Raw genomic sequence first — 70,891 nt, 5'->3', positions numbered from 1 at the left:
TACCCTATACCATTTGATCTGCCTCTTTTCAATAAGTGTTCTACAACAGATGTGAATAATAAAGGATCCTCACCAGTTCCTCAACAACATTCTGCATTTCTTGGACAGCAAGTGAAGCACAATCTTTGGCATCAGAGTCTTGGTCATCCTGCAAATGACATTGTCAAGCTCATGCTTCAAAAATGCAAGATAGAACAGCCTACAGATAGTTTGAATATGGTGTGTGAGCCATGTCTGTTAGGAAAGTTTCATAAGCTGCCTTTTCCTGTGTCTCAAACTAGGAGTTCAACACCTTTTGAACTTGTACACTCTGATGTTTGGGGTCCTTCTCCTCATCTTTCTATAGATGGTTATAGATACTTTGTTCTATTCATTGATGATTGTACAAGGTTCACTTGGTTGTTTCCAATGAAAAATAAAAATGAAGTTCTTGTTTACTTCAAATCAGTGTGTGCTATATATTGTCTCAACTCAGTTTTCATCTTCTGTAAAAGTTTTTAGAAGTGATGGAGGTGGTGACTGGTGAGTTCATTAACAACAAGTTTAGAGATTTTCTCAACTCAAAAGGCATTATTCACCAATGCTCATGTCCCTATACTCCTGAACAGAATGGTGTTTTAGAAAGGAAAAATAGACATATTAGAAAGATTGCTGTGACTTTATTGCAGAATGCATCACTTCCTAATCAATTCTGGTTTCATGCCTGTGCTACTGCCACTTATCTGATTAACAGGATGCCTACTGCTGTGTTGTCTATGAACTCACCTTTTGAAATGCTATATCATACTGTGCTGAAAGTTGACATGCTCAGAGTTTTTGGATGCACATGCTATCCACTCCTGTCTGCTCCACTCAGGTCAAACAAGCTGCAACCTAAAACTATTAGGTGTGTCTTTCTTGGATTTGCTGCAGGCTACAAAGGCTACATCTGCTACAGTCCATCCAACAAAAAGTATATCATATCCAGGCATGTATTCTTTGAGGAAACAACCTTCCCTTATGCTATATGTACTTTTAGGTCCTCTTCTGCTGCAGCTCCAACAAGTGTATCCAAGAAATGCTCTCCTATATCTGCTCAGGCTCAACATATTCCACCTTGCTTTACTCTTACTCAGTCCCACACTCAGACACCTTTGCCTGCACATGTCCAGCCCACTTCTATCTCATCACATACTTCATCAGGTCAGACCTCTCCTCATTCACTCCACAATGATATACCAGTTGAGAATACTGTTTCCCATATTGAAACTTCTGATCCTGCATCTGATTACTCAGAACCTTTAGCTGTGATAAATGAATGCAATTTTGTGGATAATGATCCACATATAGTTTTACATGTCTCTCCATCTAACACTTCCAACCATTTGTTTGATTCTCAAACTGACACAACTATCCAGTTTACTGAGAATGATGGTGTGCTATCCATTTCTGCTCAACCTGGGCGTGGTTCCATTTCCATTGTTCTTCAACATGATTCTAATCATCCTCCATCTAGTCAAATGTCAGAGGCTAATGTTCTTCATCCAGTTGAGGGTATTACTACTTCTCACCAGAACACTCATCCCATGCTAACTCGTGCAAAAAGAGGCATCCAGAAGAAGAAGTGTTTTGCTGCTTTACTATCACACCTCAGTCTTGATCCTAATGCTACTGAACCACCAAACTATAAGGCTGCCCTTAAAGTACCTGAGTGGAAGGCTGCAATGGATGAAGAGTACAATGCTTTAATGCAACAACACACTTGGACACTTGTGCCATTACCAGCTAATAAGAATCTTGTCTCTTGCAAATGGCTATTCAAGGTCAAGAGACATGCAGATGGCACCATTGCAAGACATAAAGCAAGATTAGTAGCTCGAGGCTTCAGTCAAGAATATGGGGTTGACTTTGATGAAACCTTCTTTCCTGTGGTAAGACACACTACTGTGAGATTAATTTTATGTCTTGCAGCTTATCACAATTGGACCCTCCATCAAATGGATGTCAAGAATGCATTCTTGCATGGTTTGTTAAATGAAGAAGTATATATGACACAGCCAGGTGGTTATGTTGATCCTGTCACACCTAACTTTGTCTGCAAACTTAACAAGTCTCTCTATGGACTAAAACAGGCTCCAAGGGCATGGAATGAAAGATTCACCAGCTTTCTACCCAAGATTGGCTTTGTCTCCTCTTATGCAGACCCAAGTCTATTCATTAAAAGGTGTCAGGACAAATTAGTTTTCTTACTACTGTATGTAGATGATATAATAATCACTGGATCATGTGCGTCTCTTATTGGTTCTGTCAAGGCTGCCCTTCAAGATGAATTTGACATGAAGGATTTAGGTAAGCTTCACTTCTTCTTGGGACTTGAGATTCAATACCTGCCAGATGGTTTTTTTGTTTCTCAGAAGAAATATGCCAAGGATCTTCTTCATAAATCTGGTTTGGATGAGTGTCACATTCATACTACTCCTTGTAAGTCTGGTCTCAAGCTTCTCAAGGACACTGGTGTTCCTTTACAGCCTCATGAGATCACTCAATTCAGAAGTATGGTTGGCTGCCTTCAATATCTTACCTTTACAAGGCCTGATATCACTTTTGCTGTAAACTCTGTGTGCCAATTCTTGCACAATCCTACAGATTTACATCTTTATGCAGCTCGAAGAATACTAAGATATGTCAAGGGTACACTGTGTCAAGGCATCTATTTCAGGAGGGGTGCTAATCCTCTTTCTGGTGATTCTGCCCTTCATCTTCAGGCCTACTGTGATGTAGATTGGGCAGGTGACCCTAATGATAGAAAATCTACTACTGGCTTTATTGTTTTGTTACATGGTTCTCCCATTTCTTGGTGTAGCAAGAAACAAATTGTTGTCTCTCGATCATCCACTGAGGCTGAGTATAGGAGCATGGCTGACACAACTTCTGAAATCATGTGGCTACTTCATTTACTTCGTGATCTGCATATCTCTGTTGCTGATGTTCCAATCTTACACTGTGACAATATTTCTGCTCTTGCCCTTGCCAAAAATCCAGTTTATCACTCCAAGCTGAAGCACATTGAAGTCGATGTGCACTTTACAAGAAATCAGGTCAAGGCTGGATCCCTCAAGCTCCAATTTGTCACATCCAAGGACCAACTTGCAGACCTGTTCACCAAGGGTCTTTGCTCACCTCAGCATACTTATCTCTGCAGCAGCTTGATGTTGCATACCTCCCATCAAGCTGAGGAGGGGTGTTAACCATATAGCTAGTTTGACAGCTTGACTAATTAGTTGTGTTTCAGCTAATTAGAGTTAATTGTCAGTTTTAGATAATTAAGCATTCTGTTAGTAATTAGCTCATGTTGTGTTGTGAGCTGACACATGTTGTTATCCCTTTCAGTATTGAGCTACTATATAAACCCTGTACTAAAGATTCTCGTTCATTATGTTCAATACAGTTAGAGAGCTTTCTTTCTTTTCTCTCTATTTGCTTCATCTTCAAGCTCAGGCTTGCTAGCTTTCAATTTTTACCTAAAAGCTTAAGTAATGAGAAGGAAATGAACGAACCATGTACCATGTGTTATTTCAAGCTAATTAAAAAACATCTTGGGGGACTTAGATGTATACAGATCAATATTTTCCTTAGTCCAAAGAGAAAGACAGAAGAGAGAGCTGGCTCAACAATTTGCTATATATTGTCCTTTTCAGGCCTCTGGCCTCTATTAAGCAATACTACAGATTAGGAAGGCTTGATGTGAATGTGACGCTTTCTTTGTTATTTAAATTATAAGCCGCCGGCCGGTGGTATTTAACATTATGATTTGCAGATTTTGGGACCAGGTTTGGCAGTTATGCTGGCTTTTCTTTTCCTGTATTGCAATTTTTCATTTTATTGAAAGTTTTACATTTGTTAGTTAATTTGTTTCGTGTTGTTTAGCGATTGTTGGGGTTATGCAATGGTATTAGTTTTTTGGTTTTATGTATTCTATCACGAACAATTCTTAGGTTCACTCCTAAGGTGAACAAACATATTCACCCCTATTGTCGATTAGGTTCACTCCTAAGGTGAACAAGCATATTCACCCCAATTGTCGATTAACTCACTTTTACTTAATAAATTTATAAATCCAACGGTTCATATCTTAAATTAGCCTTTAAAGATCATCTCTCTAAAAAATAAATCGAATCGAAAATAGTTTAATTATCTAATTGAATCAAATAAATGGACGGTTCTAACAATACTTACTGCTATTATGATGAACCGTCCATATATTTCATAGATTTTCCAAAGCTGGCGCCAGGCTTAGAGGGTTAAATTTGATCCAACTATGGCAATGAATAATGATATGCTTTTTCATGTTGGTTGACAGTTTTTTCCCCCCCCCCCCTTTTTTCCTTTATTAGTTCATCTGGTTCCTGCTATTTAGCCGTTGTGGTGATTTACGGTTTACTACCACCCAAAGTTGTCAAAATATAAGTAAACATTAATTGATTGTTGACCTAGAAGCTCTGCTAGGGTTTTTCGTCAAATGCTTGTTTTTAATAAAACTTTCCAAATTTCCTAAATTTCAATGGCGCTGTGTTTGCCTCAAAATCGTCTCGGCCGAAATGAGGGCCGAGGGACTTGTGGTTGAATCATCCTTCTGAAATTGCGCGGGTGTGCCAACTCGCTGCCGAATGGCTGAGCGAGGTTCCGATCTAACTTGCGCTTGTACCTGACTGCTTTCAAGTGATTGTCGGCCGAGGAAGGAAGCTTCTCGGCCGTTAGGTTCTAAAGCCTCTGTTGCAAGGACTTCGGTTAGGCGTCAATCCTGACCGGGATCTTCTATCACGTTCACTTCTTGAGTAAACTTAAAGGTTCAGGTGACAAGCGAGAGATCTATCGGGTGAAGGTACTCGTAAATCACGGTGAAGACGAAGGTGAAGTGGACTCGGTTGTCAAAGCGTTGTGAGATGATATGTGTGTGAACAGCGAATCGCATTGATCCAATCCGGACTTGCTGAAAGAGATCAATAGACGATAATTTTATGTTACAAACTACTCCTAAGTGCGAAAAATAAAGTACATATAAAGTAAATGAATAAGAAAGAAAAGTGCTTGAATGTAAAGTATTGAATTGAAACTAAGAAACTAGAAATGAAAACAAGTTGTAAAAGTTGAATCGAAGGCAAAGTACCTATGAGATAGCAAGAGAAAAGTTTGTGAGTAAAAGTTGTATATTGATTTGTTTGTGTGGTGCAGGACCTTTTACAATGAGTTACAAGGTGCTATATATACAAATCAAAACCCTAGCTATCTTGTCCTCCAAGCCGTGGAATTTAATAGGATTCTCCTTCCTTTTAAGATTGATTAGTCTATAAATGTACGTTATGATTCGGCTGATATCTAGAATCTTCACAATTGAAATCCTTGATTGATTTGAACTCTAATTCCTTGTGAGGATTCCTTCCTTGAACGGACTCGTCAGCCGATGTTTGTTAGTTGGGCTTGGCCGAGCATATCTAAACTCCTTCTCGGCCTATCTGTGTAGTCACTCATTTGAACTTGGATTTCCCAACCATGTAACCGTGTGATCCACTTTCATCATCTTTTGGGTTGTTTGACCCAAAATCTCAAACATTGGCCGAGTGATTGAACGATGTCTTTATCTCAAACTCAAAACTCTAATCTCGGTCAAGTGACCGAGAAACTCTAATTTCGGTCAACACCTTCATTTCGGCCGTATGACCTAAACTCTATATTCTCGGCCGACCTAATGCTTATTTGACTAATTTCCTCATCTCAGCTGAATGGCCAATTAATTTCATTCTCGGTCGAATGATCGAGTGACTTCATTCTTGGCCCTTACTTAATCTCAGCCAAAATTCTCTCTCATCCAACATCGAGAGCTTAGTAGGTCGACATGCAAAAAATAGGTGCAAACACGCCGCCATTGCTAGCCTTGTGGCTAGTTGTCTTTCTTCTTCAACACGATCCTTGGGTGCACACCTGGGCTGGTTGTGTTAAGAGTATGGAAGAGAGTCAAAGTCAAGAAAGTCAAGGTCAAAGGATGCATATATACATAAGCTAAGTAGTATAAATGAGATAATCTTCTTTCTTTAGTATATGCAATTGCAACAAACTGTACCATTACCAAAAAGATTAATACCAGTTGCTTCTCTATTTTCTCTCTCTCTGTTTTTCTTCGTCTTCTTCCTCTAGCTTAGGGTTTCGTTCACCATTGTTGTTTCAATTTCAAGCTTTTTTCACTATATATGACTGTGAGTTTTAGCATGTATCAGAGCTTATGGTGGCCTGACCATTGCTCTATCACTCTTCTTCCGCTGCAATTTTCTTTTGATATCCAAGAAAAATCTAAATTTCATTCTTCAAAAACCTAGATTGATTCAGATTTGTACAATTACCAAATCAAAACCCTAGAAAAACCAATTCATAATTACCAGACTAAAACCAAAAGATTTGTACAATTACCAAGTGAAATCCACAAGAAATCGAAGTCTGTACAATACTATCAAGAGGAAATTCAAGTTGTTTCTCTTCAATTTTGTGTTCGTGGCAAGCTTTTCTTCAAGTTTTGATCTGTGTTCGTAGCTGTTCTTCTTCAATTTTGAGTTTGTAGTAAGTTCATTCCAACATTTGATTCGGTTTATAGCAATTGCTCTTTAAGATTCAGTCTTTTTGGGTCCAGTTTTGAAGAAAAATGGCGTATTCTACTCAAACCTGCAACGCCATCTCAGTCAGATTGGACGAGACTAATTACCCTGCTTAGGTCTTTCAGATGCAGTGTCACCTCAGAGGTCATAGTCTCTTGAAGTTTATTGATGATTCACATCCCTACCCACCTCAATTTCTTATTAGCAATGATGGGTCTCTTACAACTGATAACACAAGAGCTTATGAAAGATGGCTGGAGTAGGATAGCTTTGTGATTTCTATGATCATAGCCACACTTTCTGTTGATGCAGTTACTCTGGTCATTGGATGTCAGACATAGATGGAGGTACGGCTCACCCTTAAACAGTGATATGCAATTGTTTCTGAGTTTCATATTATGAAGTTTGAATCTAATTCGTAAACAATTCGGAAAGGATCAGATTCTATAGACAAATATTTGTTGCGGTTTAAACATGTCATAAATCAATTTGCTGTTATTGGTGTTAGTATGTCAGATGAGGATATCAAAACATTGATTTTAGTTGGCCTTCCTAATGAATATGCTCATACAAGGCAGATTATCAGAAGCAAGAATTCTATGACTATGGAAGAAGTTAGATGTTTGTTGCTCTTTGCTGAGTTTGAGATTGAATTAGAACACAAAGTAATGCCTTTATCTCCTTTAACTACCATGATGGCTCAAAATGGCATTTCTAGTGGAAATTTATCTTTACCATGTGAACCTCAAGGGATGCAAAGTACACCATATAATTGTTCCATTGCTATTGGGTCATATCCAAGTGCATATATTTCCTCTCCTAGCAATGCAATATCTCAAATTAGGTACGTTTCATCACCTAGTACAATGACAACTCCTGGATTTATGAGTTCATCTACAAATGGTCATTAGCCTGCATTTAATGGCAATGCAATGATGCACAGTGGAAATTATTTTCCCAATTCTGGTTTGACTTTGAATAATGCCTCAGCTAGCAGTACATCTGGCTTCCTGTCATCTCAATTTGGTCAATGAAATAGTTGTTTTGCTAAACCTACTGGTTTTATTTCTCAACATGGTGGAAGTATGCAGCTGCCTGATGGTGGATATGGGAATGGTGAACTTCAACATAATGGAGCATTCAATCTTAGAGGATTTCAACAAGGTGCAAGTGTTCAGCAAACACACAATTTTCAACCTAATAATGTACTAATGCAGCAACATGACTTCTCACATCAAAACGGTAACTTCTCCCCACATGTGAGCTACACTAACAGTGAGAATTACTCCCAACAAAGTTATTTTGATAACAGTAGACCACACATCAGCAACAACAAATTAAAGTCACAACGACACTAATCAAAGTTACTCAGGCTCAGCTGTTTATCAGATTTGTGAAAAATCAGGTACTTTTATGCAACAAAATGTCAATTGTGTGGGAATGCAAGTACTATATGGTAGTTCTCAAGTGCGGGGCTACTCTCAGATTTTTGTAACAAGAAAGGATGACAATGGAAATTATTCACAAAGTGAAACCAATATTGAAAATATTCAATATGTTTCACAGGATCAGTCTGTGAGTACAAGTGAAGAAAAACAAGAAGAAGTGGTTGCAAAGGAGGTTTCTGAGGAGAAGGTTGAGTCTAAAAGTGAGAATTGTAATGAGGGAAATCAGCAAGAGAAGTTTGTGGAAGAGAGCTCTGATGAAAAAGACACTTTGCCCTTTGAACTTTGTTTGCCTGATAAGGACAACTTAATTACAGTGGTTGATTATAAGGATGTGGTTGAGCGAAATCGAGTCAAAGCTGATGGGGTAAGCCTAAGTGCACCAGTTGATGGTTCTAGTAAGCCAAACACAAAAAATGGAATCAAAGATGAAAACCCTTCTCAGGTCTACATAGGTGAAGCCATTAATGATGTTGGTGATGAGAATAGCTCCAGTATGAGAAATAACATGTACAAGCCCCACAAGGTGATGGTGTAAGATGGGAAGCTATCCAAGTTGTTCAAGATCATGATAGGATGCTGGGTTTGAATCTTTTCAAGTTGTTGAACAGACATATAATGAATTCTAGGCAAGCTTGTGAGTCTATGAATTTGTGGCAATCACTTCCTCTCATTCCTCCTGGCTGAAAACACATTCTCTGCTGCAACCTAGTGCTTGGGGATCCCAACACTAGTTTGAGGGGGGATGTTAAGAGTATGGAAGAGAGTCAAAGTCAAGAAAGTCAAGGTCAAAAGATGCATACATCAGCTAAGTAGTATAAATGAGATAATCTTCTTTCTTTAGTATATGCAATTGCAACAAACTGTACCATTACCAAAAAGATTAATACCAGTTGCTTCTCTGTTTTTCTTCGTCTTCTTCCTCTAGCTTAGGGTTTTGTTCACCATTGTTGTTTCAATTTCAAGCTTTTTTCACTATGACTATGACTTTTAGCAAGTTGGACGTTAGTATCTCTGATGAACCATTTAATTTATTTTGGATTACTAGGTTTTTTGTTAGAATAAATGTGCGTGGACTTTCAAAAAAGGTGGATCACTAGGGGTATGCTGGGTGCTTATTTTATTTTAGAATAGGTTTTTGGTTGTACTCTGAAAATCGGCTCTTTCTGATGATCCTTAAGGGTCGGTCGATTTTGTACTGCTTGCTCAAACTATTAATACAAATCGACCTTTTTCATTAAAAAAAGAAAAAGAAAAAAAAAAAGAGTTGTCATCATGTATATTGTTGTTTTAGATTTATCTAAAACATACAATGTACTCTGAAGTAGATGCTAAAAATATACATAGAATTTGTTAAACCCAACATTTTCTCCCAAAAAAATATGAACTAAGTAACAGACTAACAAACTTTAGGGGGGTGTATTCAATTAGGAGTCCATTGGATTGTTTTGGATTTTAAAAATCCATGGGTATTCAATTAAGATTTTAAAAAGTCCTTTAAAATCTTGTGGTATTCAACTAAGATTTTAAAAAATCTTTCTAAATCTTGTGGTATTCAAAAATCCAACGATTTTCAAGGATTTTATTAAATACTGGATTGTGAAGGATTCTAGAGTGCTTCGTATAAATACCAAACTCAATCAGAAATCCACTCTCAGGAGGTGAGATTTTGACGTCTTTTTTTCTCTCTCTCTCTTTCTGAAGATGAAAATATCTCAAACGATAGAAGATGAACTGACAACAAACTGCATCCACTTTGTTTATAGCGTCTTGATTATTTTTCATGTCTCCAATTGATTGACACTGGGATTTGGATCAAATTGACTATCATTAGTCAATTAGTTCCTGATTTGGTGAGCGCCTGAGCGGAGAAGGAAAACCCTAAAACCCCAAATTGAGGTAAATAACCAATTCGCGAATCTCAGCTTGAGTTTGTGTGGGTTCTTTTTTATTCTAGTTTGAAATGCTATTGAGAAATTTGGGTTTGGGTTTGCTACCATGATAATTGAAGTGCGTGCAAATTTTGGGTTTTTGTGTGATGAATTTTGAAAGTGGATATGCTTCTGAGAAATTTGGGTGTCGTTTGACTGCCAATGATGGATGTAATGAGAGTTTGTGATTCCTTGAAATACGTCAATGGCTATCTCTTGAGAAAGAGTATCTAAGAAATTTAATACTATGGTAGTGGTGAATGGTGATGTTTGTGTTTGGTTATCTAATTGTGCTGTTGAATAGGATACGTGTGGATCCACTTGATCAGGATAATAAAACTTGCTCAAATCATAACATATTTTGAACTTGAATTGCTTCTAATTTTTAGCTGTATTAGTATGTTGTTGTGGGAGCATAATTTTAACTATATTTAACTGCACTGTGTTTGTCCGGCATTTTTCCTGCTACTTCTCTTATATGGGAAAGCAATATATAATAGCATTTTCCAACCTCAATATTGGAAGAATCAGAAATTTAAAACCATTTTCTTTTCCTGTTTATGTCAGAAAGCTAATGCCAGGATCACTAAGGTGTGAGTTTATCATTGTAAATGTAGTTCTTACCGGCTGCTAACCACATAATTTACCATGCAAATCTTCTCCAGGTAGTGGTTTGTCAAAGCCAAGATGACAAGTGAAGTTCTCTTCTCAAATTCAATAGCATGTGTCCAGTTCTTCTCTTGTTTTTAAGTTTTTATTGTGTTTGAAAGTCTTGTACTCATTGAAGAGAGGCTTGTTACTTGCATCTTTCCTGAAGCTAAGCTTTTGTCTTAACCTGCTTTGTTTATCTTTGCTATAAACATCATATATATATATATATATATATATATCACTTAAATTTTTTTTCTCTCCTGGAACAGGATTATGCTTATTTTCTCTTTATCTGTTGCAGAGAGCAGTGAGTCAATCAGTTCATGTTTGTCTCGTTTTATGGGAAGAAACAATGACCTTACAGGCTTACAGCGGAAGATAGTGAAGAGCAGGAGGATACTATGTAGGCATTGTTTTCATAATCAGCATGTATATATTTTTGTGCGGCTATAATTCTAGCTACTCTAGTTACCTTTTGAAATATACATGACTTCATGCTTGACCCATCTTGGTATGGTCATAGATTATATTTTTATCAATGTTCATTATTAGTGAAATCTGGAAATCTGGAAGAAAGGGTTTTTTGGGCTCGAAAGCTCGAAATTTTTGAATACAATACAAATCTTGTTAAAATCCAAACAAATCTTTCTAGTATAATACATTAGAATCTGTTCAAATCCATATGGAATTAAAACAATCCGTGGATTCTGCAAAATACACAAGAATCCACGGATTATAAAAAGTCAGATAGAATCATTTAAAATCTAGATTGAATACACCCCCCTTAGATTGTTATAAAGTGGGGAGCATTCTCTCTACAAACTCACAAGCTTTCTAACTTCTTTTTTACCAACCTCTAAATAAACAATTTTAAGAGAAAGGAAAAAGAATCTCGGGCCAAAGAGATGAAAGGTTTTCTTATGCCTGCAGCGGTTGCTTTGGGCATTAATCTCCAGATATCTAGCCATATAAGCCCATGCACAGCAAAAGTTCCTAGTACAACAAACACCGAATGCTTACAAACTTCATGCGACATCACAAGATCTCCTAAACTATGCTACAACTCTCTCAAAACTTATGCAGGCCACATCCAGACGAATCCCAACGTACTAGCTGAAAGTCTGAAACAACTATAGATGTGACCCTTCAATCCACTAAACAAACTCAAGTTTTACTGAAAAGGTTTTCAACCATATCTCCGCAGTTTGGCTCCAATGGTTACTGCAGCAATGCTTGATTGCGTCAAGGAGCTTGGTGTCTCTGTGAGCGAACTCCAAAAATCCAAAGAGGAATTTGGTCGCCTAGTTCAAAGCTCCAATTCCGGCTTTCAACTAAATAATAATATTCAAACATGGGTTAGCGCTGCACTCATGAATAAAAACACCTGCATGGATGCCTCTCGCGAGTTTAATTAATGCACTTGGAAAAGTAGAGACTATTTCCCGTAGACACATAGTGAGAGTGACGCATTTGACAAGCAATGCCTTGACACTCATCAACAGCTATGCAGACATCAACTAAAGTTGCCCTAAACAAGATTTTACTTAATTATTGGGTATTTTGGAGTGAGTAGAAGTTTTTAATATATAGTTGTAATTCTTTTGTGTTCATCAACATAAATTGTACTCTATCATGTATAAATTGAAATAATTTTTTTCTCGAAGATGAAAATATGTATTTTGCATACAACTGCTTGGTAAGGAAAACGATAGTTCTTTGCATTACATTACTCTATGGACAATGCAAGTAAAAGTGCATAGCAGAACCTATTTTTTCACCTTGTTTAATAGAATAAACTGTTGGGTCTGAATGGATTTGAACAACAATAAACTGTTGGGTAAATTAATAGAATGGAAGTAACAACTCCAACCATAAAAGGATAAATATGCAAAGAAATAAAAGAGTAAGGGAAAGGGAACACCGGATGTAACGTGGTTCGGCAAGGTGCCTACGTCTACGGGGCAATAACAACAAGAACTTCCACTATGAAATAATAGGTGAGTACAAGAGATACACAACTTCAAGAACACTAATTGAATGAAACTCTCTCACACTTGTTTTGCTACCTAACCACTACTACACTATCAACTTGGATGAGATTAGATGAGATGATTAGAATGAGCAAATGACCTCTCCTTATATTGACCAAGGAGGAAACCTCTAGATGACTTCATTAATGCTCTATTCAACCACTTGAATAAATACTCCTTCATGAATCTTCCACATTCTTCTTGGTCCATGCACTTCAACATTATTCTAGAACCATGTATTCAACATTATTCTAGAACCATGAGATTTTCTAGAACTAAGAGAAACCCTCATAAATTCCTTGTCAGAAACTAGAATACATTATTCTAGAACCATTAACCATTCATGAACATACTTTGTATTTTGGTCTGGATATTTAACAATTTGCCCTTCCAGACCATCCGGGGCAATATGAAGTGAGACTTCTACTTGAAGTCCATCCCATCGGACTTGCTGCAATACTTCAATTTATGTTGTGGAACCACTTTAGTCAACATATCTAAAGTGTTCTGGTTGGTGTGAATTTTTCTCAACTGGAAAAACTTCTTTGACACTACATCTCGGAGATAGCGGAGATCAATGTGCTTAGTGCGAGGGTGAAACACTGAATTTTTGCTTAATTGAATAGCACTTTGACTATCACAATGCACCACATACCTTTCTTGCTTCACACCCAACTCTTGAACGAACCTTTGCAGCCGTATCATTTCCTTACCAGCTTTGTTTGCTGCTATGTACTCAGATTCTGTGGTGGATAACGCAACACACTTTTGTAACTTAGACTGCCATGACATAGCTCCCCCATAAAATGTAAATAAGTATCCAGAAATGGACTTTCTAGTAGAAAGGTTTCCTGCCTAATCTGCATATGTGAGGCCCTCCAAGACTAGTCCTTGATACGCTAAGAACAAGCGCACAATTTAACCCTACAAAATGTAGTCGTTAGCAATATAAAGTAAGCAAGGATCGTTTGATGCCAGAGATTGAGGGTAACTAATAATTCACACAAAATAAAACTAAGCTAATTAACACACAAAACAAATAACAAAATCTGAAACTACACTAGAAAAACGTCAAACACTAGAAAAGAAAGAAAAAGATGGCAGGAAACAGAAGGGGACAGAAGAGTGTGTTGCAATCCTAAGTTGAAACATATTTGGGGTTTTTGGTTTTTAACGAAAATAAAAGAAAAAACAAAAGGAAAACAATTTTGATTTTTGGTTTTGAGAAAATAAGATGGAGAACATGTTAGAGACTTGGAAATCCACCACCAATTACTTTCGAACAATATTAAGTTAACCTAGCTTCAATTACTAAGGTGGGAACAGAAACCAACCAAGAAACAAGTTGAAGCAGATCATGTCCCTCATTAATGTTTCCCTAATTACTTAGTCTATGTGAACGCACAATAGTTAAGCCTATCAAACATGCAATCAAGGTATAGAACGCTATCCTATCAACAACACATATAGTGTCAATATATTTAAAGCATTAAGATCTCATGGAAACGACTGGCTATAGAGTTGCAGTCTAGTGTGGAACGCCTACCTAGCATGCACTTCTAGTTGTTTAAAACATCAGTTTTTGTCCAAAGCCTTACATACTTGTGGATTAGAAAACAAGACGATTAGGTGAATTATTTTCTAAACCTAGCTCCAATTACATGCATAAATCCTATGCTTGCGACCATAAAACATACACATGCAAAAGTTTTTTGTTTTTAGCTGAATAGAGGGTTAAGAGAGGCAATGAACCTCCTTAATGCCTCAAAATTTATTTAAAGAAGTTAAAAGAGATACAAGGAGAAGGGGACTAAGCCAAAATCTCTCTAGTAAATATCAAACACACAAGAAACAAACTAGCGAATGCGATACTATGGAAGACCTAAACAGTCACTATTACATGATGATAGTATGAATGGAGGAGTCAAATCCCACCAAACCAAGGTTGTGGAAGTAGTACCATAGTTTGCCAACAAGTCTGCAACTTTATTACCTTCCCGAAAAATGTGAGACGAGCGAAAATACATCATCGAAATACGGTGCAAACAATTCTGCCACTGAACCCTTAATTGCCACGGAACCAAATGGGGAGAGCGTAGGAAATCAAGGACAAGAGAAGAATCTACCTCTAGCCATATATGCTTTCAAGATTTTGTGTACTAGGGTTTGGGGCAGAAGATGGCGTTGTAGGGTGGTTCTTTTTCATGTGTTCAGATGCTCTATATGTATGGAATACACAGCCCAAGTTTCCTTTTTCAATTATGCTTTGAAAGCCTCCCCTAGTTGCTTGAGGATTCCTTTAATTGGTGCACAATTTAATTGCCTTCAAGCCTTAGTAATCTTCCCAATATCTTGAGGAATCATTCTAGGACTCTCCTTGTAATTTGCAGCATCAACAACCTTCCAAAAACGCACCCAAAATCCGTCCATAGAAGATTTCTGCCAAACTGTCCTATTTTGACTGGGACTCAATCTCTGTCTCTGAAGCTTACTTCTTGGACAAGGAACGACTTCGTTTTGCCAAGTTTCTGGATGGTTCTTGACTCCTACATGTTCTATGACATCATATCTTCTAGAATAATCAATAACCTTCTGGAAAAACTCCAAGAAAGTCGCCGGAAAAGATCTCTCCAAAAACCTCGTGTAAAGCTGACAGTTTCTGCCTTATCGGGAAGCCTACTTTGAATTTGATTTCCTGCTGCCTCGTTGACACTTCTGACCAGTTCTTTGGCTCTTGTTGTAAAACATCATTTCTTTAAGGATCGCTGGCCCTTTCTGCAAAGGTGCAGTTGGAAGAATGCAAGAATTGCTCCTCAAAACTGTTCCCAGAAAGCTGATTCTGAAATTGCAGTTTCCTACTTTGCAGCAACTGTTTTGCACAACCTTTTCCATGGACTTCCCTTGTAATTTCTGGCAAAAGGGTTGATCAAACTTAGTCATTTGCATAAGTACTTCATGATCCATGCCTATTTCTCTTGAACTACTTCACGAACTACCTAAAAAGAAAATATGGTTAAAACTGACTTTTTAAAGGAAATAGCTGAGAAAAATGTGAAGGTTTGCATATTATATATGTCGCATTTTATGCTCCTATCAGTCCTGATCCACCAAACCACAAACACAATTTTGAGGTGCCCCTCAAATATTTGAGTATCAACTTGATAGCTTCACAATGCTCTCTGCCATGATTAGAAAGATATCTACTAACAACACCAACTGCATGTGCAATATCTAGGCGAGTGCATACCATGGCATACATAAGACTACCAACAACTGATGAGTAAGGGGTACCTGCCATCTTGTCTTTCTCCACTTGTGTAGTTGGACATAATAATCTACTTAATGTGAAATGATTGCCTAGAGGTGAGCTTACTAGCTTAGCTTCTTTCATGTTGAACCTTTCAAGCACCTGTTCAACATACCTCTCATGTGACAGCCATAATTTCTTTGCCTGCCTGTCACGAGTAATCTCCATGCCCAAAATCTGCTTAGCTGGCCCTAAATCTCCTTTTTGTAATAGTGATAGGTTTTGTAGTTTGTTTAATTTCCCTCGTGTCGTTGGAATTTTAAATAAATAAATAAATACTCCATCGAGTATACAGAAGCAGGAAGCAGCTGAGAAGATTATATGCAAGGTAGAGTAAACTATATATCGAAATGTCTGCATCTGAATCCATTAAAAGTAGTAGATCGAATATATTATTAATGAGCCTGGCATGCGTACTTGATTGTTAAGTTCTTGCATTCTAGTTAAAATTTTCAATTATTGCAGCTTTAATTAGCTGAAATTGAGGCGGCTCTTCAGCGAACACCGCATGTTTATGACATAAACTGGAATTCTATATTATACAAACGGTGAGTGAAACCCTAGTTGCCGTCCAAGCATATAGTAGATCAGTAACACCTTGACCGACTAATGGATGAACAATTGGAATCTTTGTTGACTTTGGACTTGGCTTGCTTTTAATCTCTTCATTACCTCTGGTGTTCAGTGTTTCACAAATCATCCAGTTAGTTCATGAAGTGTTTGGTGTCGCGGCAAGCGAACTCCAGAAGTCCAAAAATAAATTCACTCCAATTCCGGCCTTCAAATGAGTAATGCTCAAACATGAGTTAGCGCTGCATTAACGAATGAAACATCCGCATGGATGGCTTGGCAAGTTTAATCTGCGTGGAAAAGTGGAGACTAGTTCCCCTAGGAACATTGTGAAAGTCTCCCATTTGATAAGCCTCCACACTCATCAACAGCTACGCTAGCATCAACTAAAATTATCTTGCATTAGATTTTATTTCATAAATTGGTTATTTTGGAGAATGTGGAAGTTCTCAGATATGCAAGTACTTCTTTGGGGTTAGTGTTAGTGATATACATACAGACATTGTTCAACTACTGCTTCAGATAAAAATTGCAGTGTATACATTTTATCTTTTTGTACGAGACAAATAATTTGTACTAGTTATGTTACCAACAAAGCTTCTATATATTATAGGTTTTCTTACCAACATTCAATTGCTTTACAATGATCTGAGGCATGGTATATATTGGAAGAATAAAATGGTCTATGAGTTTGAAATAACCTTCGTCAGGGTGCTCTGTAGAGATGCAACAGAATCTATAGCAGATTTTGTAAGCCAACTGATCCCTACTTTAAGCCTATGCTCATCAGTTGGTAATCTAATCAAGTAGGCTAATTTCCTCGCGGTATGACCCAAAGGACCATCTAACGTTAACCCCTCGATGAAACTTGGAGAAATGGCAGCATCATTTCTTCCCAAAGTAATCATTTCACCTAAATTCTGAAACCTGAAAGGCAAAAGCGGGCGGTTGTTTATTGCAGCCCACAGATTCCAACCAGCAAAGTCTGCTTGCTGAAAAGCGACCTGTGCAGTGGCAGGAAGAAGCCTTCCATTTGATTCCCTTAGAGCAGAAGAATCACCAACTGCAAATATGCGTGGGTGACCATTAACACGAAGTGTTTCATCTGTTTCTGCTTGGCCCCTGCCATTTAAGGGAAGCGCACCGCGCCTGTTACCGGGTTCCAGCTGAGGAAGAAGAGATTTAGACCCAACAGTCCATAAGACAAGATCTGCTTCAATAGTTTGACTTTGTAATCCCTTTTCAGTAGGTTGAAGTTCCAAAATATATTTCCCAAAATCATGTTCTGCAGCAATGCCTTCAACTCCTATGCTCTTTGTTGGTTTTTCTGAAGCTTTCGCATCAACAACTTGACGAATACAACGAACAAAGTAACCTAACAGAAGTTCAACTTTCCTTGATGAGAGAACTTTAGTCGCAGCTTCCCTATTTCCAGGCGGGGCATTTGGGCAGATTGTGTTTTCTACATTAATTGCTTGTACTACACCTCTGTCCTGCAGTCTCTCCGAAACTGTAGCAGCTAACTCAACTCCAGCGTAACCACAACCAACAACCACCACATGTATTAGAGATTCCTTGCTGAACTTTCTCCTCTCCAATTCTCTTAGCCTAAGATCAACCTTGCGAGCATCCTCCAGAGTGGAGAATGGCAATGCAAACTCTGACGCTCCTGGTACAACATCAAGCTTAGCTTCAGCACCCAGAGAAAGAACCAGCCAGTCATATTCAATAAGAAGACCACTCTCAAGAAGTACACTTCCTCCAGCACTTGATTTTGCAGGTCCATTCATTACCAAATGATCAGAGGGGTACAAGAGTTTGACCTTGTCTTGAAAAAACAGCACATTTGTATTTGCCAGCAGGTCTGAGAAGCGAGGTGCTATCTCCCACGCATCAACTTCTCCGGACAGAAGCTCATACAGCATTGGCTTAAAAACAAAGTGTTCAGACTGGTCAACCAGGAGCACCTGAGGCTTCTTGTCATCAGGCCATACCAATGATTCTAGTCTTAAAGCAGTATACAGACCTCCAAACCCACCACCTAGTATACACACCCTTGGTTTCTTCTCATCCGGCCAAGAATAATACCGAGGGGCACTTTCAGCTTCTATCTCCGCAACACCTCCACTCCCCACAGAAGCACTTGAAGCAACAACAAACTGAAAGCTTTTCCTTTGTGAACTAGCAAATAGCGATATCTTAGATATCTTAGACCGGCCTCTTCTCGAGAAATCGGGAAATAACCTAGCCTGGTGCTTTGCCTCACAATTGAGCCGTAAAAGAGTTGCTGAAGCAGCAAATGCAGTCGTTGACATAATTACAGTTTTATCTGTCATACATAACCAAATGATAACATTCATCACACTATCATAGAATAACTAAATGCAGCTAATGCACCCTATATCAACCAAATGCACCAAAGGAGCACATTGTTATTGTTCTCTTAAAAGGAAAACAGCAACACATAAACAGATAATTAACTAAACCAATATCAGAAAATAGCAAACGGGTCCTCAATTCAGACTATATAAGATGCATTCTAAGCAGAACAGCAAGAAAGCATTACCAGTAATCTGAGGACCAAATGCAATTATAACAACAGAAAAAGAACATTATATTCAGAGCTGAAACATTGCAAAGTAACCAGCAACTTAGCAACACAGAAAGTTCACCGGAAACCGGTAAATCTCTCAAATTCCGAACTCTACACTGGAAACAGGAAAGTTGTACACTAATTACAACTAAAAATGGAAAATTAGTAAATACCTTTTTGTGGGTAGTGGGCTAACTCATCACAGGTGAAGAACTGAAGAGGAAGATGTGAAGGAAGTAATCAGTTTCAACTTGTGCAACGAGGAAGGAAGTACTGCCGATACAAGGACGAAAGTGAGTTGTTTTTCTTCTACTTTGGTCGGGAGATAGTGGGCTGGGCTTGAGTGAGGAATGGAATGGGCTCTATGGGAAGTTGGGATCCAAAAATGAAGACGTGTATCGCCTCAAACTTCAAGTTTTCATGGAGCTATGAATAGACTGTGTTCATGGATATATGTGGCAGCTTCACAGCCTCAAGGGTTCTCTGGAAAAATAATTTCTTTCATTGCAGAAAATAAAATATTGTGAGAACTACTTGTTCAGTCTTTTCTTTTATCACAAGGTAGGTTGAGTCGTTGAGAAGAGGGAGTAAAACAATCCGAGCACACCTTTGGGTCTTTGCAAGCCAAAATTATTTTGCCATTGAACTTACAAACTCTTGGATAAGGATATCAAACTAACAAAGACGATGCTTTTAAACTTAATCACACTTTTATCTGTGTTTAAAGTGATCAAGAGTTCAGAAACGTATTAAATGTGATTTCATTTACGTGATCAATAATCTTAATATCACGCAATATTACATGACTTTTTTCTCAATATTAAATTTTCATCCATGTTCCCACGAATTACATTTTGGATTTTTTTTTTTTTTTTTTTTTTTCAAATTTTATGATTTTGAAGTACAAATCCATATCTTGCGGTCAAGAATCAGCCAAAGAAGAAAAAGAGCAAAAAGAGAGAGGCAAACCAAAGCTCCACCAGTTGGTTTTTCGTTATCCCCAAAACCCCACGCCACCACAACCCAACCCATTTCGGGTCTCATATCAGATAAAGCGCCAAAACCCCCCACAAGACCCTCTCTTTCTCTCTTCTCTAATCTCTTCTCTTTCCCTCTATCTCTCAAAACACAGAGATAAGCAAAAATGGCTACAGAGTCAGTCAGAGTAGTCCACAGTTTCAGCTTCAATGGGTCTCAGCCAAGGCCTACCATCCCTCTCTCCCCAGCTCGCTTTCTGGGTCTTCGTCCTCCTCGTTCTTCTTCTTCTCTCACCTCGTCTTCACTTTCCCAGTTCTTTGGGAATCTGCGTCTCACCTCCAACTCCTCAAAGACCTCTCATTTGCGCCAACACAGCCGGAGAAACCTCTCTGTTTTCGCCATGGCTGCCGATGGTATGTTTCTGTTTCTAACCCATGTCTTGCTATTGTTCAAGTTTCAATCTTTGAAGTGTTTTCGGGCTGCCCAAATTGTTGAATTTGAGAAATTGTTAGCTCTGCTTAGTTGAAACGATTGATTTGAATGTTTATAACCTGAAGACTTGTACTTTGGTATGGTTTTATTTTTTTATGAGGTATGGTTTATAGAGCACATAGTTTATCCACTTCTTCACTATACATCACTAAACATTCTCTTTCAATTAGAATAAGCTTAGCTTACTGTGTTGGTTTTATCTGTTGTAATGCAATTTAGGTTTTTATGAAGCAGGTAATTGAATATCTATGGCACTTGTGATGGATTTTAATCATTTTGGAATGTGCATAGATGATGTCATTCTCAACATTCCTCTACATGTTAGATAGGAACACAATAGTAATGCTCTTCTGTCTGTCCAAGGGTATCATATATCTGGGTGCTGTGCTATAATAAATTATTTTATTGGGAATTTCTTAGCTGAATTATGATTTTCCTAGAAAAGCTCTGTAATATTTGGAGAATTTCTTGTATCACAGTTGTCAACTAATATTTGTACAGAGATTAGTTTTTTCAGCTAAAGCAGCAGAGATGGATTATTGATTTTATTTTTTCTTTATGCAGATGGAAAGCGTGCAGTACCATTGGTAGATTATCGGAATATTGGAATTATGGCTCACATAGATGCAGGGAAGACTACTACAACTGAACGGATTTTGTACTATACTGGAAGAAACTATAAAATTGGGGAGGTGCATGAAGGAACAGCAACTATGGACTGGATGGAGCAGGAACAAGAAAGAGGCATTACCATAACTTCTGCAGCAACTACAACATTTTGGGACAAACACAGAATTAACATTATTGATACTCCTGGCCATGTGGACTTCACCCTCGAAGTGGAGCGAGCTCTCAGGGTACTTGATGGCGCAATATGCTTGTTTGACAGTGTTGCTGGGGTGGAACCTCAGTCTGAAACTGTGTGGAGGCAAGCTGATAAATATGGGGTGCCCAGGATTTGCTTTGTCAACAAAATGGATCGTCTTGGGGCAAACTTTTTCCGCACAAGGGACATGATAGTGACAAATTTGGGTGCCAAACCACTTGTACTTCAGATTCCAGTTGGTGCCGAAGATAATTTTAAGGGAGTTATTGATCTTGTGAAGATGAGAGCTATACTTTGGTCAGGAGAAGAATTGGGTGCAAAGTTTTCGTATGAGGATATTCCATCTGATCTTCAGGAGTTGGCTGACGAATACAGGTCACTGATGATAGAAACCATAGTTGAGTTGGATGATGAAGCTATGGAGGGCTATCTAGAAGGAGTTGAACCTGATGAGGCCACCATTAAGAAATTGATTAGGCAGGGAACCATCTCAGCTAGTTTTGTGCCAGTATTATGTGGCTCAGCTTTTAAAAATAAGGGGGTTCAACCATTGCTTGATGCTGTCGTGGATTATTTACCTTCACCGCTTGATGTGCCACCAATGCAGGGAACTGATGCAGATAACCCAGAAATCACAATTGAGAGGGCTGCAAGTGATGATGAACCATTTGCTGGGCTGGCATTCAAGATCATGAGTGATCCATTTGTGGGATCCCTTACATTTGTGAGAATCTATGCAGGAAAGCTAACTGCTGGATCATACGTGCTGAATGCAAACAAGGGGAAAAAGGAGAGGATCGGTAGACTTCTAGAAATGCATGCAAACAGTAGGGAGGATGTTAAGGTTGCTTTAGCTGGTGATATTGTTGCTCTTGCAGGTCTAAAAGATACTGTTACTGGTGAAACATTGAGTGACCCTGAGCATCCTATTGTGCTTGAACGTATGGAATTCCCTGATCCTGTGATTAAGGTGGCAATTGAACCCAAAACTAAAGCCGATGTTGATAAGATGGGAGCTGGTTTGGTTAAACTTGCTCAGGAAGACCCTTCGTTCCACTTCTCAAGGGATGAAGAGGTCAATCAGACAGTGATCGAAGGAATGGGTGAATTGCATCTTGAGATTATTGTTGATCGCCTCAAGAGGGAATTCAAGGTATATATCTGCTACTCCATGTTGCTGATTGTCAATTTCATGTAGAGTCCTTTTTTTCAGAAAAAAGATTTGGTCTATTTGTGTTAATTTTGTGGTTTTATATTTTTGGTGTTTCATCTTCTGGATTTATTCTCTTACCGACATTATGCATCTTTCTCTTATGGTTAAGCACATACATACTCTTAAGTCTTAAGCATTTTATAATAAACGAGTTTGCACAGAAGTGTTTCCCTTCGCTAGATTATCTAACATACTATGTTGTCTAACCGACAACAACTACAATCATTGGTAAGGTGAAATCATGTCTGAATATGTTAGCCTGTTAAGGTAATCAATGATCACAATTGATTATCTGCCACAATGAGATCTCATGTGGCAAGGTGACTCTGCTTGATGTTTACTCCTCACTGGTCAGTAGTATGGTTTGATCAACAAGGTGTAACTCCATTTTTAGGCCGATTGATGTTTCATTATTATCATTTGTTGGTTTAACTCGCAGCCTATTGATTGTGGTTTCTTGAGAATTTAAGAAGAAGATGCTGTTGATTGATTAAGAAATTGAATTCTTCATAATTGGGGTTGTTTTCTCTATGCAGGTCGAGGCAAATGTTGGAGCACCCCAGGTAAACTACCGCGAAAGCATTTCTAAAGTCGCAGAAGTAAAGTATGTGCACAAGAAACAATCTGGCGGACAAGGTCAATTCGCAGATATCACAATCCGATTTGAACCCATGGAGCCTGGTAATGGATACGAATTCAAGAGTGAAATCAAGGGAGGTGCAGTGCCAAGAGAGTACATTCCTGGGGTGATGAAAGGACTAGAGGAGTGTATGAGTAACGGTGTGCTTGCCGGCTTTCCTGTCGTCGACGTGCGTGCTGTACTAGTTGATGGTTCTTACCACGATGTTGACTCGAGTGTTTTGGCATTCCAGTTGGCAGCTAGAGGAGCTTTCCGAGAGGGTATGAAGAGAGCCGGCCCAAAAATGCTTGAGCCTATTATGAAAGTTGAAGTAGTTACACCTGAAGAGCATTTGGGAGATGTAATTGGTGACCTTAACTCCAGGAGAGGTCAAATCAACAGCTTTAGTGACAAACCTGGTGGTCTCAAGGTATGTCTATATAATCATGATAGAATTGACAGCCCAAGAACTCATTTCAAGAATGCAACGCATATTCCTGATATTTTTGGTTTTCATTTAACCAACGGGCTGTGTTTTGGATTAATGCAGGTGGTTGATTCTTTGGTTCCTCTTGCGGAGATGTTCCAATATGTTAGTACACTCAGGGGCATGACAAAAGGTCGTGCATCCTACACGATGCAATTAGCTAGGTTTGATGTTGTTCCTCAGCACATTCAGAACCAACTTGCCGCTAAGGAGGAAGAAGTTGCTGCTTGATTTTGTTTCCGTGTACAATAGCTATTCTTATCCTGTATTCAGGGTCCAAAAAAATGAGGGTTTTCTTGTCTTTTTGTTCATCTTTTCCCCCTTTCTGTACCAAAGAAACAATAAGTTATAGCAAGTTGTCCTCGAAAAAATGGCAGATCTGTTGTCTGTAAAGTACTCTTGAACAGGACTGTAAATGAAAACTCCTCCCTTGAACTGAAAATCAGGAACTTACAAACTACTATGGAAACAAATTATTATGCTGCAACATATGAGAGAGAGAGAGAGAGAGAGAGAGAGAGAGAGAGACTAGCATCAAAAGAAAAAAAGACCATCCACACTAACATAAAAACGATACATCTCAAAATTTTCCAGAGTCAGAAATCTGAACTAGTTACTCGAATGAACATTGGAAAAGTACAAATGAATCAGCAAAAGCTTTTCTTGTATGTATCATTCGAATTCCTCAAGTTCACTTAATCTGGACAATTCCCGCACTGACCAGCTTCTGGATTTTGGCCATCACCATCGGGTTCTTTGAGTGTTCCTGAGCAGCTTTGGGATTTTCCTGGAAATCAACCAACACCTGCCAAAATCCCAAAGAAATTTTGAGCATAAACCACATGAAGGGGGAAGAAAAAAACAAAAACGAATCAAAGATAACAAGTTGACATCAACATCTACAAGCTTTAAAATAAGATTACCTGTCTCATAACAGGATCTGAGAGGATATTCTGAATTTCTGGGTCCTGCATTCCCTTAGTCTGCAAGAATTAAATGACTCAATACCAGATGTAAATTTCATAAACATAAATCAGTCATCAAGAATGTTCAGAAGCTTACCTGTCTCTCCTTCAATTCATCGGCACTCAGATCCCCACGGCTAGCTTTGTTAATCTGCTCTACACATCTGCCATAAGAAAAGAAATTATCAAGTGAACTTGAAACTCAACTCTCAACCATCATGTAGAGCAAATTAAGCACCAATAACAAACTCTATCCATGTAACATACCTCCTCACACCATCAAGCAAGTCCTGGTTGCCAGGATCATGCTTCAGACCTTCTTGATACGTTTCCAAAGCTTTTTCATACTCTCTCATGAAAAACTGGACCGCACCTTTTCTGGTATAACCCTTTGAAAAGGTTGGGTCAAGCTCAATGCACTTCTCAGCATCCTTCAATCCCTCTGGCATTGCCCCCAACTTTGTGTAGCAAGCAGCTCTATTGCTATATGCCTAAACAAAGAAGCAGATTTGAGTACATCCACAACATGTCGGATGTAAAATATTATATATGAAATTCTCCAATTTCTCACCTTTGGATCCTCTGGATTTCTTCTCAAAGATTCAGTGTAATGCCTAATAGCCTCTGGGTACTTCTGCTGCTTGAAGAATTCGTTGCCTGCACATCATTCCATTATCGTCATTATAACTGAATACTTGAATAGTGTATGTCAGGCAGGACACTCTCTAGCAACACAGCCACTCACACAGATACCAGAAAAGTACCCATAAATACTAAATTTCCAAGATCTAAAGTAACAGATATACCTTTCTCTCGCTCCTCATCTGCTAGCTTTGGATCAAAATACTCTTGTTGCTCTAGGTCCTTCTTAGCTTTCTCAGCATCATTCAATTTCTTTAGGGTGTCGGGGTTGCGATGCTCTGTGAGAGCTTTCTGGAATATCTCAATAGCAGGCTCATAGTCTTTCGAGGTTTTGGCTGTTTTCACAATTGCAGTTCCCTTCCTAGTCAAAGCTTTTGCTATCATCTTAAAGTCCGCCCTTACCTCTCTTCCCCTTTCCACAGCCTTGTCACAGTCTTTAATGCATTCATCATACTGATGGAAAAAAAAAACAAAGACACTTGGATCAGAAACCATAAGTTATAGGGTGATTACAAGAATATTAACCCCAGCATTAACATTACAAAGATAAAGGTTGTACAATATGGGCACAAATGGGCAGGAGCAGAGTGAAACAGAACCAAGCCCAAACTTCTCAGTGTAAAAGGAGAAAACAATAGCACATTTCACAAAATAATTAAGATCAGGGTCCAATCTATGAGGGTTCACGGCTCAGCAGCCATGACAGAAGACCTCTAAAGCCTACACATAAAGCCTCCTTCACACTTTACTTTGTTTCAGTACTAAGCTAGGAGTTATAAAGATGAAACCACCTAGAATTATTCTCCCACCTAAGAAAAAATAAATCTCCGTCCCATAAGAAAGATCCCCCAAAAGATTAGTAATTTGGCTATAGTATCGTACTTTTCTACACATCTATGTCTGCGATAAAGGATGACTGGGGTTACAAAATGAATCCCACATTCAAGATTGACCAACTCCTACCACATCCAAGATTCAAGAAAGATCACCAAGTCACATTCTTAATATCCAGGCTAGGTCTCTAGCATATAGCAAATTCATTTTACTCGTCCTACTTAACATCATCAACAAATTCACTGAAACAGCAACACCATCTAAACCATAAACATTATCAAGCATACATCAACTTTACACTAAGCAATAAACTAACAGTACAAGTTATACATTCAGCTATGCGCAAATAAAACCAAACATAAGAAGCAGTATGCATTCCATACCTGACCCATTTCCAAATAAGTCGCAGCACGATTCAACAAGAAGGAAATATCTTCATCATCTATCTCCATTGCCTTGGTATAGTGCTGAATAGCAGTGTCGAAATCCTTCTTCTTATAAGCAGCATTGCCAGCCTCCTTCTCCTTTAAAGCCTCAGCTTTCCTCTTCCTGGCCTCCTTCTCCTCCTCCGGCACTTCCATCGGCTCCGGCACCGCCACCGGCTCCGGTTCCGGCTTCTTCTCCTCCTTCTTCTGCGGCTCAGCAGCGGCCCTCTCCGACGGAAAATCCGGCATATCGTCGTCCTCCGACGCGCCTCCCTGGAGCTTCACATTGAGCAAAACCCCTAGGGCTTGCATAACCCTCTGGTCCTTCAAATAAAGATTGAGATTGCTAGGGTTTTTCTGAATCTCCTGCATCATGTTAACGAAATCCGGCTGCTGCATAAAGGCCCGGGTACTCGGGTCGGCCGTGAGCTTGGTCCACATCTGAGGACCCGAGAACGCGTCGCCGAAGAGGTTCGTCGGCGGCGGGGCTCGTGCTCGGGCGGCGCGGGCGGCGGAGGACTGACTCTCGGCCAAGCCCTCTTTAAGGGCGGCGTTGTTGGGATCAATCTCGAGGCCCTTCTTGTAAGCGGAAACGGCGTCGTCGAAGTGGCCGAGGCCGTGGTGGGCGGAGCCGAGGCGGCTGTAGCCTTTGGCCCAGTCGGGCTTGAGCTCGACGGTCTTCTTGGCGTCGGAGAGGGCGTCGGAGTATTTGTGGAGGCTGGCGTAGGAGGCGGATCGGTTGGAGTAGAGGACGTGGTTGGTGGGAGCGAGGTTGATGGCTTCGGTGAAGTGGGTAATGGCGGCGGTGTAGTCGCCGGCGGAGTAGGCGGCGTTGCCCTTGGCTTTGGCTTCGTCGGCCATAGCTGATTGGGGGAGAGAGGAATTGGAAAGGGTTGCGATATTTGCAGGGGGGAAGAGTTTTGGAAGAGAGAGAAAGAAGGTGGGGGGAGATTTATAAGGATAAAAATGGGTTTTTAGGGGGGGGGGGCCAGAGAGTTCTAGCGATTTGTTGGGTTTGGGGTTCTCGAACCTTCTTGCTTGCCTTAGTCCATTGACTCCAAGTCTCCCATACTTTGCTCCTTTCCTAGAAATTATACTCCTTAGGAAAGAAGGAATTGGGTACAGGGGGACTAGACTCGATACAATTTGAGTATGAGTCTGGTGGGTTCACTCGGTTTGCGTTTATTCTATAAAAAAAAAAAAATTAAAAAATGAGTTTAAACGGTAGTGTATTCAACTTGTAAAATTCTTAAACAACTTGTGTATCTTATGAACCATCTAGAATATATTGGTGCTTTGACCGATTAATAATGACATACGCAGCAGTACAACTTAGTTATAAAAATTTAGTGATAGGGTTTTGAGTTTATCATCTTCCTCATTTTCTATAGAGTATATCGATTGAGGCTATGACTTTGAGCGTAGCATCAAAGGTTGCTTTGGCTAATTCTATAACGAGAAAACTTGAGCATTGACATCAAACTATGAGTTCTTCACTTTCTTAAAACATTTTAAGTAGACTCTCTATCTTGACTTCTTAGTTATTTTAGAGAGCATGTTTAGCTTAATCATTCAGTATATGCATTCAACATTTATGATGAGACCTAGCGGACTGCTCTGCGAGGGTTTACAGGAGTGCGACGCTCTTCCCTACACCTGCAGTCATTGATGGCTTCCTTCCTATTGGTTTGCCTAATAGTCCTTGTCCTTTGTTCTCTCTTAGTGGTTCCATCTCCTGGAGACGGCTTAGTGGTGGTTCCGTCACATAATCCCTATTTCTTCTCTTCTTCTTAATTTCCCATTATTTTTATTTTTTATTCTCCCTTCCTTCATATTTTCTTCATCGTGTCAGACCTTCTTCCCCCTCTTTGTTTTACCTCCGTTTTAATAACCGATGAATATAGTTCAACTGCGGTTAAGATTTGGAAAAATCAACCATAGTTAACTAATAGCCCGTATTCCGTAGAAGTTTTTCTTATCTGTATATGTAGGAGTTTACCTTAATTTTGTTTTGCTTTTGTTTTTTGTGAACAAATTCTACGAAGTTTGTTTATGAAGTTGACGTACTTTGGCCTTATTATTATTATGTTATCGTGAATTTTGACTTTATTATTAATAAATAATAGCCATTCTTTTTATCACTAATAACTAAGAATACACAACAGTTACTATCCGAGAGTTAAACACAAAATCTCATGTCACTAGACTCTTTAAAAAAAAAAAAAAAAAAAAACTCATGTCAGTAGACTAAATGCTACTTGACATAACTATACCCTTTGTTATAATCTTCATATTTCTCATAAAAATCAAAAAGTGAAAAATTCATGTCACTAGACTAAATTCTACTTGGCATAATTATACCCTTTGTTGGTAATAATTGCAGGGGATGCTTAAAATCATTAAATCTTTAAGTTGGAGTGCGTTGGATCTTAGTGACATTGGAGGAGTACTAGATGGAATTCGATCTTTGTTAAAAGAGTTTGAGATAGTTTCATGGAAACATTTCCGTAAGAGGCATAATAGAATTGCTCATAGACTGGCTAGAGAAGCCTTGCATATGGTGCAAGCTATGTATTGTCAAGAAGTAGGACTCCATGGCTCCACGAGATTATTGTGGATGGAGAGTATCTTTGATTGTGGGATATTTCCCAATGGTTGTATTACTTTTGAGTTAATAAAAGTTAGATTTTAAAAAAAAAACTATACCTTTTGTTATAATTCTAGTATTTCTCATAAAAATTTTTAAAAAAATTAAAAAAAGAAGTCAAAGCTTACTAATGGAAGATACGATAAAGTTTTTGGATTGGATTTTAATCAGAGTTAAAAAATCCGGCCCCTTTTTTTTTTCTGACCTGCAAGTTATAAACAACCCGGCCCGTGCCTAGTTACCCGGTAAGGTTCATCAATATTTGGTATGTAAATAGAAGGTCAGATAATCTCAAATTTTTGTTGCCCTGTTCTTGGATTTAATTTTTTGATAAATTTTTCACTCTTGTGTTTTGCAATCTTCATGTTCAATCCATCCCAAGATCCACCCTAGAATATTCAAACCCCACGTACATAGACTCGAAGATCCAATCGCTATTATTATTTTTTTATTTTTTTATTTTTTTGTGATGCACATAAAATTTTGGTTTGCATCACAATCCTACAGTCTTCATCTTTGTTTTGTTTTAATCTTTCTTTTTTTTTCCCTTCAGGTATGGCCGAGCTTGGGAGATGAGTTTTATGGAATTTGATCAAGCACATATATCATATAGTCTTGGTAATAACTAATGGCTTTGTACTGCCAGTCCCTTCTTGGCTTGGTGGTTTTGCTTTATTAGCATTGCCCATCAGGACCTAGGATCGAGTGGCATAACCAGGAACTAATGGCTTTGTACTTAGGGCAACGCACTATACAATCAGCAAAGACTATGATATAGGTAACCCGTAACTAAACTAGATGCAGCCGTCTCGAGCTGTGAGAATTATGTTCGATTCGAAGCTATGAGTACCATCACTACCTTTGCCTTCGATATCCACACAGCACGTTCTATCGAGTACGGACATTGTTGTGAATCACAGAGCTACTTACTGGCCTTAAGCGTCTCGAGGCCATGGACAAGCTCTATGCCATGAACAAGAGTCGATATGTATATGTGTTTATGTGGAGAGTTTACCCTCACTCAGTAGAGAAACCCCTATTGAGTGTTGCATGATAATATATTGAGAAAAATTCAACTACCGTCCCTAAACTATGCTGTCAAGGCCAATTTGATACCCGAACTCTCAAAAGTATCAATGTGATACCTAAAGACTTAAATTGACATCAACGTGATACTTCCGTCCAAAATTTCTGACAGCGCCGTTTGTTTGCTGACGTGGCAAGCATGTGCCACGCGTGTGATATTTTTATCAAGGGTAAAATAGTCTTTCATTATCAACTAATTAAAAAAAAAAAAAAAAGGAGCATGAACACTTGAATCGAGAGATGACTCCCTCTCTCTCTCCGTCATTCTCTCTCCTCTTCTTCTTCTTCTTCTTCTTCTTCACAACCCTCAGCAACTCTCATTCTTCGACATTGAAACCCAATCAAATTATTGTTCTAGCAGAAAATCCAGAGATAGAAATTAGAAAACTAGGTCTCCCACTCTCCCCTAATTCCTAGTGGAACAAACATAGCAAAAATTTGCTATTTCACTCTCTCCAATTTCAATTACTTCCTTCTGATTCCGCAAATGGCTCACTTTTCGTTCCAAAGAGGCGACCAGGTCGAAGTTTGTAGCAAAATCGAAGGCTTTCTAGGCTCGTATTACGAGGCCACCGTCGTCACAAACATGGGCACCATGTGATCTAGTACAACAGCCTCGTGGAGGAGTTCAACGACTCTGTGTCGCTCAAAAAGACCGTCAAGGCGGCAGAGGTCCAGCCACTGCCGCCGGAAATCAGGGAAGTTAATTCTGTGTTTCATGTGGGTAATAGGATCGATGCTTACAATCTTGATGGGTGGTGGGTCGGTACGATTTCGTCGGAGGAAAATGGGTCTGGGCATCAGTCTCTGTTTTTCGAGACTACTGGGCAAGAGCTTGATTACCCAGTTTTGAAGCTAAGGGTTCATCAAGATTGGCACAAATGGAGAAGCTTGTTGCCTTGCTCTCAGCTCAGATCCCAAACTCCGGAAGCCAAATGCGACATCATGGACCTGCAAATCTTTCGCCTTTTTCGAATCGAAAACTCACCGCCCACTGATTGGGATTGGGGTTTTCAAGGCCGTCGGGGCTCAGATTGGGATTAGGGGTGGTAACTGTCGTCGGGGCCAAGCTCAAGTTCGAGGCCGAAATCGGAATTCATTTTGGGGTGGGTGGTTGGTGGCTGATGACGTCGTCACAGTAAGGAAATGTGGTGGCGAAGCTTGCTTCGGAGGTTGCTAGAACAAAATCCCAGCAGAAGAAGAAAAAGAAAAAGAAGAAGAAGAAATGAAAAAAAAAAAAATGAATTAACAAAAACAAAAGGGTAAATTAGTCATTTAACTTTCTTTTTGTCTCCAGGTGCTTGCCACGTCAGCAAACAAACGGTGCCGTCAGAAATTTTGGACGGAAGTATCACGTTGATGCCAATTTAAGTCTTTGGGTACCACATTGATACTTTTGAGAGTTCGGGTATCAAATTGGCCTTGGCAGCATAGTTTGGGGACGGTAACTGAATTTTTCTCTAATATATTATATAACATGCATGAGCCACAAGTTGCTGAATCGGTTTAGTACAATGCAGTGATCCAAGCCCAGCATAAATTGCTATGGGCACCCAAAAAAAAGACGTTTTATGGACCATCAGCTCAACAAAACGGTGCGGTTTTGAAGTTTAATTAACAAACGCACTGCCTTTGTTGTTCTTGCGCAGCCCGCTCGGACACTCTCTCTCTCGTTTTCTCTCCGTCACTCGCTGTTAATGGTGCTCAGACCACGAACCCGTCTCTACCGAGCAATTTGACGGCGCCTCCTCTCAAACTTAACCTCCACCGTGATCTGTCTAAGCTTGTGGGTTTAGGTAAGATTCCAATTCCACCACTCATTTCATTTCATTTTTGAAAATATCGAATATGGGTCATCTCAATTCGTGTAATTCATGCTTATTTTCATTAGTTATGTGATTGTTGTGGTTGTATTGAACTAAGAAAGCAAAAACAAGTATAACCCACACACACAAAATGACATGGTTAGTGTGTGACTCAGTGACTGTGTGAGTGGTTTCCTAGGATTAATGTGCCGACGAAATTTTGGGATGCTTCTATGCCTTTTTTTTTTTTTTTTTTTTGTCTCAAACCCATGTCTGTGATAAATTGTGAGGAAGTTAGGTAATGTGTTTGGAGGGAACGATTTAGCTTCAATATCAGCTCCTATTCTGAAGTGGGCAAGGTAGTTAGGAATGTAAATGGGAACTTTTAGTTGCAAAAGGAAGATGACTTCGATCATTCGACATTTTTTTTTTTTTTGGTTTTTTGTTTATGTAACTGTAAACTGTTAGTCTAATCCACCTGCAAATGTTTATTACTGATGCCGCACATCAGCTATTTTTTGGATTTTCAGTCTGTTTTTGGTATGATGTATAGTAAGTGAAGAAGGGGTGCTGTCATCGAACGGCTTATGAGATATAAAAGTCTTTTGTGGGTTTTTAAGTTTCTGGTTAGGAGGAAGGAACCTTATATACCCTGTAGATTGCACACTCGAGATGTCTTGGGGAGAATGAGCGGTGGCATTTTTGACAAAATGCCTTCATTTATGCTAAATGATCTTGAATGAGCATGTATGAGGATATAGTATTGTAGTTTAAGTAGAGTGAAGATGGATATATGTTCTGGAGGACCAGATAACTGTCTTGGAGGGGTATCTGACATGTTGTTAACCATTGTGACCTTAATCTGAATCAGGATACTGAAATGAAGATACATCTGTGCTAATGAAATCAGTAGATGTTTGTCTGTAGGGATGATTCTGATTTATTTTTGACTTATATCTTTCATGTCACTCTGATGCCTAACCAAGTCTGCTAGATTGTTGGTAGTAATTTGAAAAAGCTATATTTTTTGAAGCTAAGTTGTATATATGAAATGGGTTTGAGACAAGTTGTGTACATGTTAAAGAATAAAGAGTGATCAAAACTGACATGGAAGCATCTCCTTATGGTCGTATACTATATGAAATAGACTTGTATAATATGTATTTTGGAACGGACCTAGCAGATTATTCTTTAGATGCTTGATTGTCTGAATTGGTTGTATTGGTTGATTGTCAAAATAAGGAAAGTACTTTCTTTATTTGATTATATCCTGCATCATTGATTTATGACCTTACTTGAAATGTGTTCTTAAACTCTTCAATTAGTGATCATTTGATAAGTCTGATCATAACCTTCAATACATTCTTTGCGATCTCAAGTTCTGATGATGCAATTTAAGTTTTGGTTTGGATAATAATGATGCTTCTTATTCTTTTCAGGTGACAAATCATTAGCTTTAAATCCTAACTCATCTGAATGAAGTGTTGTGCAAATTAAGAGTATTAGTGTAGTCAAACCACAGTTTGTACTTGATGAATAATGCTTCAGCATCCAGTAGTTTAAGAGCAGCTTTCTCACACTGTGTGCAGCAAGTCCGAAATTATGATTACCATCACTACCTTTGCCTCCTTGAACTCCCCCATAACATGCGGAAGGCTGCATTTGCAGTCCGTGCCTTGAATGTTGAAACAGCTCGTGCAATGGATGTTGCTTCTGATCCCAGGATTGGTCTTATGCGTCTTGTCTGGTGGCAAGAAGCCATAGACAAAATCTATGCCAACAAGTCGATTGAGCACCCAACAGCACAAGCCCTCTTGTCAGTCGTACATGAGAACAAAATTAGCAAGGCATGGTTGAAACGGTCTGTAGAAGCTCGCATCAATGATGCAAGAAAGGAGATTGGTGACGCCCCAGAAAAAATCGAAGACTTGGAAAAATATGCTGAAGACACCATGTCAACTAATCTTTACATGACACTACAAGCTGGTGGTATCAGGTCCACGGCAGCCGATCATGCGGCATCACATATTGGAAAAGCAAGTGGGCTTCTTCTGCTAATTAAGTCACTGCCATACCATGCTAACCGGAACCGCCACTTTTCTTATATCCCAACTGAAGTGGCAGCCAAGCATGGATTGTTGGTAAAACACGGCGGTCAAGCAGAGATCCTTTTAGACTCTCGTGAGGGCTTAAGTGAAGCTGTTTTTGAGATGGCATCAGTGGCTAATGTCCATTTGCAGAAGGCTCGTGATTTAGCCGGTACAGTACCTGCAGAAGCTCATCCAGTGCTGCTGCCAGCAGTGCCTGCCCAAGTTCTACTGGACTCCCTGAGGCGGGTGAATTTTGATGTTTTCGACCCAAGGTTAGCACGAGGGATCCTAGGTACGCCTCCTTTATTGTATCAGTTGAAATTAAAGTGGCACTCTTGGAGAGGAAAATACTGAAAGGAATTTGTTTTTATTAGTTTGATACAAAATGACATTCTGTTTTGCATTCTTGAGTGCAAATCGAGAGTTATGTTGCGGATATATTTTTGCAGAAAGAAAAGTAGCACGCTCATGAAACCCTGTTAACCAACCTTTTGAGGTATTTTTGGTTTTTATCTTTTAATAAATGGGACTGCGGAGCTTTGAATATAGCATTTAGCTCGTGCAAGTTATATGTCCTCCCCAGTTCTTCTTTCTTGACCTTTGATCATTATGTTCAGTCTTTCCTGCAGTTGGCTAGTCCAGGTTCCTTATCTATGAAAGTTTTGAGCTCTCACAAGTCTTATAAGCTAGTCATTTACTTGATCTTGGTCCATTACATCCTAAAGTAGAGTTTATAGTAGATAGATATGTAGTGACTAGTGATTAAGAAAGATGTGAGTTTATAGTAGATAGATATGTAGTGATTAAGAAAGATGTGGTTTATATCAGGACATAGGCGTTTGGTTTGTTGGTCATTGTCAATCTTGTCAATATCTTTCTTTTCACACCAACGCAAGTATACATAACGGTAGCTTTATCATCGAAAACAACCAATTACTTTGTCATGATAATCTCAGAAATCCTATCGCTTGTACTTGGTTTTGATCTCGGTGTTCATAGTATCAAATTAAGTGAGCTATTAGAGACTAATTAATCGAACTTGGCTTTCTGGACCAATCATGTTTTCCTCTGTAGAATTCTGATAAAGTTTGAAATGAAAGCTTTCGAGTCACTTGAAATTATCTAGTCTATCAAAAACAAGTGACCAACCTCATTGCTATAAGTTATACTCTCCTGATTAATACATCTTTTGGCTTCATCCTACTAGAAAATAGCGTTGCGTTAACATCATTGTTTTATTTTGGAGAAAGCTAATTAATTAATCCTTTGTTTATTTATAAAATTAAGGAAACAGATGTTTCAATCAAAATTTGATTAGCTCACCAAATACTACTACGTTTTATTTAGGCCTCACCAAGTTGAGGTTTTGCCGTACTTCTCGTGACCAACCCATCGTTTACACGTATGCATAAAACGATGCTATTAGAGCTTTTAACACGACTTCGAAATAAGCATTTTAAGATTGACAGCTACTTATTTTGGACCAATATGAGACAAGTTGCTAACTTTGCGACTAACAAATGTGTTGGATTTTTTGAATAAAAAAAATGGAAAATTTTGCAAATAGTACACCAACTAAAGGCCACTAATAAGTTTTATACATAAAGTTTCAAACCGAGCACTTTGGTACACGAAATCTGAAGCCCGACCCACTATATAGACACGACGTCAATGACGCCATTTACTCTTATGTCATTACTCATTTACATGAGGGTAATTTAGTACTTTTCCTCCCTCTTAAAGTGAGCCGAGACGGGAGGGGTCGGGAGCACTTGCTTACATTTCTTATTTTATTCTTTCTGACTCTCTCCGATTTGCAGACTAACATTTGTAATTCAAGAGGAAGATTAGGCGACCTCGTTGGGAATAAGGGCAACAGTCGGGGCTCCGATTCCCTCGGCGTCGTACTTGGCGACAAACCCTTTTTCTTTGATCGCTATCTCTTCGGTCAAACGGGTCGGGTATGAGCGGCGTGACGGGGCTAAGCACCAGCGCCGGAAAATCAAGAACGCTCGGAGACAAAATCTTCGGGTTTCGCGGCGAGAATCCGAAGTTGTTGTTGTTGTTGGAATTTAACACCAGGATTGGGATTAGAGGGTTCAACCGGAGATTCTTCATGGCGTTGTTGCGGCGCTCGTAGAGCTTGAAGCCGGACGAAGGTGGTCGGGTATGTTAGCAGAGTCGGATCTGGTCAGGGGTTTCGAGGGTTGGGCTATTGGGGTTATTGGGGATGCTTGGAGTCCATTGTTGTTGTTGTTGGAGGTGTGGCTGTTTGGGGATGGGAGAGCGTTTGGGTTGGTGTTGGTCGCTCTTTTGGGAGAGGTTTCCATTGATGAGCGTCTGATTACAGAGAGAAATGAGTGAGGAGAAAAAAAGAGGAAGAAGAAGAAGAAGGAGAAGAGAGAGAGATTGATGAGATGAGAGACCCCTGTTGTTATCTTGTGCTGCTTTGGTTTGGTTTGGTAAGAAATTACCGGGATTGCGATTAGATGGTTTCGGCGGAGAAGCTTGAGCATCGAAGGGTGCCCAGCGAGAGAGAGAGAGAGAGAGAGGGTGCTCAGAGTAAAAACTTGAAGAGACCAAATTACCCTTCAAATTAGGCCAGGTGGCACTAAAACTAACGGCGTCATTGACGTTGTGTCTAGATAGTGGGTCGATCTTCAGATTTCATGTACCAAAATGCTCGGTTTGGAACTTTATGTATAGAAATTATTAGTGGCATTTAGTTGGTGTACTGTTTGCAAAATTTTCCCTAAAAAAAATATGTTAGATTTTAATTTTTAATGAGTTAATCTAGTCCTAATTCATATTGCAGCTATTCTCAACGATTTTAATTTCGAGCTTTTATATTTCTTTAACTGACATGCTTATTAGAGTCTTAATTTGACAATTGACTGATTAATTACATGATTTGACTCAGTTACTATGCACGCTAACACGCCCGCCATTCCTTTGCTCAAGTAGTCAAGTAGAAAGCTTGAGCTTAATTTCCTCCCAAAAGGAAGAAAAAAAATAACTAAAAGGTAAAACAAATGGTCTTCTTGATCACATCCTTTAGCTGTTTTTTTGTTTTATACAACATCCTTTAGTTGTTACAAGAACAAACTGTTGTCCGTTTTAAACTTTTAATAAAGAGAAAATAGCCAAAATATCTTGATTGACAAATATAAAACAATGCTCTGAGAGGTTTTAACGCGACTCGATATGAAGTAAGCATTTTAAGATTGCCAGCTACTTATCCTGGACTAATATATGACACAAGTTGTGCGAATAACAAATATGTTATATGTCAATTTTTAATGAGTTATTTTAATCCTAGCTCATATTGCAACTGTTCTCAAAAAATTTAGTTTCGAGCTTTGCTTTTATATCTCTTTAAAATCCTTTTTAGTCTTAATTTGATAATCAATCACATATTTAACTTAGCATTTATACACATAGTATATAAACTAGCGATTTTATATATTAGTGAGATTCGAACGCATAATTTTCACATGTATCATAAGTAGAAAGCTTAAGCGTAATTTCTTCTCAAGAGGAAGACAAAAGTTTAACCAAAAGTGAAACAAACAGTCTTCTTGATCACATCCTTTAGCTGTTACAGGAAAAAACTGGTCTCTGTTCTAATAAAGAGCAAGGAGCCAAAATATTTACCTTGATTAATAAGTCTCACAAATAAAGATTGATCACCCTTCATTCAGGGCTTCAGGCCTTCACACTTCACAATGCCTCCAATGCCAAACATCAGCCCACCTGTACAATCCACACCACCTTTGGTCCCACCAGACTCATTTCCCGTCCCATACGTGTCAACCTCTTGTCTCGTTATGCATGGCACCTCCCACGACACCACTCACCACCCACGACTTTTATACTCTCTCTCTCTCTCTCTCTCTCTATATCACCACCCTTCAACTCCACTCAGCTCTCCCCCTCTTCTTTCTCTTCCTCTGCCCACAGTTTCCTTAGAACTCTGGGTTTTCTTGAACCCGGCCTGTTGCTCACTCTTCATGGCGGTCCGTCTGTCTGAGCTGCTGGTTCTCTTTGTAGCACTGGTTATACAAACCACTATAGGAGGAGGAGGTCGAGCCGCAGCTAGGCTCGACTTCTGGGACTCTGCAATCCGGTTGCCTTCGGAGAAGGATAAGACCGAAGATACTGATAAACAATCCGGGACAACATGGGCGGTTCTCGTAGCCGGTTCAAATGGTTATGGAAATTACAGGCATCAGGTGTGTGTGATATCAATTTTATTTGTTCTTACTTTCTGTTTTGGTTTTGGGTTTATGGATTCACATACATATGCATATATATATGTACAGGCGGATGTTTGTCACGCATATCAGATACTGAGAAAAGGTGGGTTGAAGGAGGAGAACATAGTGGTCTTCATGTATGATGACATCGCCATGCATGAGATGAATCCCAGGAAAGGCATCATCATCAACCATCCACAAGGTCATGATGTATATGCCGGCGTCCCAAAGGTACCAAAAGCTAGCTGCAGTTTTCCTTTTTCTTTTTTTTCCTCAAATCAATGGTAATATTATTGAATATTGTAGAAGTTGAATATGCTTTCTCTATCTAGTATCATTCATACTTATCTGACCAAAAAAACAGTGGGTACGATATGTTTTTTCTTAATCATGGTTGCCACGTGTGAGACTGTGAGCTAAGTGATTAGTTATTTAACGAGGACAAAACCATAAGCTAGCTTGTGTTTATATTAAGCTTACCACAAGCCCACAAGGTTTAGCAAAAAAAGACATTACTTATTATTACCCCTACGCGACTACTTTTATGATAAGAATTGAAAAAGATTCTAAAGTTTTTCATCGGACAATTAAAGGTGACATGACTTTTGATGGTTATGCAAGTCTAATAATAAATTATATATTTATTTTTTTTGAAAGGAAAAATAATTTAGATATTAAAGCCTATGAGATACCCAGAGTTTACAATGTCAAATAGCAACGCCCTAGAGGCGGCAGCAGGAACCCTATCAACCCAAGATACATTATGAGGGATAGAATGGCTTAGATCTGTAATTGCATCCGCGATGAAATTTATTTCTCTAAAAACATGTTTAAAAGTAATTGAATGAAAAGCTAAATGCCCAGTGATGTGTGTATTGGAGTCACAGTGATTAAGTTAGAGGTCATGGCAGGTGCATCTTTGTGTGGGTGGTAAGTTATAGCATGAATTCTGATTGGTGAGTGTGATATTGATCTATCATCTATGAGACTATGACCTGTGTGGCTGTGTCTCTGGCTTGTCACTTGTGTAACTTTTAAGCAAGCTTTTCCATTTTGCAAATTTGTCCAACTGTTTAGCTCATTTTTCAATGTTGGCCTCCGTTTTACAGTAATTCTCAAACTTGAACCTTTTTCTCTAGGAGGGTGTGAAATTAAATAATTCAGAATTATTAGGATACTGGTTCGACCCACCCTCCAAGTAAACCAAATGAAAAAAATTTGGTATAATATTGATATATAGTACATAAATCAATAATACATTAATACATAATATTGTTGAAGTGCCTTTTACTGCCCCTCATCTGTCGTATTATGGTGATATTCTTTTAATAAATACAGAGGACTGATGACATTGGTTCCCTTGTGATGTAGAACATCACTTGGAGTAATCCAATCACCCTAGCTAACCTCATTGGTTCGTTCAATTTATTGAAATTTCAGTAGTAAGGACAAGGATACAATGAAAAGAGGTCATATATCCAACATAGCTAGCTTCAAGCTTGGTTGTTGATTTGTCTATTGAGCTTTATTTTGAATTGGAATCTCATATACTTTTGGTATTATACGCTGTAGGATTACACCGGCAAGCATGTAACTGCTGCGAACCTGTATGCAGTACTTCTTGGGAACAAGAAGGCTGTGAAAGGTGGAAGTGGGAAGGTTGTGGCTAGCAAACCTAATGACAGGATCTTCTTATTCTACTCGGATCATGGTGGTCCTGGTGTTCTTGGTGAGTTCCCAACTTTCTCATTTTACTGTGATGTATCAAAACTCATATCAATTTGGACAGAACTCCTCCTCCTTTTCAAGACAACTTTGTCAGCCTTACTGCTCTTTTTGGATGTGATCAAATTTTTAGAAAGAAAATGTTATATACTTAAAGCTACAACTCACCAATTTTCAATTATAGGAATGCCAAATATGCCTTTTCTGTATGCAATGGATTTCATTAATGTTTTGAAGAAGAAACATGCATCTGGGAGCTACAAAGAGATGGTAAGGATGTCACTTTTTCTTTTCCATTATTAGTTTGTTCCACTTTTTATGATTACACAGATATGAGTACATGACAGCTAAGTGCTCGACTTCAATTGTCTCGTATGCAGGTTATATATGTAGAAGCATGTGAGAGTGGGAGCGTTTTTGAAGGCATAATGCCAAGTGACCTTAACATTTACGTGACTACAGCATCAAATGCAGAGGAAAACAGCTTTGGGACTTACTGTCCTGGGATGAACCCTCCACCACCACCTGAATACATCACTTGCTTAGGGGATTTGTACAGTGTTGCTTGGATGGAGGACAGGTATTATCTGACTTTTTACTCCTTTGAAATTAGTGAATTTATATTTCAATGAATGCATAATTGTTTGGCCACACTATATATATAACACTATGATTTGCTGTGTTCTTCTGTTTTGCAGTGAGATACACAATCTGAAGAAAGAAACATTAAAACAACAATACCAGACGGTGAGGTTCACAGTAGATTGGCACTTAAATTTCATATTCTGGACCCAAATATTATTTCTAAGCATTCATCTGAACAGTTATTACTCTGATATGACAAATGTAAATATGTGCGTTTGTGCAGGTAAAGAAACGGACTTCGAATTTTAATAACTACAATATTGGATCTCATGTGATGCAATATGGAAATAAAAATCTCACAGAAGAGAAGCTCTACTTGTACCTTGGTTTTGATCCTTCCTCTGCGAACTTCCCTCCAAACAATGGTCAACTAGAACAGCACATGGAAGTTGTCAACCAGAGAGATGCAGAGATTTTCTTCATGTGGCAATTGGTGAGCTTCTCCCCTCATTTTTTTTCGTTTTTCACACGAACAAAAAACCAACAGAATCATTTGTAGCATATTTGGATCGATCATCTGAGCTACGAAACTGTTGACCAACTATTAAAGTTTAAAATTTAAGCGGGAACTGGTTAAGCTGTCAAATAGTACTAAATTAGGTCAGGTCACTTGAGCTTAATGTAATGTTCACTTGGTTATTTTCATACAGTACAGAAGATCAGAACACGGGTCAGAAAAGAAGAGGGAAATCCTGAAGCAGATTAGAGAAACTATGAAGCACAGGAATCACATAGATGGAAGCATAAAATTCATAGGGACATTTCTCTATGGACCTGAGAACGGTGCTACGCTGCTCAATTTCGTCAGACCACTTGGTCTGCCTCTTGTGGATGACTGGGAATGCTTAAAATCCATGGTAATAACTACTTGCACCTACCAACTTTGAATCTCGCGACTTAAATGTTGTTCGGTTGTTTCACCATTGTAATTACTGATTGTAAAACTTTGAATCACAGGTGCGAGTGTTTGAAACACATTGTGGATCACTGACTCAGTATGGCATGAAACACATGCGTGCATTTGCCAACATCTGCAACAGTGGTGTATCTCAAGCCCAAATGGAGGAAGCATCTTGGGCTGCTTGTGATGGTCATGATCTGGGCTGACTGCATCCTTCAAACAAAGGCTATAGTGCTTGAAATAAATGTTGGAAATTTTGAAAGCTTTGTAGTAGGTTATGGACGGCACATCGTTTATATTTCTATTGCAGAAGGTAATATAGATATGTCAAAAATAATATCCATGTGAATATATATAACATATATAAAAGAGTAATGTTGTGTTTTCAGCAGCTGGCCTTCTGTCATAGTATTAATGGTACTTCTATTTCAGAAGAAACCTCAAGACTTCCTCTCTTGAATTCGTATAATTTCTCTTAAAATTTAGGAGGCCCATATATAGGGTGGGTAAATCAAGTTTGAACCTCATCTTATTCCATTTCAATTAATTTGTAGCTACTGTGAGAATCCCGGTGGTAAATTCAAGTTGTATTTTAGCCAAATAGTTGGACTACATATTGTGCAGCTCAACCAAATTGATCTAGTTGGTTCAGAGTGCACATATTTTGGGGACTTGACATGTAAACTTCCACTATCCTATTGATGTGAGATCGATCTGTCTGACACTAGGATGGAGATAAGGAGATCACAATGATGGATCACAATGGCTAACAAAGGAATCAAGTTTACCATCAATGCATGAATATTAGTACGTGTTCCAGGTGCATCAGCATGAGGAACAATACCGCAGGTTTATTCTTAAAAGCAAAAACCTTCAAGAAACCAAGCAACGAGAATCAAACTTGAGTTGCACCAAATTTTGTGGCACTGCCACGAGTCCTTCTCCTCACCTCTTGTTTTGAGTGGTCGGTCCGACTGGAAGCGGTCACGAATTCGAATTAGTTGTGGTGCATTTTGGTCACAGAAAGGGTAGTAAGGGGGGACCAAGATAGAAGCAAGGCTCAGCATCAACATGGCTAGCTCGAATCCAACTCGAGATCTCCGATCTTATAGGGTTCACCATGCGGGACCAAAAAGCCATTAACCAAATTGCTTTTGGTAGAAAAAGGAATGTATGCATGCAACTCTCATGATGATGGCGCATGTTCTATGGTAATTTAGGTCTTGTTCCACCATGATGCTTTGTTGTTTTGTGCCTTCCTTGCTGTACCAAGGCCTAATTGGCTAATTCTCTTGTTTTTTTTTTTTGTTTTTTTTTTCCGATGGAATTTTGGCTAATTCTCTTGTTGGTGTTCCGTGTCTTCTTGATATGTTTCTATTTGTTAATTAGGAGGAGATGCTAGCTAGTAGGATAGCAAAAGGTTTTGGTTTGCTTGTAATGGTCGATATTAGTTATCTGTACAATCGTACAGGTGACGCAATTTTTAATCCAGATTAGCTACATAAGTTGGCGACCTATAGCGTGCACCAAGGCTTAACATGCCCGTGTTGACTAGTTGAGAACAATCTCAGTTGTGGAGCAAAGATTAGTAGTTGCGATCAAGCTCATGCTAGTTTGTTTGGCCAACATTTTTATATCGACCGCATGGTATAGTCAAGTACAAAATAACTAACAATTTGGAGTCACATAGGTAATGTTGTATTATACGAGTGCTTAAATGAGCTTCTTCATCACAAAGCCTTTGTCACCGTTTAAAAAATGCTTAAATTCTATAGTGCATACGTTATTTTCTGTAAGATGGAGCACTGCAATTATGGCACATTTCAATTCATTCTGTCTATATCAACATTATTACTTAAAGCATATCAATCAAATAATCAAACTTGAAAGTCCTACTTCCACTTGCCCATTTGATCAACATGAAATTTTTGGGACCTTTTGAAATTAATATCGCCTCGATCCTCCTTAATGCTCGAATCCTGAGGAGCAGTGTTCGAATCTTCTCTTGCATAGTAACTGATTGAGTTTTCTAGTTTCATCTCAAAATCTTTGAGATACACCAAATAAATCATATTTGACGCTAATTAAGCTCATGAATTCTCTATAATATTCTCATAAGTTGTCAAGCACAAAAAGACAAATAAAACAAAAGATAACATCTTAGTACGTAAATACGCTTTAACATTTAATGAATCAGTGAACATCATTTGAAAAATATTCTAAAGATAAGTGTATTGATTTTAATATTCACAATATACATCTAGTTGGTATAGGTTGAAAACAACCCCTCTCTGTGACTATTTCTTACAAGAAAAATGGGAAAAAGGAAAAGAAAAAATCAAAATCACTATCATGAATTTGGACCATTATGGGAATTTACCCCAATGATCATCACCCGCGGTTCAACTCACACTAATAGCGACGGTTACTATTCCTCCTCTGCCGTTGACAATGGTCCCCTGCAGCGATCCTCATCTGCACCTTCTCAAACTCCGAAGCCCCACAAGGTATGACGATCCGACCCGGATGGTTGAACCCGTAAACCTTCTCGGCCTCCTTCAACAGCTCCCCAAACAGCGGGTGATTGAAGTATATGACAGGCACCAAGTACCTCTGCGTGTCGTCGTCCGACTCCCCCACGTACACCGCCATGTGCCCCTTTGGGACAACCACCGGTTTCCCTTCCTCCGGAGCCTGCCCGACCCGCATGTAACCCGAGTTAGGAAAACACAGCTGCTTGGCTCCACGTCGAAGAGACCTTGCCAAGGTGAAGAATTTGGAAATGGGGTTGTACGTTCTGGCAGTAGGGGATTCCAGCCTCTTGTACCGGGCCGGCTCTCTTCTGGGTCGGACTATCCATTTGAAGATCTTCACCAGCTTGTGTACTCGCAGCCTGAAACCTCTGCTCTTTTTCATTCTGTGGGTGTTCATGATCCAAAAAGAAGGCAAAACTGAACCGGGTTTTGCGTCCAGACGAAAATATTACCCAACTCTGGACTGAAGTACTCTCTTTGAGTTATGTGTTTGGAGTGTGTTGGGTTTTTGAGGTGGTTTATAGTAGTGAGGTTTTATAGTGGCGTTGGTGGAGGTGGTGGGATTCTTGGAAAAAGATGAGAATATGGTTCCTTTGGGAAATCAGAGAATTGTTTTGTGTATATATGATGAATTAGTGGTCGGCAGTTCGGCACACGGTACAGAATTTTGGAGTGTATGGGGAAGAAAATGAAGTTATATAGCAGAAAGGGCAACAGGTGGGGGAGAGAGAGAGAGAGAGAGAGAGAGAGAGAGAGAGGTAATTATGTATTAAATTGGTTTTAATCGGTACTTTGATAAACGTACGGATGTATCTAATGGACTCTTTGCTTGTACTAATGAATATGCTTATCTTATACAGACTGATCAAGGCCGTACGACCAAACATCATTGGTTTGTTGGAGTGAAGAAGACGCAACTCTGCCTACTCATACTAGCTCTCTTATCTCTATCTTTTCATTTGTTTTAAGGCATTTTACAAATCGTTTTTGCAAAAATTTGACCAAGAATTTCTCATCTCCGGCGAATGAGCAACACAACGTGATGCATGTTTTTTATTTAACAATCAAATGATCCTTATGAGAATCAAATAATTAAACAACTTTTACTTTCTAATTTGATTGATTTCTAGAAGAATACATTCTGAAGATATACAAAATCAATAATGCTGATGATGAGAGCAAGTTGCTAGATGAGAATGTGAGTGAAGAACATTAAAAATAGAATTAGTACTATGATTAAGGAACATCATATATACGGCTAATATTAAGCAACAGTACTCTAATTAGGCATATTCCATGTAGGTGGTGATTCTAAATCATGCATTTACAATACCTCGGGTAAGGAGTAATTTTAATAATATTTGGAAAAAAAAGTAAAATAAAAAGAGGACTGGCACAAATTAAAGCTCTATTAAATGTCTAAATCCCAAGTTGAAGAGTCGCTTGATCGATCAATCTTCTAAAAAGGCTCGAGGGGTCACTTTAACGGACGCCTTTTATAGATTGATAGTGCAAAATCGCAATCCGATGGGCTCTATTATTAATATAGTTGGTACTTAAATATAGTAGCATGCATAATTATTGTAAGATATTTCTTGAAGCTTAGCTTTGGAGTCTCTGTCTCGGACACTGACCTCATATTTTGTCTTAAGATTTGTTCAAGATTCCTACTCGCACTTCCATAATTCCATTTCACTGGTAGAGCCAAAATAATATTTTGTTTCTGGACAAAACAATTTCTTTTCTTGTTGGACTTTTCTAAACCCAAGACCTTATTCCACGTGAGATAATTCTTACGAAATGGTACACGCACGTCCTTAATTAATTAGCAGAGGAAACCTAAAACCAAGTTCTGATCACCTCTTGTTCTTTTTCTTTTGGATCGATTTGTTTTTCTTCTCTTTTGGTCTTTGAAGACGAAAAGCATTCTAGAGCTTTTTTTTTTTTTTTGAGAATAAGATCCTTTATTAAAATGAAACCAAATTACATAACACGGGAATGACCGGTGGTGGACAAGAATTCCCCACTCTCCTCCCTAAAACCTAAACCAGTTACGGGTCCATCACCATAAATGACTTCCATGAGCCGAAAGGGCCCAACCCCTAACCACCTATACCGCCCAACACCTCGGGCTACCGAGAATCCCGAGAATATCGATACCACCTCATAGACAACCGCAACAACAACAACCGCCCTCTTCCACACCGTGTCCCAAAGATGCCAGACCACGTGCAATGATCGCTCGTCAGCACATTGACCATAAGATAAAACCGACAATAATCCAATTCGTCCCCAGGAAAAACACCACATCCATGGCGCCTCAATTTGACCCAACCCTAGCTCAACAGAGTAGGGACATGCCAAAAACCAGAAAAACCTAACCAAAATCCTAATCGAACTCCTAACCAAGAAAACTACTTTAAACAAAAACATAGACCAGCCGCCGCAATCATCTTCCTCCTCTTCAGTTGACCCGCCTGCAGACCACCACCATAGATCTGTCTCGTCGAACTCGCACTGCCGGAAAGACTCCATCCACGCAGCAAGCCACACCAACCTCACCTTTTGTCGGCCAGATCTCGATGAGCCCACACCGAGTATCAGTGAGAAACTCGCCGTGCTTTGTCGCCCGGCTTCATCCAACCGCCAGAAAGTTAGACACCCTTGCACTCTTCGCCGATCGACCAAACTCGGAGAGGGAATCAGCGTCGTACGATCCATGGAAAACCGCCGCCACGATCCAGCCTCTGACCACCTGCTTCAACCCTGCGCCGATCGCCAACCAACCATCCTGCCCGCCTGCACCGCCGCCTGAGAGGAAAGAAACGTCATACACGACCAAGAAGGTTGAACCGGATACCAAAACCTAGAGCCCCAAGACCCCACAATCCCGTCCGGCAACACCCGCCACTCATCGATGAAGCCTGGACCTACGATCGACGCTGGGGCGCCGCCGGACAGGCAACAACCTCTTCTGTGCTTTTCCAAAACCCTAGGTGCTTCCCTCTATTCTCGGAGCTCTCTGTGCATTTTAGAGCTTGAACAATAAGATCCGCCACAAATATTTGTGTCTTTCTGAAGGACATTTTTAATGAAAAATGTTTTCCTCGTTTGGATTTATAGGCTGCATTTACGTTTTGCCTTTCTAGTTTCCTAAATCTTACAAAATTGAGAAAGATGAGGAAAAATTTTATTTTATTTTTTATCAAATAGAACTTCATTAATAATGAATTGAGTACAATGAGTTATGGAAAAATAATCTGCAAAGGCTCACCAACAACCAAACTGGACGAAAACTTACCAAACTGGACTTCACACTGGAAATCCGACACACTGATAGAGCCAAGAAGGCCTCGACTCCAAGCAAAGTAGAGGTTGACTAACTTTCAAAGCCTCTTTTGCTAACCGGTGAGCAACTTTATTGCCGTCACGTTTCACAAAATGGCTACTGCAAATAGGGAAAGACTGAATTAAAAACTTGACTTCATCAATTATATGACCTTCAAAACTTAAATCATCAAAACTATCATGAGGAAAAGTTAAGCAATTGAATATGTATAATAAATTCACTTATCAAAGACAATTCTGAAACTATTTGAATCATATATCACTACAAAAAAGAATTCAAATTGCCACGGCGCAACGCCGTCGCGGAAAGCCAATTTGCCGTCGCAAAAGACCAATGGCGACGGCAATTTTGCCGATGTCGTTGGTGGCGTCGCCATTGATATTTGCGACGGCAAATTGCCGTCGCAAAATGTGAATTATTAATTAAAAAAAAAAATCTAGCATACAAAATTTGCATGCTAGAATTTTTTTAAATTTTTATTTTAGGGAAGAAAGTGATACAAAGGAAAAGTTCCATCAAATTACTTTTTAACATCAATTTTATATATCTTCACCAATGTTCAAATACATAAATTTACAAAATTAAATTACATATAGTTAATGTACTGGAAAACTGGTAATCAGAACACTTCATTTCCTCCATCTTCACTAGATTCTGAAGATGACATCAAACCCTGCGTTGGATATAATCACATTAAATTCAAACCAACTAACTTTCGCATTCTATAAACATTATCACTGTCAAATCTAACCAGCAAAATAGTTACTGCTTGTAAAGAGAGCTAAAAGAAATTGAGAAAGAACAAGCATGACATGAAGTTCATAGATAAATTTGCTTTTGATATGGTAAAATTTTTGGAACCTGAACATTTAATACAAACCAAACACATATCAACTAACTTGCTTATGAGATAATGCATTTATCTAGAAAGCCTATCTTCTAACGATTGATTACATGATTGCATCAAATCCCTAAATTATGGATCACGAAATTACCTGTACTTCCACCACAGTTGACATTCTCAAAGCATCCAGTATAATCTGGATATTGTCTGTCAAATTCATAACCTGAAAAAGAAGTAGACAAATAAAATGACTTTGCTTGGTTGCCAAAAAAAGAACTAAAGCAAAAGCATAACCAGCAATGTTGAAGAGTCTAAAATGCATAATGCACCAGAGTTGACATGCTCATTGCTTCCCTGATTTCTGATGCACTAATCTTTTAATTGGATGAGAAATGGAGTATAGATTTCTCTTTGCAAATACAATAGGCTGTGAACTTGAAGTTACCCTTCAGCATTTTCTTGTTTCGTATGGCCACTATGTTGCATTTTTAAAACAATATCTCCTATGCTTTTGGATAACTACTAAAACTAAACTATAGAAAGTGTGCAAGACCCCTAAAGTTGTATTCCGTTTGTTCCCCTTTTTGGTATGAACAAGACCAAAATGAACTCTAAATGCTTTAAGGCAACCACAAGCCAGCAATTATCCTTTACAAAAAGCCACATTTTCCCCTTTAATCTGGCTAACCCAGCTAACGGCTTCATTCCCTTGTTATGGAAAACATGTAATGCACCAGTGATCTAATGATGATAATATAGTTTGACCAAATTTTTTATTGTGTTAAATATCTAGTAAGCTTCTGCAAGAACTGCTAGGGATCCCATATTTGTGTACCAAATGATCGGGCAGTGTCTCATTTCTTTAACAAATAAGCTACTAACATAGACCATCATTTGGTAAACAAGTACGATACACAAACTTTGGATCCTTTGGACTACTGCTACAAGAAATTTCCTTAACATCAAATGGATGTACAAATGTATCCATCAGTGAAGCTAATTTTTCGAAATTCCTACTTATTTCCTGTGATGAGAAACAAAAAGAGAAAAACAAAATACTGATTGCAAAGAAGCAACTAGACATACAAATTAGGGAGTGATAGCCTAAACTTTCTGGTACCATAGATAAAGAATTTATGATGACAAAACAAAAACAAAAAGCTAATCTTATTGTCTACAAAACAAAAAAAGAAAGGCAGTCTATGAGATATAAGCATATAAGTCATATAAGCAAGCTGGAATTCCCAACCAATTAACAACAAAGCTGCATTATCCAACAAAATAGCAGGATCCCACCTGATTCTTCAGTAGATCAATTGTTTTATTGAAAGCACATTTCAAGATATAATATCTACATTACTGTTTCACTTAATAATCAACTTCTGCTCCTCCTGTGTATACATTTGCAAACATGTAAACAAAACATTCAACTTATAACAGAGAGGTAAGCATACAAACCTTGAATCTGTAACTCCCATCCACGTTGACGTAACAATGATAGACGTGTGTGCTTCCAGAATCCCAATCAAAACTCTATAATACATCAAAAATATAAAAGGGAAATCAGGCAGATATAATAATGGATACGAATTAAGGTTAAGAGTATGACGGACCTTGAAACCTCTCATGAAGTTGAACAGGAACATTAGCAGAGAGTCTCTGATAAGGCGAAATGCATACGGCTTTTGATGGAGAACCAGAGGGATATGCTGATTGTCCATGAACAGATGTTCGATCAGTAAATACCCCACCTTATTATTCCTCTGGTTCTCCATTGAAAGTGGCACGCACTTGTTCTTGTCAATTGTGAAGCTGGAAGGACATGGTTCAGGAATCAAGACTGTATTTCCTTGTTTTGCTGGATCAGATATCATGCAATCAAGGACAAAGCACTTTAGCAAAATAATAAACAAAATAGCAAAACATCAAGCCATATTACTCATCAGAGAATCACTGAGATGCAAACTATCTGGAATATAGATGTATTTTTTATTTTCCTCTCAACTATAAACTAAACAAAAAGAGAAAATGGAGCTAGTATAAAGCTCCCACCACCATTCTGTGGCACAACACAATTAGCACTGAAGAACAACTCAACTAAAATACACAACCTGATATCTCATATATTACTGTTGGGTCATGGATATATCTTTTCTTTTTGGAGCACTGAACATCCTTTTCCTTCCAAAAAGTAAAGAGGCAACGTTAGAATCCATAAAAGTTTAAAAATAATGCATCAGAATGATATAACATCAAAAAATAAACAGACAAAGAAGCGAAGGGATCTGGGCAAACAAAACCTTAAGAATGAGGGATTGCCATAAGAGAGGGATCAACCCAAATCCCAGAAATCACCGAGTCCCTGCCAGGACCTACAGAAACGACACACTGGTCTTGGAATCGACGACGGAGGAGTTGAGTGCGTTCTGGAGAAATGGGTGTGTTGGGTTCGTGGGGTTAAGTGTGCAAGACGACAGCGACTCGATCCGCCGCCTTCGTCACCTCCTTCTCCAACAACTCCTCCTCACCGCCTTCGTCACCTCCTTATCCAACAACATTTCAGATGAGGGACTGAGGGAGATTGAGAGTTGTGAGATGAAATTTCAAATAATCAAATCTATTAACTGGAGATCGATGGGTCGGAGACCAACATCCCAACAATGAAGTATAGAGAGAAGGTTTACTTACAGTGGGTCGAAGCAAAGCCGTGGGTCGGCGGTTCAGCGGTTCGAGATTACGAATAGGAGCTAGCTTAGAGTGGCTGAGGGAGTGAGATGACTGACTGAGAGGTTAGAGCTAGCTTAGAGATAAGGCCGAACCGTCGAACTTTGCGGTGGGTCGGCGGCGACTGAAACAGAGGGACAGAAGGAGTGAGTCGAAGAGAGGCTGAGGGTCAGGGTCAGTCGATATCTCGAATAGAGGTTGAGGGAATGAGGGATTAGGGTTAGCGACTAGATAGTAAATCATTGGGTTTGCCACGCCCATTGGCGACGGCAGTTGTTACCGTCGCAAATATTTTGCACAATCGCGACCCCTCAGTTTTTGCCGTCGCAAAAGAGGAGGCATTGGCGACGGCAATTGAAGGCCGACGCAAATTGGTGAAGCTAATACAATTCTTTTTTGTAGTGATAGAAACCCCATTTCAACTTGAAAATCAGCTAGTACTTCAAGTTCGCTTATCAAAGACAATTCTGAAACTATTTGAATCATATATAGAAACCCCATTTCAACTTGAAAATCAGCTTAGTACTTCAAGTTCGCTCTTGTTCAGCTAACGATCGTTTTTGGCTTGTTAGTGTTCATTTCATAAAAGCTAGTAACAAATTGATCGAGTAAAAATTGAAAAAAAAAAAAAAAACACGCTAAAAGTGATAATCAGAGTTTGAAACATTTGAGAAGGTTGTGTATGTTTACTAAAAGAACGAAGTTCAAATCTCGGCTTATAAACGTAATTTTTCTTTTTGTTTTGAAAGTTAATTGAATTGTTGAGTCAAAATCAGCCAAACTTAAGTTCAAGCTCAGTTGTAAAAATAGTTCACTTCTATTATTGATGTGATTTGTAATCTGGTCCATGCATGCAATATAATATGCAGTGTAAAATTAGTGGGAAAGGCATCTAGATGCAAACCTTGTGCTTATGTGAACGAACAAAATGGCAATGTTAGATCAAAAGACAAAGAATCTGAAAGTAATGAACTGGACTGTCCTAATTGTTAGCTATTAGCAAGAAGTGTTTTGTTCCTTGTGAGTTGTGACCCTTCTAGTTTTTATATTTCCATGTTTATTAGTTGTTAACCGTAGTTATTAATATTTACATAAACAAATTATGAAATCCAACTGTACGATTAGTACAAAATGAAAACTACAAATATTATATTATTAATTGGATGATACCAATATTAAACTAGTCAATTAATTTGCTTACATTATACCGTACTTTATACTCCACTCCAGCTATGAATTACTTACTGTACAGTCTGTACGTATGGAGTACGAAAATGTTGACGGCAACATGCATGCTTCATTTTTTGTTTGAGATATATTGTATATAAGTCGTTAAGAAAGGGAAAGTTCCCAGCAAGATCATTTTGTTTTCTTATAACTTTTTCCTACATGATCTAACTTTTATTATAATTTTTGTGAATCAAAATATAGACATTTTGAGCTAATATCTTTTTTGACTCCTAAAATGATCTCAAGAGTAAATTAACTAGTTAGCTAAAGCATGGGAGAATAGGGTAATCAATATTAATTGTCAAATTTTAGTTCATCATATGCCACATTTTTTTCCAATGGTACATGTGTATGCGAGTATAATACGCGTACATATTTTCATGAAAGTTATAGGCCGCAACTAGCTAGTTAGTAATAAGTGTGTTTTTGTTTCCTGACTTTCATGTTAGGTTGTGAATTGTCATTTTTGACTCTCCCATACTTATATCATGTAACTGTATCTCACGAGAATAAAATTTCACGTTAATCTCTTAAAAAAAAGAGTATGAGACGCATATATATACAATATAAAATACTTATACATCTCTTATGCATGTAGAAATTTGACCATTAAATACCACTATTTTGGCTCTTCACGAATTGATAGGACAAAGTATCTAAAAGATGATGGTTGGGGATGTTTTATGCCCCCACTTTAAGAAATCCCAAACCATTGCAAAAATAAATAAATAAATAAACACATACACACATATATATATATAAACACACTATTCTCACTAAACCCTTGGGGAAAAGCTAGAATTGCAGAAGAACCAAATGAGAACGAAAACAACAAATTAAACAAAGTTATACACACATGAATGAATCAAATATTGAGTTTCACGATAAGATTCTCGTTCCTACATAAGACTGTATGAGCTAAGTTGGTCAGTTTAGCATTTATGTTCTTCGGCGCTACATGACTTAGATTAACAAACATGATCATCCGTGTTACCATATTACACCAGCAAACACTAAGCATCTTCATCGATCTTGTAACTCATCGAATCCCGGGCTTTTCCACATACATATGTATATATGGGACATTAGCCAGTAACTGATATATTGAATGATATTTTAATTAATATGTTGGAGAACCTACTGCCAAATTTAATCAAAATTTTGAAGTTCAATATTGTGTACTCAGTTAAGACAAATTTAAAGTATTAAGAATGCCAGTGGCAATGTTATAGCTAGCTGGCTAAACAGTTGAAAAGACAACCCCTAGAGAGAGAAACTCTGCCTTCTCTCTAAAAAAAAACCCAGCCGACACAGCTTTCCCCCTCCTCCCCCATTTCTTGCCAGATCTAGATCTCTTTGATCTGGATCTTTGGCTTGAAAGTCGGGGGAGATACCTTCCCTCTTCGTGAGGCTTTTTCCCTACCCTTGTGGTAGCTCTCTGCCACGGCGGTGGCCGGTGGCGCTAATCCCCGCCCGCCATGGGCGCTTTTGCCCGGAGTTCATCTCCGATCTGGGGATTCGTGCCTCTCTTTTTCGTTTCTCGGCTTTTCCCTTCTGTTGCTTGTCTTCTTTTTTCATCTCCCTCTTAGTCTGTTCCTCATGACCCAAATCCTGTTCTTTCCAGATCTGTTCTTCTTCCTCTCAAACCCGTTGATGTCATCGTGGGTCGCTCTCCGTGGCGGCTCTTATCCCTTTCCTTCTGCCATAGCATGTAAATATGCTCCTAGGAGCCTGGTTCGAAACGGGGTTGTCCCGTTAGTGCATCGGGGGATGCTTCAAGGAACTGAACGCCCTTTGGGTGCCTGTCCCTTTGATCCATGTTTGGATCTCACCTCCCTCTCTCTTCAACTAGCTTTTCTGGTTGATAATTTGGCAGAAGAAGTTCTCCGTTTCGGAGATGGTTTGAGTCCTGGATTTCATGCCTTTGTATCTGGATTGCAATTGTTTGGGTGCTTGATTGGAGCTTTTCTGGTGTCGGATCGTCCGGGTGCAGCAAGCTTCACTCTTCCTCCTCTCCGGTTTAGGCCAGATTGCGAGTCTGACTTCGTTCTCGACGGCGTCGCCGCTGTGAAGGACAGTCTTCGGCCCTCTGTTGGGCCTTTTGTTTACTGCTCTGTTGTTGTATCCCTGGGCTTGCCTGGTTTAAGCCCATTTGTATTTGGTTTTCTTGTTTCTAAGCCCAGCGTGTTGGGTCTGTTTGTTAGTTTCGTTGTGTTGTACTTGGTTCTGTTGGTTTAATATATTTCTCTCTTTGCCAAAAAAAAAAAAAAAAAAAAATGTTATAGCTAGCTGAAGTTGACAAAAAAAAAATGTTATAGCTGAACAGTATGTGCGTCATGCCAGCAACTACTTTGGATTTTGGGTTTGAGGTTGAACCTCAAAAGTCTCTTTGGTTGAACCTATCAATTTGGAGAAAGACAAGTTAATTTGATACGTATACTTCTTTTTGGGGGACAATGATCGATCTACAAGATTATGTAAAAGAAGGATCTCTATAAATTACAGATATGCATGCATTAGGACTTAAAATCCAATGTAAAAAACAAGAGTGGGGTTTTCAGTTCCTATAATTCATTTACGAACATTTCTTTATTTTCAACATGTTTAGATTAACCGTAGCTTTTTAAGCCCCACTTCTCTCTTATAGTTCATGAAAAGTTAAAACGGTCATGGGAGAGGAGGATTATATATATATATACATACGGAGCCGTTTCAAAGAGGACATCCGCACTGTTGTTAAAGTGCGGACTTCGACGCTGCAGCTCGGCTCGGGGCTCGACGGAGCGGCGGGGCTTGCCGGACGGACGCCAGGGATCGGACTGAGCGGTCTGCAGTCGGTGGAGTCGCCGGCGACGGGGTTGCAGCTCGCTACAGAAAACCTGCAGTTGCAGGTCGGGTTGCTGCCCAGAACCTGCAAACCCGACCTCCTACGACCTCGAACGCTGCCCAGAACCGTCCGGGATGCCTCCGGCCTCCCTCCTGCAAGCCGCGCGCCGCCTGGAACGCCTCAGCTACGTCGACGTCCGCACTTTAGCGAAGTGCGGACGTCCGCTTCAGAACGGGCCCGTATATATATATATAGTTCATGTTTATAATTGTAAATCGCAGTTATGAATACCTTAACGATTATCAATTTAGCTGAAAATTTGCAGAGGTGATCTACTCATATAAACCTAAAAACTGAATGGTTGAGATGTGAATATGTGATCGAAAAGTGGGTCTAATAAGCTATCTCTGAACATGGCAAAAACAAGGGATCCCTCACTAGAAGGATATATATATATACATTGATATTAAGTTCTACTGTTTTGACACAAAGAACGTCATAAAAGGATCTGCAGCAAGTGCATGTCGAAAAGGTTAGTTGGCTAGAAAAATAGAATTCTGAATGACAACAGGGAAGAGAAGAACTGATGCAGAACGGATGACAGCCCAATTCGAAGAACAGTTGGATCGTGCTAAAGGAGGAAAACGAAAAGTGACTAGTAGACACGAACGGCTCGGTGTCCGATTGGGACGTGCTTTCCTTTCCGGAAAGGGAATCGCGCCAGAAACAAGACTCATGGCCTTGCCATGAGCTGTGGCCTTTTTCGGGCTTTTGGGGTCGTTTAGGGCCTCAAAACTGCATTTTTCTATTCTTCGGAGTTTTGGTTTTCCTAGTTATTTTTGGGTTGTTTTCGTTTTTACCCATGGGCTTTAGGGTTTCATTGTTAGTCGCCCTAGGGTTACTTTTCTCTTATTTAAGCAGCCGCAAGCGGCTGCAGAACCTATCTTTCATCTTTTATCAATAAAATAGAGAATTTTCTCTTTTATCTCTGGTGGACTCCAGAACCCTTTTGTTAGGTTTATTGCTGGTAAACCTAGTTATCAATCCAACTGTGTCAGAAGAAAATTTCAAATTAAGGATTAAATTAGAAGTAGTTCGTGACAGCGGTAGATCGAAGTAGCCTTATCATTTATCAAAACTTTGTACAAAGAATTCTATGGGTTATAAATATATAACTCTAAAGAGTACCCTGCTTCGAAATGTTATAGAAACACAATTAAAAAAATAAAAATAAAAATACAGATTTCTGAGGATCAATTAAAAGTGAGTAGATCTTGGATGATTAATTCCAGGGAGCTCAACCTAGCTGCTAGCTCCCAAGAATAGTATATATTTCGACGATGCAGAATCAAAACGTGCTATATATCGATGTGCAATCCCGAAACCCAAATGAACAACTGTATTGCCAACTGATTAAGAACAAAGTCAATATCTTCCACTACTCAAACCAATGAGGGAATGATCCCGGCATGAATTATCTATATCTTATTAGAGATAAACTTTTATATCCTTTTTTTTTTTTTGTTCTTTTTTCTTTTTGCCAATGCAAAAGGAAATACAAAGCCTCAATATCTCATCTTAGTCTAGCACTGATCAACGAGCACAGGATAAAGCATATAACATCTTAATCCATCACTAGAAAAATATTAATAAACAGAGACAAGCTATGGTATTTATGAGTATCTCATACACTAGTACTCATTTACAACTATTTGAACAAAAAATTACAATTATTTGAACCAAAATTACAACATTGAGAACAAAAGTTACCATATTCATTTACACTATTTACATATAGTTAAACAAAAATTACAACATTGACAACAAATTTGTTCAAAAGCTTATAACAATGTCGTAAGAGGTGTAATTACTATTATTAGAACTAAAATTACACAAAATAGGACTCAACATTACCACTCTGACAACAAATTTGTTGTCACTTTTGTAAATGTGGGTATGAGATACCCACAAGTACACTAGAATTTCCCTTAACAAACATATAAGACATGATAAACTTCAATCCACTTTAGTCATGTCTTACCCTATCTGATAAACTTTTATGCATATTACTCTGGTAATATTTTAGGCTTCTCAAAGCAGTAATTGGCATCCAGCACCTAGAAAAATCAACAAATAAGGAACTACCAGTTTTGCTAATAAAGATTTCAATCTTCTCGGCTCTTAATCACTTTTGTGTTTTCTTGGTCTGGAGTGATAAGAGCATATTTATGCGATGTTAATAGCGTTAATCTCCATACTTTCTTTGTTAGTTTAGTGTATTTTCTAGTTATGTACTTTGTTTATTTGTTTTATAGGTATCTTGGAGTAAAGAAGAAGAAAAGAAGTAAAAGAGGGATTGAAAAGCAAAATCGGGAAATCTGCCTGTGCAGATCAGTTAACTTCGACAGAGCACTGAGACCAGCTCAGAACGATCCAGAGGATGATCTTTATATTGATGGATAGCCTCGGATGTCTAGTTTCCGAATATTTTTACGGCTCATCAATATCATTTTTCTAGAGGAAGTTATGGCTGATTTAGTACAAGAGGTCAGGCTGCGCGTGAATCTGAGGTTGGACGGGAATTTATGTTTCGAGGCTCAAATCACACCAAGAAGCCCGAGGACGAGTTTGTGCTTTCATATTCCGACTTATGATGGACAAATGGAACGATGTGAATGGTTAGAATAAGTCATCAAGTTCAAGAGCCAATAGGAAAACTCCACCTAAGCACGTGAACCCTAATTCTTTTAGGTTTTGGATTTCCTAACCTCTAAGCATATAAAAGGAGATCAATCTGCAGCAGCTCTCTGGCTCTCTTCTTCTTCCTCCCTTTTTTCATTATTTTGTGTTTTTGATTCCAATTATGTGTAACTAAATTTCCAGTAGTTAGGGGGCAGTTGAAGCCCCTAGACATGATCCATAACATACTTTGACATTCAATTTGTTTTCTAATTAATAAAGTTGAGGTTTTGTTCACCGTATTTCTCATTGATGAATTCTATGTTTGTATGCTTTGGAGGCCTACTTAGTATGCATGCTAGGGTTCTAATACTTTGATTGTTTGATGCCTGGATCAATAGTTGGATTCCTCAAATTATCTAGAGAAGTAATTAGTAGTTTTCACTAGCAAGTAAACAAAACCCTAGGTTTAGCAAGGCTCTAAGTTATTTGCGATGCCTAGTGATTGCTCAAACTCTTTTTAAACTTAATGATCTCTGCATGTTTAATCTAAGGAGCGTACCTTTAGGTTGCATTGCTTGGGAATAGTCTAGGTGTAGAGCACTTCCTGCCTAGCGTACAAATTAAGTAAGAAAGAGTAATAGGTTGTGTTCAAGCGTACCGAGCCAATCTGAGTGTCTTCAACTAAGTTAATTGGTAGCAAATTGGACAAAGTGTGTTGTGTGTGATTGTTGGGGGTGGATACTTCCTTCCTGGCTAGTTTCATCATCTTGATATCAACCAATCTCAAATCTGTCTCAGTTTCATTTCTCCTTATGTCCTCTGTTTTCACGTATTTTACTTTCATAGTAAACGAAATCCAAAAATTCCCAAATTTTGTGTGATGGACGCTTTGTGTGTCTAGTACGTCTCTGTAAATTTTCGTATTTTGCTGGGTTGTTTTGGTTAGATTCTTAGTTTGTTTTTCGACTGCTGTTCAGTAGGAACTGCAGTCACGTTTTGTGACTTTTGTTGAAGCTTTTAGTTTAACTTAATCCTCTGCGGGAGACCCTTATTTACCTATATTACAATCGACATATTTGCAGGAGAATAAGGAAAATCAATAGCTTATAAATTTAGCTATCATGAAGCAAGAATACTGAAAGCGTTAGAGGCCTTGTAATTGGCCTTGGCCCAATACAACAAACCCCAATCTCTTGAACTCTTGACTTTTGATGAAATTGTTTTGAATTGCTGATGGGCTGCAAGATTGTAGTGAGACCACCAAAATAAGCATTATCTATATTATATTTAAGAGATTAAGGTTTTGCTCACCATATTTTACGGTTATAACCCTTAAATATTAAAAATATATTTAAAATTGAATTATTCAAAAAGGACAAAAAAGTCAGTTCACAAAACAAAAGAAAACTAAAAAGAGAAAAATGTTAACATATTCCTCACAAAAATTACCCACAATATTTTTTTTTTTGAATAAGGTGGAGCAGGTTTCTCCACGGTCCATAAAAGGTCAGTTCACAAAAGAAAAGAAAGGTTGGTCTGAAATTGACATTGAAAGCGACTCTGCCATTCTAATTGCTGCGCTCAATAGTTCGAAGCAGGATTTCTCTGAGGTAAGTCGGATTTTAGATGATTGTAAAGATTATTTTAATGCTTTTCAGTCAGTTAGAATTCGTCATATTTACCGTGAAGCAAATGGTGTTGCTGATAGACTTGCGCACCTTGCTAGTTTGTTTGCTATTGATGATGTTTGGTTAGATGAGACTCCTGCTATTATTCAGGATGTTCTCTAAGAGGATTATTGTAAGTGTTTTCCTGTAGCACGGGGTTCAGGTTTTATGTCCCCCCCTCCCCCCCGGTTGCAAAATCATACTATTAATATAATAAATGAAACCGGGCGTGGGGCTGAGCCTCCAAACTAGGCTGGGTTCCAAACCCCTTTAAAAAAAATAAAATAATAATAAATAAATAAATAAAAAGAGAAAAAGGTTAACATATTGCTCACAAAAATTACCCACAAAATTACAAAATAAAAGGTGGAGCAGTTTCTCCACGTTCTGTAAAGTAACTGCCTACATAGTTATCCACGTTCTGTATAGGGTGTGTTTTTTGCTTCTAGTATTAATATGTAATGTATATACATATCTTCTTCTTCAGCTGAAATATATAGAAATACATCATCTACGAATCTTAAATACATCAAATACATCATCTATAAATCTTTTTCTGAGGTGTAAACTTAAGCCGTATAACAAGACCTTGATACTCATCTAGAATATTATTGTCGAAGTTAAGTTCGGGACGAGCTCAATTGAATTTATATTTTTAAGATCAAGCTCCACTTAACTCTAATGAGCTTGCTGAAGTTTGAGCATTACTTATTTGTTAAACAAGCACGAGCTCATTTGATAATTATAACTTTTAGTTGTTTAATTAGGATGTTAACAAGTTCACAGTTGAGAATTCTCTTTCAACAGTGGCAATATATTTGTACCACAATTACATACACAGAGAAACTAATATATAAGGCAGGAGGTGGCGCATAAAAGCATGAATTTATGGAGAAGGCATCAAGCGCATCTCCAAAATCCAGTCAAGCAAGGAAAATTTTCTTAGTTTGTGGACTTGCTTAATTAAAATATAGGGCTAGATATTGTTTAGTACCCTGTGGTATGGGCTCAACATCGATTCAGTCCCTCGACTTTCAATTTCATCAAAAACACCCCCGCAATATCATCTTCTCATCCAATAGGTCCCTCAGTCGGGATTCCGTCAATTTCAAACATTAAGTTGCTGACATGGCGTTCAAACTCAGCAAAAGTGAGGCCCATATGGAACTCAATTTGACTTCCATGTGGGCCCCACTGTTGCTGAGTTGGAACGCCATGTCAGCAGCTTAACGTCTGAAATTGACGGAATCCCGACGGAGGGACCTATTGGACGAGAAGATGATATTGCGGGGGTGTTTTTGATGAAATTGAAAGTCGAGAAACTGAATCGATATTGAGCCCATATCACAGGGTACTAAACAGTATTTAACCTTAAAATATATATGTGAGCTTAAATTAGACTTCTTAGTGACCTATAGCTTATTGGAGTTTGCGCTCTACCATGCCAAACCGCCAATGTTGGAAATTCATTTTACTCGATCTATAATGTGGCACGCCAAATGATTATAGTCGGTTGTCCATATATAGCCTCTCCAAATGTTGCTTTCTTTGGTTCCCTCGGTCTTAGTTAAACTAAATTATTATCTACTCGAGTTTGGTTCAGCATGAAAAAGTTTGAGTCGAGAGCATCTCTCTCTAAAACCTAGAGAGAGAAACCAGATCTGAAACCCAACTCACCCCCCACCCCCCTATCCCCCTCCCCTCCCCCTCCTCTCTCACCTAGATCTTGATCCTTCCGGATCTAGATCGACGGTGGAAGAGCTGGGGGAGGCCATACCAGATTACCAGTTCTGATTTTGACCCAATATCTCTTCTTCCCCACTGCTCATCTCCTTCATCAAGGTTTTTCAGCTACTTTCTCACCCTTGTGGTGATTTTGTCACCCTCTGTGGTGTTCCTCTGGCGATGTCCAGCATAGGAGGACTTTGTTCCTCGGTTTTTATGCTCTGTTCTTCTCACTGTCAAACAGTCCCATATGTTTCCAGGTCAAAATTCAATCAACCACACTACACATCTCCTTTCTTTACTGAGAACCTCCAAGAGGGTCCTTATGGCTGCCATTACAAAGTGCTTGTCACTTATCTAGGCGAGTATGGGTGCTCACGCATGGGTTTTTCACCCCCCATTCTCCATTGTTACTGGTTTGTTTCTTGTTCTGGTTCTATGCCCTGGATCTCGGATCCTTGTCGGCTGCCATGGTTTTTTCTTGGTCTTGTTGGTGGAGAGAATGATGCTTGTGTGAGGGATCTCATCCCATTGGTTGTTGTTTCTCTCTTGATATGTATTTTGGAATTTGTTTGGCATCGGTTTATCACAACAGAATTTTTAGGTGTTTTGTTTCAGGCGGCTCCTTGGCGCGGAGCAATCTGGACAACAACAATTAGGGTTTCGGTAGTGGGCTGGGTCTTTTATCAGGCCTATGTTTTAGTTTTTATTATTTTCATGATTAATTTTCTGATACTGGATTTCTTGAAGCCCAGGAGAAAATTAATTTTTGTTTTAAGTATTTGTCTGTATGGGCATGTCCATCAGACTGGTTCGGTGTATTCCTTTCACAGCCCATTGGGCTAGCTTGAGGCAGCTTAATTGATCCTCACTTCTCCAAAAAAAATTATTATCTACTCGATGAGCTTCTGGTATTTGTAGCATGCATATCTTAAAATATCAGACTGTGGGTTGCTCTATCCTGGAGGTTGGGAAATGCCTTTCGGGTTTAGGGCAAACCCTTTTCCCTCAAAATGTGAACAGAGTGTAGGGCACAGCGCCTTATATTGGGATTCTACTTGATGCCCTTATCTTGAAAAAGCCCCACATAATCCCTCAAACCATTACTTGGTTCCTCATAATCCACCTTAACTACTTTGTGGGACAAAACTAAACTAGCTAATTATTCTTTTTTCTGGTATTATTATTATTTAAATATGACCTCTGGAAAGCTCTTTCCCTTTTCTAGGAAAACAAGTTCACATTTGCAAGAGCTAATATATGTAAACAACGAGTGCGCTTCAAGGGCTTTGAGATAAAGCAACAGACATGGCAACCTGGCCTTTCAATATCATCCAAAGAAAGAAAAAGACCCGCTTGGGGGAGGGGGTGTTGGGTTCTAGTTATATATATATAAGATCCAATTAACTCGATAGTTTTTTGGATCTTTTTTTTCTTAATGAACGATCTTAGCTGCGTCTATAATCATGAGAATGATTATATGTTTGACTCCTGATGTTCTTATAATTCGTTGCCCCACCAATTTCATCCTTTGCCACACATTCCATGCATGTTCCAATTGTTAGCGAAGATGAGAGAGTAGAGAGAAAAGAGAGAAATGCAATATCTTTGAGAAGAAAAACTGAGCTCACACTATTACAATGGGGACGTACAGATATTTATACCTAGAGCTGAGCTAAACAGATGAGCAACACGTGGAACACAGCTGTAGGTCACTAACTAATTAAGCATGAACTAACCCTAATTAGCAAGACTAATTAAGCACTAATTATAACAGAAACGTAACAACCTTTCTATCAATGAACAATGCTAGGCTAGGAACTATATTTCTGTTAACAGCCCTCCTCAGCTTGATGCTTAGACATGAGCTTCAAGCTGGTGCAAAGGTAGTTGTGTTGTGGTGAGCAAAGCCCTTTTGTGAATACATCTGCAATTTGTTCTTTTGAGGCTACAAACTGAACCTTGATTGTACCAGCCTTGACTTGAACTCGGGTGAAGTGCACATCAACTTCTATATGTTTCAACTTTGAGTGATAGACTGGGTTGGTTGCAAGAGCAAGTGCTGAGATGTTGTCACAGTGAAGAGTTGGTGTCTGAAGCAAATCAATATGAAGATCCTTAAGCAAATGAGTTAACCACAGTATCTCTGAAGTTGTATCAGCCATACTCCTGTATTCTGCTTCAGTGGAGGACCTAGAGACTGCAGATTGTTTCTTGCTACACCAAGATATAGGAGCATTATCAAGCATGATTACAAATCCTGTAGTGGACTTTCTATCATTTGGATCGCCTGCCCAATCAGCATCACAATAAGCTTGAAGATCAATGGATTTAACACACTGAGTAGCCCTCCTGAAGCAGATGCCAACATCAAGAGTACCCTTGACATACCTAAGTATTCTTTTTGCAGCAATGAGATGTTGTTCAGTAGGGTTGTGAAGGAATTGACAAACTGAATTAATGCTAAATGCAATATCAGGTCGTGTGAATGTGAGGTACTGCAAGCAACCAACAATGCTTCTGAAGTGTGGAATATCAGCAGAGTTCAAGGGTTTTCCAACATCTTTGATCAGTTTGACACCAGACTGACAGGGAGTAATTTGAGAATGACAATCATCAAGTCCAGCTTTATGAATCAAGTCAGTAGCATATTTATGCTGAGAGACAAAAAGTCCACCATGTTTGAGATAAGTGATCTCCAAGCCAAGGAAAAAGTGAAGATCACCTAGGTCCTTCATATCAAACTCAAGGTGCAATGCCTGTTTAATTTCTTCAATAAGAGCCTCAGAGTTACCTGTGATAATGATATCATCCACATAGAGCAGCAAGTAGACCTTAGAGCATCCTGTGATTTTAACAAAAAGGCTTGGATCTGCATATGAAGTTTCAAAACCAATTGAGGGTAAGAAATGAGTGAACCTCTCATTCCAGGCTCTTGGGGCTTGTTTAAGTCCATATAATGACTTATTAAGCTTGCAAACATGTGTAGGCAAGTGTGGATCCTCAAATCCCCCTGGTTGAGACATGTAGACTTCTTCAGTTAATAGGCCATGCAGGAAAGCATTTTTCACATCCATCTGATGTAATCTCCAACCTGAATATGCAGCAAGAGCAAGAATTAATCTAACAGTTGTGTGTCTCACAACTGGTGAGAATGTTTCATCATAGTCCACTCCATATTCTTGACTGAAGCCTCTTGCAACTAGTCTTGCTTTGTGTCTTGCTGTAGTGCCATCTGCATGCCTTTTAATTTTAAACAGCCATTTGCAAGAAACCAAATTTTTATCTGGGGGAAGTGGAACCAAAGTCCAAGTTTGCTGTTTGATTAAAGCATCATACTCTTCTTGCATAGCTTGCTTCCATATAGGAATCTGCAAGGCAGATTTATATGAGCTAGGTTCTACATCTGCAGGAGTAGCACTAACTGGTGTCATAATGGACAGGAAGCACTTCTTTTTCACAATTCCATTCTTACTCCTAGTAACCATTTGGTGATCATTTTCTGTTGTAGTGAGACCAGTGATGGGATGAAGCAGGTTGGCAGAGGAGCTTTGATGAGTGGACCTATTTGGTGAGCAACTTAGAACAATGGAGATGGATCCTCCTCCAGCAGAAGATTGAACAGTTAAAGCACCATTGTCCTCTTCAAAATGTATCTCAGTATTTGTATTAGGTCCAAAAGCAGGGTATGAGTCAGAGACAATATTAGAAGTGATGACAGGAACATTATCAATGAATTGACATAGTTGTGTGTCTTCTGTAGCATCAGTGCTAGTAGTCCCAGGAAGTGATGATGCAAACTCAATAGATGAAGGAGTTTCATGATCAGTGCTATGTGCATTAGCTGATTCAGGATTATGCAAACTATGAGAAGACTGAGGAGAGTGAACCTGACCTGTTGCTGTAGTTGGTGCAGTATCTGGTGTGGCTGACAAAAGTGTTGGCAAGGACTGAGTGTAGGACTGAGTGTGCAGCAAGTGAGCAGGTATTTCCATATATTGCTTTTGACTTGCAGAGTTAGGCTTGTGCTTGCCGATTTCAGATAGACTCTTCTGTGTAACTGAGGCATAGGGGAAACAACTCTCTTCAAAGAAGACATGCCTGGAGATAATGTACCTTTTGATGACAGGACTGTAACATATGTATCCTTTGTAGCCAGCAGCAAACCCCAAAAATATACACCTCATTGTCTTAGGTTGAAGCTTGTTATGTTGGGCAGAAGACAATAGTGGATAACATGCACATCCAAATACTCTGAGTATATTGAGTGCAGGTTGATTCCCATATAGACTTTCATATGGAGAACTCATATTCAGGTTTGGTGTAGGCATTCTATTGATGAGGTAGGTAGCTATAGCACATGCATGATACCAAAATTGTGGTGGAAGGGATGCAGTGTGCAACAATGTGACAGCAGACTCCCTAATGTGCCTATTCTTTCTTTCACTCACCCCATTCTGCTCAGGTGTATAGGGACAAGAAACTTGATGTATAATTCCATGATCATTCAGAAACTGCTTGAATTTACCATTCATATATTCACCACCACCATCACTTCTAAAGCTCTTAATTTTAGTTGAAAATTGAGTAACAACAAGAGCACAAAGAGATTGAAAATAAGTGAAAACTTCACTTTTATTTCTCATTGGAAACATCCAGGTAAACCTGGTACAATCATCGATGAACAAAACAAAATACTTGAATCCATCTATGGATAGATGGGGGGAAGGTCCCCATACATCAGAGTGTATCAAATCAAAGGGTTTCTGACTCCTAGTTTGTGAGGTGGAGAATGGTAACTTCTTAAACTTGCCTAGTAAACATGACTCACAGAGAGTAGCTTCAGTATCAGCTATACTATGCATATTGCATTTATTTAACATGTGCTTCACTATTTCATTTGAAGGATGCCCAAACCTTTGATGCCACAAGTTGTGCTTCACTAATTTCCCAACCAGTGCAGTGTTCTGAGTAGGTTGAGAGTTTGTAAGAGTAGTCTCACTTGATGTAGGATTCTGGAGCTGAAATGGCAAGTCAAATGGAATGGGATACAATCCTTGCTTACTCAGTCCTCTGTACAGAACCTTGCCCAACACCTTGTCCTGTATCACACACATGAATTCATCAAACCATACAGAACAATTATTTTGTTTACATAGTTGGTATATAGACAGTAAATGAGCAGCTAAGTCAGGAATAAGCAACACATTTTCCAGCTTCAGTAAGCCTAGCATTGTATTACCAATGTGACTGATTTGTAGTTGTGATCCATTACCAATTTTAACAGTATCAGCAGCAGGATATTGAGTGAGGTTACTCAGAAGCTGAGCATCACTTGTCATGTGGTTGGTGGCACCAGTATCTGCCAACCAAAATTGAGGTGCATTGGAAGCTGTAGCAAGCATAGCAGTGTGTTCAGCTTCATTCTGTTGCTGTTGCTGCTGTTGGCCTGGGAAACCAATGATGAAGAAACACTTATCAGCAGTATGGTTCTTCTTTCCACAGTATTGACAACCTCCAGAATTGAAGGAGTTGAAGTTGTTGCCCTGAAAGTTGGACAGAGTCCTGCATGTTTTTGCTCCATGACCAACCTTTTGGCATAGTTGGCAAATGAGAGAGCCACCACCCCCATTGAAGTTCATATTACCTCCACTAAAGTTTCCAGTCTGCATATTGAGATTGTTGCCAAATGGTCGAGGTCCAGAATTATTGAATCTGGGGCCACCTGAGTTGTTAAACCTTGCAGGGCCTCTTCCAGCATAGAATCCGGCATAGCCAAAGGAGTTGTTGTCATTCAAGGGAATTGAGTTGAATGGTTGAACACCATATGGAATAGCTGGAATGGAAGTGTAAGTGTATTGAGGTGTCAATTGCAAGTTTGGTGCAGTAGGTGCATGAAGTGAATACTGCATAGTTGATGCTTGAGGAGATGTTTGATTCTGAGGCATGGACCAAGTAGGCACAGCAGGGGTGGTTTGCACCATGGTTTGCACTTGAGGTGGAGAGAAACCTGGAGGAACTGAAGGAGCATGAGACACTGTTTGTACTGGCTGTGAGAGGCTTGAAGAACTTGGAGAAGTCTGTATAGTATTGTTGCAGAAGACAGGCATGCTAGTGTTATTCTGAGCCATCAAGCTAGTGTTATTCTGAGCCATCATTGCAGTTAGTGGTGAGACAGTAGGGTTCTCATGTGCAATATCCACTTCAGCAGCTTTCAGTAAAGTCTTGAGTGCACTGAGAGAGCATGTTACAAACTGAGCTCTTATGACTGTTTTGATGGCTGCAAACTCAGATGGTAAGCCATTTAGCACAGTGACAACAATGTCTTCATCATCCACAAGTACTCCTACAGTTTCCAGAGCATCCTTTGCAATTTTGATCTTGTCCAAATATGTTTCAATATCATCACTGCCTTTCTTGATATTCTGTAGGTTGGATTTCAGTTGCAAGATATTCTGTCGATTAGCAGCAGCAAACTTAAGCCTCAAGTTATCCCACATTTCTTTAGCTGATTTACTGCCTACAGCACTAGTCATGGCAACAGGACTCAGAGTTTGGCCAATCATATTGATGATACTTTGGTCCTGAGTCTTCCAAACAACATAATCAGTGGAGGGAGTACAAGTGACTCCATCAGAGGCAAGGACAAACTGTGGTGGACAAGGTGTTGAACCATCAACAAAGCCAAATAGATTTTGACCTCTAAGGAATGATTCCATGCGAAACAACCATGTAGGATAGTTGTTCTCATCGAGTAAGATGTTAGGGAGATACACAGTGGTGTGAGTAGTAGTCATCTTTAGCTTTCAACTTTTCAGATTTCTCAATGAACACTTGTAAATGAACAATTCGAGTCCAACCGAGAGTAGATCAAGGACAATCTTGTGTAAATTTGAACAAGAAGCAGTAAAATCAGTATATCAACTTCAATTTCAACAATCTAGGGTTTCTATTCTTGATTTCTTCAACTTTGTTCATCAATTTCAGAATAACTAGTACTGAATATGCAGGTAGTATATATCAAACTTCAATTTCACCAATCTAGAGTTTCTATTCTTGATTTCTTCAACTTTGTTCATCAATTTCAGAATAACTAGTACTGAATATGCAGGTAGTATACTAGAATCATAAATCCAAGGCTTCGAAGCCACAAATAACAACGATTTGCATAAATCTTGAAGAAAATCTCAAATCTCAGATCTATATGTATGAAGAACTTATCTGAATCACACTGCAAGCAAACTCTGATATGTGCTAGAGAGAGAGTGATGAACTCAGGCGATTGAAACGGCAGCATGATCGAACCTGGCTCTTGATGCCATGTTAGCGAAGATGAGAGAGTAGAGAGAAAAGAGAGAAATGCAATATCTTTGAGAAGAAAAACTGAGCTCACACTATTACAATGGGGACGTACAGATATTTATACCTAGAGCTGAGCTAAACAGATGAGCAACACGTGGAACACAGCTGTAGGTCACTAACTAATTAAGCATGAACTAACCCTAATTAGCAAGACTAATTAAGCACTAATTATAACAGAAACGTAACAACCTTTCTATCAATGAACAATGCTAGGCTAGGAACTATATTTCTGTTAACACCAATCTTGTACATCTTTCACTCCTGAACAAGATTCGAACTAATTTCTTTCTGCTGAAACCCTAATCAATCTGTTACCTCAATTTTAGAAACATGTTTCCATAAAATTGAGACAGGGAATGGTGCATGCTAACATAAGATTGCAATTTCATGCAACACTGCTTCTTGTTCCAAGTGTTGAGCCTTATGTTACATGACCTTATCCTCATCTTTGTATGATAAATCTCTCTGATTAGCCTTCTATTCCATGCTTGCTTCTACTTGGAGTCGTAATTAGAACTCCTGCAATTCATTATTCATGTGAACTTCTATTAAGGTTGATTTCGTTGTTACACGTTATGAATTTGTGTCCTCTCTATTTCACGAAAATAAATAATTAAGTAAATTATAGTTAAAAAGAACATTCACAGTATAAGCGATCCAATGAGGTCATGAACTTAAACGTACGTTTAACTTTTCACTCTTGATTATGCCACATACATTTTGTGGGGATACAAATTGACATGATAATAATAATTCCAAACTCCATTAACCTGCCCTTTATTTGTTCTCATTTCTTAATCTTATTATTATTGCCATAATTGGTATTATTTTTGATGGGGATATATAAACCAAAATGCAATCATAATCTCTGCTGCGGTTAACATCATGATTATTTCAATTTTCTCTTCATTCTAACTAGCAATGAAGAATCCTAAAAAGAGCCACAGCCCCACAAAAAAAATGTTCTTTTTTCTAAAAACATGAAAACGGTAATAATTAGCCATGAAGCTTTGAGAAAAACACAGTACAAAATGCCACTATGTGCATGTGTTTCTGTGCCCAACAGTTGACCTATGAAGTCAAATTGCATATCAAATAATGCTATTTTATGTGGAGGATCATAATTATATTGGTGGATGGGTTGATGGTTTATATATAAAAGAACGTTTATATTTGAAACCAAAACTTCCTATCACATATTCACATCTAGATATTCAAAAAAAAAAAAAGAATTACTCGAGTACTGGTACTCTGGTAGTCGTAGGCCCTCCGAGAAAGACACATATAAATGTAGCTGCAAATAGCACAATCAAATTATAACGTACGTAATAACTCAAATCAGTTTACTTATTTCATTGGTAACTACATAATGAATAATACATGTAAACTCAAATTTGTTTTACTCAGAACATGAGTTGGTGAATGTAATATATACGGTTATTGATAAAGTAATCTAGAGTTCACATCCAAAATCAATTGACAATGGATGGAGTGACCCAAATCCTTATAAACTCATAGGCAAGGCCCCACTTTTTCCATGTGAGATGTATAGATTCTCAAGACGCCCCCGCACATGTGGCGAATTTTCAAGCCATACACGTGAATAATTTTTGGATAACGTGGAGCCCATATGGTCGTTAGGAATATACAAGTGGGTAACCGCTCTGATACCATGATAAATGTTTACATCCAAAACAAATTGACAATGAATGAAGTGACCCAAACCCTTATAAACTCAAGGTAAAGTCTCATTTTTCTAATATGGGATGTATATATTCTCAATAGTTATAATCCTTCAAGGAACACCACAAAATCGCGTTTAATGTGTGGAGTGAGTAAAATGAACGATTTGGTTCTAATTTTCCATGAAATTAACATCACAGGGTCCTTTTTATGGTTGGAGCGAGTAAAATGTGATTTAACAGGCTAAGCTCTTTCTGTCTGAACAATATCATTATACAAACTAGTCAGAAGAATGAGAATAGTTGAAGCTTTTTAAGAGGCAAGAAGTGACTGGAAACTGTTAGGTGCATGCATTTTGTGTAAGGTGATCGATCAGAAGTGGTCTTCTCTTTTCGGAACAGACAAATGAGAAGCTCATCGATCTCGTGCATTACATATTTTTTAAGCATGTGTTCAAATATTTCTGGGTCACTTCCTC

General features: G+C 38.8%; 7 protein-coding genes and 1 pseudogene across 7 annotated transcripts in view; 4 read left to right on the top strand and 4 right to left on the bottom strand.

The window, feature by feature from the left end:
- Positions 1-72, top strand: part of LOC133746578 (uncharacterized) — a 1,143-nt gene extending 1,071 nt beyond the window's left edge. The window contains exon 2 of the mRNA XM_062174746.1: positions 1-72. This exon is cut by the window's left edge and continues 51 nt beyond it. The gene's annotated coding sequence lies outside the window, so the exon portion shown is untranslated.
- Positions 73-17,059: 16,987 nt separating this feature from the next.
- Positions 17,060-19,662, bottom strand: LOC133742863 (alternative NAD(P)H-ubiquinone oxidoreductase C1, chloroplastic/mitochondrial). The gene is made up of 2 exons (XM_062170543.1): positions 19,324-19,662; positions 17,060-18,886 (listed from the first exon to the last, which is right to left on the bottom strand). The coding sequence occupies exon 2, from the start codon at positions 18,870-18,872 to the stop codon at positions 17,241-17,243; it is 1,632 nt and encodes a 543-aa protein (XP_062026527.1). The 5' UTR covers positions 18,873-18,886; positions 19,324-19,662; the 3' UTR covers positions 17,060-17,240.
- Positions 19,663-20,116: 454 nt separating this feature from the next.
- LOC133742861 (elongation factor G-1, chloroplastic) lies at positions 20,117-24,066 on the top strand. The gene is made up of 4 exons (XM_062170541.1): positions 20,117-20,541; positions 21,185-22,599; positions 23,196-23,708; positions 23,829-24,066. Exons 1-4 carry the CDS (start codon positions 20,295-20,297, stop codon positions 23,994-23,996), a joined length of 2,343 nt encoding a protein of 780 aa, XP_062026525.1. The 5' UTR covers positions 20,117-20,294; the 3' UTR covers positions 23,997-24,066.
- Positions 24,067-24,294: 228 nt separating this feature from the next.
- LOC133742862 (hsp70-Hsp90 organizing protein 3-like) lies at positions 24,295-27,563 on the bottom strand. The gene is made up of 7 exons (XM_062170542.1): positions 26,590-27,563; positions 25,537-25,825; positions 25,302-25,387; positions 24,998-25,221; positions 24,828-24,894; positions 24,689-24,748; positions 24,295-24,570 (listed from the first exon to the last, which is right to left on the bottom strand). The coding sequence occupies exons 1-7, from the start codon at positions 27,490-27,492 to the stop codon at positions 24,457-24,459; spliced, it is 1,743 nt and encodes a 580-aa protein (XP_062026526.1). The 5' UTR covers positions 27,493-27,563; the 3' UTR covers positions 24,295-24,456.
- Positions 27,564-31,962: 4,399 nt separating this feature from the next.
- LOC133744143 (uncharacterized) lies at positions 31,963-34,805 on the top strand. The gene is made up of 2 exons (XM_062172287.1): positions 31,963-32,160; positions 33,609-34,805. Exon 2 carries the CDS (start codon positions 33,702-33,704, stop codon positions 34,611-34,613), a length of 912 nt encoding a protein of 303 aa, XP_062028271.1. The 5' UTR covers positions 31,963-32,160; positions 33,609-33,701; the 3' UTR covers positions 34,614-34,805.
- Positions 34,806-35,958: 1,153 nt separating this feature from the next.
- LOC133744834 (VQ motif-containing protein 4-like) lies at positions 35,959-36,589 on the bottom strand (annotated as a pseudogene).
- Positions 36,590-38,154: 1,565 nt separating this feature from the next.
- Positions 38,155-42,174, top strand: LOC133706748 (legumain). The gene is made up of 9 exons (XM_062132288.1): positions 38,155-38,491; positions 38,582-38,746; positions 40,088-40,244; positions 40,425-40,510; positions 40,621-40,820; positions 40,939-40,987; positions 41,109-41,318; positions 41,536-41,742; positions 41,843-42,174. Exons 1-9 carry the CDS (start codon positions 38,270-38,272, stop codon positions 41,990-41,992), a joined length of 1,446 nt encoding a protein of 481 aa, XP_061988272.1. The 5' UTR covers positions 38,155-38,269; the 3' UTR covers positions 41,993-42,174.
- Positions 42,175-44,001: 1,827 nt separating this feature from the next.
- LOC133744937 (auxin-responsive protein SAUR36-like) lies at positions 44,002-45,051 on the bottom strand. The gene has a single exon (XM_062172960.1). It carries the CDS (start codon positions 44,715-44,717, stop codon positions 44,199-44,201), a length of 519 nt encoding a protein of 172 aa, XP_062028944.1. The 5' UTR covers positions 44,718-45,051; the 3' UTR covers positions 44,002-44,198.
- Between the last annotated feature and the right edge of the window lie 25,840 nt (positions 45,052-70,891).

This window comes from Rosa rugosa, chromosome 4 (genome assembly GCF_958449725.1).
Source record: "Rosa rugosa chromosome 4, drRosRugo1.1, whole genome shotgun sequence".
Lineage (NCBI taxonomy): Eukaryota > Viridiplantae > Streptophyta > Magnoliopsida > Rosales > Rosaceae > Rosa > Rosa rugosa.
Note: the sequence above shows the minus strand (reverse complement) of the source record. Positions and strands in the feature narration are given on the sequence as shown.

Coding starts and splice junctions, on each gene's coding strand:
- LOC133742863 (XM_062170543.1), bottom strand. CDS start 18,872: ATGTCAACGACTGCATTTGCTGCTTCAGCAACTCTTTTACGGCTCAAT.
- LOC133742861 (XM_062170541.1), top strand. CDS start 20,295: ATGGCTACAGAGTCAGTCAGAGTAGTCCACAGTTTCAGCTTCAATGGG. Junction 20,542..21,184: donor TTTCGCCATGGCTGCCGATG/GTATGTTTCTGT, acceptor TTCTTTATGCAG/ATGGAAAGCGTGCAGTACCA. Junction 22,600..23,195: donor GCCTCAAGAGGGAATTCAAG/GTATATATCTGC, acceptor TTCTCTATGCAG/GTCGAGGCAAATGTTGGAGC.
- LOC133742862 (XM_062170542.1), bottom strand. CDS start 27,492: ATGGCCGACGAAGCCAAAGCCAAGGGCAACGCCGCCTACTCCGCCGGC. Junction 25,222..25,301: donor GAAATCCAGAGGATCCAAAG/GTGAGAAATTGG, acceptor TTCTTTGTTTAG/GCATATAGCAATAGAGCTGC. Junction 24,895..24,997: donor TTGCTTGATGGTGTGAGGAG/GTATGTTACATG, acceptor TTCTTATGGCAG/ATGTGTAGAGCAGATTAACA.
- LOC133744143 (XM_062172287.1), top strand. CDS start 33,702: ATGAATAATGCTTCAGCATCCAGTAGTTTAAGAGCAGCTTTCTCACAC.
- LOC133706748 (XM_062132288.1), top strand. CDS start 38,270: ATGGCGGTCCGTCTGTCTGAGCTGCTGGTTCTCTTTGTAGCACTGGTT. Junction 38,492..38,581: donor ATGGAAATTACAGGCATCAG/GTGTGTGTGATA, acceptor ATATATGTACAG/GCGGATGTTTGTCACGCATA. Junction 41,743..41,842: donor GGGAATGCTTAAAATCCATG/GTAATAACTACT, acceptor TTTGAATCACAG/GTGCGAGTGTTTGAAACACA.
- LOC133744937 (XM_062172960.1), bottom strand. CDS start 44,717: ATGAACACCCACAGAATGAAAAAGAGCAGAGGTTTCAGGCTGCGAGTA.